Source organism: Mustela putorius, unplaced genomic scaffold (genome assembly GCF_011764305.1).
Source record: "Mustela putorius furo isolate JIRA1106 unplaced genomic scaffold, ASM1176430v1.1 tig00000145_pilon_pilon_pilon, whole genome shotgun sequence".
Classification (NCBI taxonomy): domain Eukaryota; kingdom Metazoa; phylum Chordata; class Mammalia; order Carnivora; family Mustelidae; genus Mustela; species Mustela putorius.
The window spans coordinates 35113985-35184887 of record NW_025421294.1 but is presented as its reverse complement, the minus strand read 5'-3'; the positions used below and the strand labels follow the sequence as shown (position 1 = coordinate 35184887).

Here is a 70903-nt window from a genome sequence, read left to right as displayed (position 1 = left end):
CCTTCTGTGGATATAATTCAGGGAAGATCTTCTTCAGTGGCTACAAACAGTTACCAATTTGAGAGCCAGTAGGAATATCTATTCTATAAACATGAAAAAGAATTTAAGTGGTTTTGGACATGGTTGCATAGTGATAAAAAGTTAAACCCTTTTAAACCAGAGATTATGCTTGAGCTCCTAATACTATTTAAATTACAACTCCCAAATCTTGAATGATGTAACACTCTAAAGTCCAAATGCTGCTTTCCTCTTTTTTTTTTTTTAATTCTGTCCATCACATGGAAGTTACTTAACATGACAGAAGGCAACACGGCTCGATTGCCCTGGTAACAAAACCTTAGAGGGGTTCTCTGTGCTGTAATATTCACCATCCCCTCAATCCTCTATAAAAATAAACAGGTTAATTATGGAATGTTTCTACCCAGGAAATCACAAAGAAATCCACAGAGGTGCATCTGATCCATGTAATACTACAATCTCATGATCTACTGCATTAGTTCCTTCAAACAACAACAGTAACCAGATCGTGCAGATCACCAGGTCCTAGTTTTCACAGCCCAGGGCAACCAGCCATCAGCTCATTATTTCTGAAACAAATTGCAAGGTATAAGTAGATCTCATAAACTCAAACATCACAGCTAGGTTAATTTAGTCAGTATTTAGTGATAAATTAAGGCAATCATCTTAAGCACGCAGATATTAACAGCCACTTACTTCTGGAATACCAGATACCCACAGCAAAAGAGAACAGTGTCTGGGAAAATCCTGAACCACGAGTCCTAAAAGTCCTTTCCGTTTGCTTCAAACCAACATACAAGATGATACATGACAAGCAGCCTCGTTATTACCGATGCAATAAATATTGTCATCGACCCCTTTAAAGCAAAGATCCTGTAGAGAACCTGTGAGCCCCACATTTCGCTTCTCCCTACCTTTATAGACACTGGCTTCATTTAAGCCCTCACGAGAACCTGCGTGTTTATTTCCATGTCACAAATGGGTGAGCAGGCTCAGAGAGGAACAGACACCTGTTCACCCTCACACAGCCTGAAGGAGGTAGCTGCAAGGCGAACCCAGGTCTGTCTGAAACAAAGCCTGTGTTTTCTGCCAACCAGGCTCCCACATGGGAACTGGCTCCTAGGGGTAGAAGGATCCAGGTGAAATGCTGCTGGTGCAGGCCAGGGAGGGAATCGGGCCGGGACGGAGGGAGCCCCAGAGAATGGAGAAATCATAAAGTCCCTGAAGTTAGATCACATGTTGATTGGTTTTTTGGAGCGATCCCTCCACCAAAAATGTGGATGCAGAGGTTTTGTTCCTCCCGTTTAATCAGTCCAGATAAGTAAGACTCAGAGACTGTCACTGCTTTGCTCCCAAGAGAAAGCAGTGACATTTCCACGCACACCCCAAACCTCCCGGCTGAAGCCTCATGCTCAGTCCGCCTTCCAGAGGACTTCCTGTTGTTCAATCACCTGTAGGAGCTCTGAGTCTATTTCACCAGAAGAGGCATCTTCTTAGATAGAAAGAGAAAAAGAATACCTCTTTTAAATTCTCTCTACCTTGCTAAAGTGTTTCACAATTTTATTTGGCATTATGAAGCCTTATCATGATAGCTAAAAATGAAATAAAAATCATACTGTAATTTTGCATTTATGGTTATAAATCAAATTCTCAGGAAGATTCTATCAGTAAAATCAACACTTCATAAGGTACTTTTATCAAACCTGTGTGCCAGGAACCCGAAGTACAGTCTCACCCGGGGTGTACTGAATTTTATAATTCTTTTAATAGAGTTTCTAAACATATCATTTATTTTTCACTCTGCCAGTGAAATAAATAGCAAAGGCTTTTGTGCCGCTTCTTCTTGGTTGGACAATGACAACCCTGAGTGTCATAGCTGGTGCTCCTGAACTAACTAATTAAGGAACAAAATTAAACTGCGAAGAATAAAGATATCCAGAAAGTCAGGAAGCAGAAAGAACAGGCATCATGCTTTATGGGTGTTCATTCTAGATATGTTCATTATATGCCAAAGCCTGGGGAAGGCAAATATGGAATTTAAAAAGACACCATCTGTTGTGTGATGTTCCAAATTATAAACTTAACCCTTAATTTCAATATCCCCTGCTGTTCGGTCGTTCTCCTTATTCAGGATGGAAAAAAAAAAAAAAGAAGAAGAAAGAAAGAAAGAGATTAGCACATTAACTAGGCAGGTTTAGCAGAATTGATGGATATGCCCCGTAAGATATTTGGAAAAGCCCAACATTACAACCTATATATTTTCTCCAGAAAGAAATTCTAGTTTTTTCTTCTTAAAACAAACACTACCCATAAATACAGTGGCTGCCGTAGCTGACGGTCTACACAACCCACAGCAGGCAAGCCACAGTCCTTTCTGTGATTTTTCTATTACTTTATATCTCAGGGCTCTTTGAAAGAAAAAGCAAAGATTTTTGGAAAGCTTTCAAATCTGTGAAATGAAAAGTAGAGTAATCCCTCAAGTGAAGAGAGTTTCTTTTTTAAAAATGTGGTGTTTTTTTTAGACCAAAAAAAAAAAAAAAACCATCACAGGAGTGTGTAGTCCAAATCAGAAACACTTCCTGTTTAAATAGTCCAAGGCAACCTGTGGCATCCATAACAGGAGAAATTTGCATTAAAAAGAAAAGCAAAAGTCAGTTATCCTCAAAAACGCCCATGTTTTCTTACTCATAGGTCTGAAATAGCCCTGATTTTAAAACACACTTAACAAATGGGACACAGCTCATTCAGGATTGATTTGAGTTCACAAAATAATTTTATTATATGTAAGAAAGCATACAGGCAATAAAATGAAGAAACATTCACAATGCATAAATAACACGGACCTGACGCAGGAGACACTTTTCAGTAGATTTCCTTCTTGGTACCCATGTCACCTAACTGCTGTGTAAATTGCTTATCAACAAGGATACCCTGTAAACATTTCAAAGAAATTCTCTTGAAATGCCTCCACATGATGAGTATCTGGCAGGAGAGACTTGTGATACTTTATACAGTTGAGCTGATGAGATAGGAACTTGATTCCAAAGCACAGAGAAGGAGCTAGCATTTGTCAAATGAGATACTGGTGGCTTTGGGGCACTTAACACACCCAAAGAGAAGGGGTCTCCTGTTTTTTCCACCAAGAGAAATGTCTAACTCGAGGATGATAATGAGGCACTATTCATTAGTTAGAATACTGTTAACATTTAGACTTTAAAAAAAAAAATCAATTCTAAATTCAGATTAAAGCACTACAAAAAGTCGCCCCACTGAGTGGTATGATTTGGCCTGGTAAGATACAGATGCAGGATTTGACCTCTGTCCATCGGTGACACTGCTGCAATGCAAGAATTAAAGATACCTCCTGTCTTCATATACATATCCAACCAGGACAGCCAGTTTCTGTTTGGTTCAGAAAAGCTATCTATCTGACACTGAAATGAGAAAAGACGCAGAGGGCCAAGTATTTTACATAAATACAAAGTGGCACATACTTTTTATTACCCCCTAAGATCATAAATTTCAAATCAGATCTTTCTTAAGCTGGCTTTTATTTAAGATATTTACAGAACGGCAAATCTTTGTCCTGGGAAGTCCTGTCATTCAAAAAAATGTGAACATAATAGTAGCTATGCCTTTTTGTTTTTCAAAATCTTTCTAGAAGAAAAAAATTCACAGCATTTGTCAGTTCCCACCTCGTATTTATTTATGCTAAAGAATTTTAAGGAATCATCACGACTTCATTTCCTATCAACCTTGGCTGTGTCTCTGGAAGTTATATATGAGTATTTAGAATCTCAGAGTTTCTCTGTTTGTTTCATTGGCCAATAAAGTGCTAGTTACATGGACGAAATGTGACTTTAAGTTCTCAGTAACTTATTAGTTTATCCTATGACATCTGATAAATATAGATTTATTTAATAAATTAAAAATATCCATATAATACAATAAATAAATAAAACCAATATCAACAAAGCATCTCTCAAGTCCGAAAAAAAAAATCCCACTCCTACTGTAAGGCTCAATTATTTTTTAGAAATAATTTATGAAGGCATGCACCTACCTTTACAATCTGAAAACTCTCCTTGGACCAGTGTTAGCACCTGTTTGTACACAACAAACTCAACCCTTCTCATCTCCTCTCCTTCCGGGAGAGGATCTACTTTTTAAGCGATGCTGTTCATTGTTGATTCTGCGCCCTATTTTTCAAGTCCTAAGATAAGAATCAGTTTCTAAAAATAATTTTGGAGCCAAAGACACATCCCTGTGAACGTTCACTCCACATATGTCCCTCTTGGATTCACTATGAACAACAAAGAAAACACACTGGAATGTATTTTAAAATATAGTTAGTTGTGTGTTGAAGGAAAAGCAGCAGAGGAGGGCTCGCCTGACATCTGAGTCTCACCACACCTCGCAAGCCACTGAAAATCTCCTCCAGCTTTTGGGCTGAGCCTGTCTGGCCAGATTCATCTCAGGCTTCAGGTTGGATGCTGTCCATTTTGTGTGATGGGCTGGATCTTCTCTAGAGAGACATCGGTGTCATAGTCCAAAATGACAGATAGGGCCGGGGACAACTTCTCCAAGGGTTTGGCCATTCCACCTGCTTCCTCCTTCTTCAGGTCCTCGGATGAGCCCACTGCATGTGGGATCAGATAAACCAGATTGCAGTCCTTGGAAATGGAGCCTCGAGGCTCGTGATGGCTGGAAAACACCACAGCCCCATTGTTATTGATGCTAACTGTCTCTATGGCATTATTCGTGGTAGGGCAAAGTCTGTAGCATCCTAAAAGAGTTGAAAATGCCTTCCGAAAATCAGCATTAAAGGCATAAATGATGGGGTTCAAGGAAGAATTAGCCCACCCAAACCACACAAACACATCAAAGGTGATGGAATCAATGCAGAAGGGCTTGGTCTCCCCAGACCCACAGAAGGGCACCATGCAGTTCAAGACGAAGAAAGGAAGCCAGCAGCACACAAAGACCCCCATGATCACAGACAGAGTCTTGAGAACTTTAGTCTCTCTTTTGAAGGACATCTTAAAGGAGCTTTCTGGTTGAGAACACTCCACAGGGTTTCCATTACCTGTAGTGGTCTGGCAATTCTTGGCATGGACTGCTGCCCTCTCCAAGGCTGAGATGCGCCGTATCTGTTTCTGGGCGATCCTATAGATCCTGGTGTAGGTGACAATCATGATGGCCACAGGGATATAAAAGCTTATTAGGGAGGATGAAATGGCATAGGTCCTGCTTAAGCTGGAATCACAGTTGTCCAGGGTGTCATCCAGGGAAGTGGCGTTCCCGTCAGAGGAGATCGTGGGCTTCGCCTTGTGCCAGCTGAGCTGCACAGGGATGAAGGAGATGAGGACAGACAAGGTCCACGCCACGCTGATCAGAATGAAGGCTGCCTTGGGGGTCATCTTTCTCTCGTACCGGAACGGGCTGGAGATGGCCCAGTACCTGTCCACGCTGATCACACAGAGGTTGAGGATGGACGCGGTGGAGCACATGATGTCAAAGGCCACCCAGATGTTACAGAAGGACCCAAAGGGCCAGAAGCCAGCAATCTCTGCCACCGCTTTCCAGGGCATGACCAAGACAGCCACCAAGAGATCCGACACTGCCAAGGAGATGACAAAGAAGTTGGTCACCTTGGACCGCAGGTGTCGGAACCTGATGACAGCGGCACAGACCAGCGTGTTCCCCAGGAGTGTGGACAGGATGAGCAGAGACAGGAAACAGGCTGTAAGGATGCGGAAGGAGAAGTCTCTCTGTACCACCAGCCCAGCCCCATCCATGGTAGAGGTGTTCAGAGTCCTCATCTTGCTGATGGAGAGCACATAGGGGGCTCTGACCCCCTCCAGTTCCTAAGCAGGGATAAGGGGTCAGTCGGACCTGCACAAGTTCTCACTCACCAGGCAGTCCCTGGCACAGCCCCACCGGCTCCCCTGGGTGAAGGACCTCACCAGCATTCCATCAGAGGGCTGCTACAATTGCGTGGCAGGAGCCTGCCCTTGGCAATGCACGTCAGCCCCCTTGAAAGGTCCCTCTTGCTGGCTGTGAGTGTCTGCTGACTCCCTTGCTCCAGGCCACTGTCCTGTTGACCAGCTGGCCCTTCAATCCTCCATGGAAGGCATTGGCTTTTCAGCATATTCTAAGCTATCCATCCAGAGACTCCCAGGCCTCTGCGGATCTAGGCAACTGTAGTCATATTTGGGGGCTGTTGCCTCTCTGGTGGTGACAGAATTCTCCCCTTTTGAAGGTGCAGCTGAAAATATACGCCTCGCTCCTCCAAGCCCCTGGCTCCACCGCAGCTCTCCAAACGCCCTTAAAAAAGCAAAAAGAAAGCAAAGGTTGCTCGCCAGAACTTGAGCAGATCACAGCTTTATGCGTATCAAACCCACTTCAACTCCATCCAAGCCACCTACCTTGCCTTGAGGTTGTCTTTCGCAAAGCTCCCCCCGAGCTCGGAAAGCGGGCTTCGTCAGACGCCGAGGCTCTACAACGCCCAGAAGGCGGCCAGAGGCTCTACAACGCCCAGAAGGCGGCCGGAGTCCTGCCCGGGGCGCGCACCCGGGATCTGGCTCCTGATGCGCAAAAATCGCAGGCAGGTTTGGGAAATGATCCCAGACCAGGTCCCACAGGACCGGCGCTCCCCTACTACCTCCAAAGGCTAAAGACCGTTCAAAGCCGAAGGAGACACCTGGGAAAGGGGATCCGGGACTCTCGGCGCCTCCCTGAGAGAGGGCACCTCCGGGACTAGTCACTTGGAGAGCTCCTTCCCTTCGCTGCCTTTTTGCCAGAACCGAGCAGCCGGGGGCCCCTTGGGTGGCCTCTGGCCCCTTGGGGCCGGGCTCTGCGCCTCTCCACCGCGCTGTCCGCTACCTCCCGGGAGCCCGTGGGAACGCCAGGCAGAGGGAGCCGAGCTGGCACCGGAGGGCGCACGGGCCAGCCGGGTTCCCGTGGGGCACAGCCCACCCCGCCCCCGCGTCCCCTCCCCTGCCCTGGGGGCGGGCTTCGCTTGACAGGCAGAGTTTCGGGCGACAGCCGCACGTGGTTCCCTGGATGGTGCCGTGGGCGAAACGGGGGGTGGGGGGAGGAAGAGGCGCCCAGGTGAGCGGTCTCACGCCCTGGGTTACCGGCTAACCCCCGGACCCTCGGACCCCCGGACAGAACGCGACAGGGCCCGCCAGACGTTAGAACCTCAAGGAAGCCCGAGTCGCCTGAGAGCGAAGCTCGGCCGATCGACATTCACTGGGGTCGACCCCTAGCCCTTCCCAAAGACCGAAGCAAGCAGGACCCTGCCCACTCTCCCACACACCAAGCCCTGGAACCGCCTGCGTCCAACCTGCTCCGACCTGCGCTGTCTTCAAGTGTCCCCCAACTAGGGTGAGGCGCGCCCCGCCGGCGCAGGTACTCACCGCTGTCGGAGACTGCTGGGCGCGGCGGCGCGCCTGGCAGGTGCGCTGCGCTGCGAGCGGAGGGCGCTCACTTCCAGCTCCGCCCCGGCAGCGGGCGCTTGGCGGGCCTGGGTCAACGCCGGACTGCAGCCTGTGCCCCGCATCCGGAGAGCGCCCCAACCCCAGCACCACGAGCTCGGCAGGCCCGGGGCGCCCTCTGCCGGCGGCGGCGGCTTCCCAGGGCCCCGCTGCGCGTTGGCAGGTACAAACCTCACCCGCCCAGGCTCCCGGATTTACGCTGGACCCCCGCTGTGACCGGCACTTCCTGGACCGTGATTGCCAGAACCTGGAAAATGGGGTGCCCAGTATTCCTCATTTTAGGGCTCATTCTGCTAAAAATTGACAAGAATGAAAAATTCCTTTTGCTGCCTCTGCATTCATTGAATCGGTATATTTTCCTGAGCACTCATGATGTGCAAAGAGCAAGGGCGGTAGGCTGAGCAAGATGCAAGCTTTACTCTCAAAAAGACCAGACAGAACAGGCATTTACTGAGCAGCCTCCGTGTCCCGGGCTCACACCTTACATTGTTCGCTCCTTGAAACAATCCTTTCTCATAGGCCTGGTCATCTCTACCTTGCTTGAGTGGAAAACGAGGTTCCAAAAGGTGTTCAGAGTTAACGGAGCTACGGAAAGTGCTGGCTGGCTGCCTGACTCCCGTCTGCGTGTTCTTTTCATTTAGGCGTCACTGCCCACTGGGAGCTCCGGCTCTACTGTTGTAGCCAACAAACTAAATAAGAAATTACCCACAGGTCTAAAATAGAGCACTGGGCAAAATTGAGGCAAGAGGGCCTGGAGGAGAACGATCTCCCCCAGCTTCTTCCCAGCTGCCCTGGACAATGCCTCACAGGTCAGACTTCAAAAGAATGTGTATGTTAAGTGGCCCTTCGCCATGCCTTCCTGTGCATGTAGGAGAATGGTTTAGTATAAAAGACTGTACATAAAATTTAGACAACAGGTTATATACGAAATTAAGAGAACATTCCACTTGAAAAAATGAAAAAGGTTGCTAGCTGATCACTAGTGATACTGAAATCATGTTTAAAATTAACAAAGGCAAAATGCGTATACAACAGTCACATTGATTTGGTAGCAATAATGGCCTTTAATTTTCAGAAATAAATGTTCTGCACTAGTCTTACCATTTACTATGCTGTTACACGTCTGTAACGCCCAGTGCATAATTGTACTTTGAAATCTGAACAAATCCTCAATACACAGGGTGTCCTTGTCAGGCTGCCTGACTTCCCACCCTTACCCTGCTGCTGCTGGCTGTGGGGGCTCTCCCCCACCCCGCCCAGCTTGGTTTCTTCCTCTATAAATGGTGATGGCATCGCAGGATTGTTGTAAGTGGTAAATGAGATGATGTTTACAGAGGGCATGGTAGTGAGCCTGGGTACTCAGCAGCCCCCTCATGGGCAGAAATCCCTGGGGGGTTCATCCGAAAACCAATAGCCTTAGCTCCATGAGAACCTGGCACCACACTGGAAGCTACAATTTTCTCTGTAAACACCCAGAACCTGAGTAATAATTCCATTCGATTAACCAGTACAATCTGCACCTTGGTTTTTTCAAGGAAAGGACTGTATTCCTGACACAGAGCATCCCGGGCCTCTACCCCCAGCATTGTGCTCCCATCTTGAGCCTCGTTATCACACACAGCAACACCATGAGTCATGAGTCAAAATCAGAGACACAATTTTGCCATATACGTGTCGAAAGAACATTCTTGTAGAGCCGAAAGCCGTGCTTAACATAATAATTCCAGATCATTTTCCTTAAAACAGGCATTGCCCCAAACTTCTTGACTTCATCTTTCTTTCCCTTTTACGAATCAGTACAAATTAAAGGTATGCTTCTGATTCAAGATGGTCACGTGAACATGAACATTTAACTCCCCACATTCTACCCCCCCATCCTGAAATGTTTCCAGGGCATTCCACCCAGAAATACACATGTAGGATAAATTTCAGCATTAACCCTGGAAAACAGAAAGAAGTGAGGTCCCTTTTCCAGGATAAAGGGCAAATGGGATTGGACTAGAGGAGGGAGGACTTCCTTGGCATTTTCCCTGTGGGAAGAAAACCCCAAAAGAGCACACTACCAACATGGAGGTAAGAGAGAGTGGAGGTCAGGATAAGATCAATTGGGAAGGGCCCCCATTGCCAAAGTCCTCCCTCCCAGAGCCAATAACCCCAGCAATGCTCACTGTTCTTTAAATTAAAACAAGGATGTGGGGCTCATGGGTGACTCAGTGGGGCACCTGGGTGGCTCAGTGGGTTGAGCCTCTGTCTTGGGTTCAGGTCATGGTCTCAGGGTCCTGGGATTGAGCCCCATGTCAGGCTCCTGCTCAGCGGGGAGCCTGCTTCCCCCACTCTCTTCCCCCACCTCTCTGCCTACTTGTGATCTCTGTCAAATAAATAAATAAAATCTTTGGGGGGGAAAAAAACAACAACAACAAGGATGATAACTACAACCAGAATACGCAGGCTCCCGAAGTCTCCTCTATATAAAGCCCAGTGGTGACTGATCAGGTTCCAGGTGGCATCGTATTATGAAATACCAGTCCACTGGCCAAGAAATACTTGATATGTAATTTAACTGTAACCCAAAAGCTTGTTGGAAATGACTTTCATAGCATACTCTTTCCCATCCTCGTTTTTCTCAAGCCAGGCAGCTGCTCCTCCAGGGGGGAAAGAAATCTCTTTCTTTGCTTGATAAATCTCCTAAATTCTTTCCAAACTAGTCCACGCTGACCTTTGTCAACTCATTCCCCTGACAGGTCTAGGTGATCAGATCAACAGACCTCATTTCCGTGGGGGTTGAGAAGTACTTTCATCCACAAGTAAATGTTTGCCATTTGCAATGTCAGAACATACAAATTTCCTCCTTACCCGTTATACATAAAAAAGGCTCAAGAACTCAGCTAGAGAAGGAGGGAGGAACGTGGGAATACCCAAGAGGGTGATTTTGTTTCCTGTCACCAGGAAACCAGGAGAGTTGAATAGTTTCTCCTGATTCCAAGACACACACCTGAGATCTCGTTCTAGCAGACTTAGTTCACTGATTTTTTAAACATGATTGTCCAGGGAACAGGAAAGAGTCAAACATAGCTTAAATCCCGTGGCGGTTTGGGGGGGGGGGTTTATTTGTTTGTTTTTTGTTTTTTGTTTTTTCCACTTGGCAGAGTGTGAATTTCAGAGGAACTTACAATTTGGCTAGAGATTTCAGCTTTTTTCCTTTTTTTTTTTTTCCTCTCTTGAAGCTAAGGTGAAACAAAGGCTTCCGTTTTGTTCTGTAAAAATCTCCCCCACAAACATCAAGAACACACATATAAATGCAAGCAGGTATTAGCACTAGATCATGCTGGGAATGTAAACCCAAACACAAAAGCACCTTTATTTCCCAAATTGGCATGTCTTTTAAGTCCCGCTGTGATTTATGCATTGCAGGAAGGAGGATGTTAAAATGATGTTTTTCAACAAATTTTTATTTAGAGTTTGTAAAAGTAAACCAATACAAAAGGTGTGTTACCACAGGGCTATCTTAATCTCATAAAAGGATAAATAAAACAACTCAACTGTCAGGTATAACAAAGATACATTTGCGTGGCTTTGGGATTATTAAAACTGATTTTATACCAAAGATGATGACTTATAACGTCAGTGAAAAAACAGAATAAAGCTTGGCTGACCTTGACTTTTTAACTACAATGCTTGTTTTAGACCATAAATATAGCATCTCTGAAATACCTGATCCCATGTCACATTTTCTTTCCCTATAGTTACTATACAATTCAAAAACCAACATGATTAAAAATTTTGAAATCAACAAATGTTACTTTGTGTAGCAGATGAGATGTTATTCAGCCCATATCATGTTCTAGTGTTGCATATTTGTCATTCCCTTTTCCTCTCCCTCTTTTTCTACGTTCGTTAAGCTTAACTGAATAGTTTTTATTTTATCTCCTGGTATTGCCTTCTGCTCTAGAATTCTTTGTTATTTTCATGGTTGCTTTAAATTTTACATCCTCTATAAGATTTTTAGGATATAATGTATGTGATATAAATTATAGATCTGTATAAGATGTATGCCTTACATATGAGTATATATGATTTGTATTATGTATCAGTACAGTATAAATATCCATATCTTATGTCATATATCTTTTCTAAAGCCTATCTTCAAGTGATAGTATATCATTTCATGTACAGTTGAGAATCTTACAATAATATTCTTCCATGTCTCCCCTGCCAGTCTTTATGCTGTTATTATCGTACATTTTATTTCTATATGTGATATAAACACCATATACACTGTTGTGATTTTTCTTTAAACAGCTAATTATCTCGTAGATTTAAATAAGAAAAAAATATATATATTACTTAACCCTATAATATATATTACTTACCCCTTACCATTTCTTTCTTTTTTTCTTAAGACTATTTATTTATTTGACAGAGAGAGGGAGAACAAGCACAAATGGGAATAGCAGAGGGAGAGAGAGAAGGAGGCTCCCTGCTGAGCAAGGAGCCCAGTGTGGAGCTCACTCTCAGGACCCTGGACCCAGGACCCTGGCATCATGACCTGGGCCGCACACGGACGCTTCACCAGCTGAGCCACCCGGGCGTCCCATCCCTGTACCTGATGCTCTCCATTCTTTTGTGTAGATTCCTACTTTCATCTGGTACCATCTTCCTGCTTGCAGGAAACCTCTGACTTGTCCTGTGCGGGTCTGCTGGTGATCGATTCTTTCAGCTTTTGTATCTCTGTCTTTATTTTCACTTTGTTTTTGACAGATATTTTTGTTCAGGTTAGAATTCTAGATCAACAGAGCTTTCCTCTTAGTGCTCTAAGAGGTTGACTCACTCTCTCCTCGCTTGTATTGTTTCCAGTGAGAAATCTGCTGTTACCTTTACCTCTACCTAACTCATCTTTTTACCCTTGTGTGCTTTCAAGACTTTTTTTTTTCCTCTAGCGCTGGTTTTGATCAATTTAATCAAGATGTACTTTCATGTAGTTTTCTTCAAACTCTCAGGGTGCTGGAGATTTTATTGAGTTTCTCAGTTCTGTGGGTTTATAGGTTTTTGGAATTTGGAAATTTGGGTGCTATTATCCCTTCAAGTATTTTTTTTCTGTCTCCCCATTCGCTTTTTCAGGTTCTCCAATTACATATATATTAGACCACTTAGAGGCCCACATACCTCTCACTAATGCTTTTCTGTTTTATTTACTCTTTTTCCTCATTTTTTTCATCTCAGGTAGTTTCTATTGCTGTATCTTTAAGTTCACTATTTTTTTTCTTCAGTGTCTGGTCTGTTATTAATCTCATCCAGTGTATTTTTCATCTCACATTTTGTGGTTTTCATTTCTATTAGTTCCTTTTGCACTTTTTTTTTACATCTCTTATTCCCCTACTTCACTATCAGACTCTATGAAATGTACTTACACCTGTTTCATATCCTTCTTTGCTAATTCTAACCTCTATGTCCGTTCAATTGATTGCTATTTTTCCTCATTGTAGGTCATATTTTTCTAATTCTTTTCATGCTTGGTAATTCTTTTTTTTTTTTTTTTAAGATTTCATTTATTTATTTGACAGAGAGAGAGATAGAGAGAGAGAACAAGCAGGGGTAGTGGTAGAGGGAGAAGCAGGCTTCCTGCCAAGCAGAGAGCCCGATGTGGGGCTTGATCCCAGGACCCTAGGACCATGACCTGAACTGAAGGCAGACTCTTAATGACTGAGTCACCCAGGCACATTGGGAGAGGGCAGACACTTAAGGACTGAGCCACCCAGGTGCCCCATGCTTGGTAATTCTTGATTGGATACCACATACTGTGGATTTTATCTTGTTAGGTGCTAGTTAGATCTTTAAATATTCCTACCAAGATGCTTGAGCTTTGCTCTAAAACAAATTTATACTTAAAACCAGTTTGGTCTTTTTAGGTATTGCTTTCAAGGCTTGTTAGCTAGAGCCAAAGCAGAGTTTAGTCCATGGCTAATTATTTTCCATGACTGAGGCAAGATTCCTCTGCATCCTCTACCAAACATCTTGTGAATTTTGAGATTTTCCAGTCAGGCTGGTGGCAACAGGTGCTGTTCCTGGCCTACATGAGTTCTGGATACTGTTCCCTATAATGTGCACACTCCCATTGTCTCAGGTCATGCACCAGTGGGCTCTCGGCTGAAGAAGGACTCTGAAGGTATCTGGAGTTCCCTCCCTCTCTCTCTCCGTAGGTCTGTCTTCTCCAGTAGTCTGTTAGACAATCCTTGGTGTCCCTACACTTACAGTACTGTCTCTTCAACTCAAGGAGTCCACTGGATTCCACCTGTGTTCCCTTTCTCTGCACCATGGCCTGGCACTCCTCTTGAGTCAGCAAGCTAATGTGGTCGTAAGGCTCACCTCATTTGGGTCCCATCTCTCCAGGATCACTGTCCTTGATTGCCTGATGTCTGGTATCTTGAAAACAGTTGTTTTGTGTGTTCTCTCCCTCTTACTAGTTGTTCCAGGTGGGAGGATCCATCTACACCCTGTTACTCCCTCTCCTGTGGAAATAGACATATTGACAGTTTAGATTTCAAACCTAAGAAAAACAAAGGAATGTAAGCAGACAAGGGAAATTGAGATTGGAGGAGGAGATTTGTTAAACAATGCTGATTTTCTTCTGCTTTTTTCTTTGTTTGTTTTTTGCACCCCAAAACTGTTACTGACCCATGGTTCTGGGCTGCCATAAGCACTAAATCTAGCCCTGGCCCACTTGTTAGTATGGCTCCAGAATTTTCCTTTCCTTTCTCCTGAATCCCTCAGTCTTGAGAGGTATATGGAATCCGTCTGGTCCAGCATGGTCTTCTGGGGCTATGGACAGAGTCAACTCTGAGAAAAGTTAGAGCACTTAGAAATGCCATCACACATCCCATAAATATTTATTGAGTGCCTACTACTGGCCAAGTACTTTTCTAGATGCTGGGAAGACAGCAGCAAACAAAACAAATATCCCTCGCCCTACAGACTTTGTTATTCTTACGGTAAATGATAGATCTATTTCACACAACACAGTATCAATTTGCTATGAGTTTCTATTTTGTTGAGAAAAAAATTAATGCTCCTACTAGCAAAATCATAAACTAAGCCAAGATGAAAGACAGGCTAATTCAAGAAAATTGTTTATACTGAGTAAATATAGTCTATTTAAGTCACCTTAAAGAGACTTCTTTAGGCCATTTACAGAAAACCCAAAGCCCAGGGGACATACTTTGCATAGAAAGTGCCTCAGCAGGCTCTTGAGGCTTATAACTAATGCTCTGTACAAAAATAAAAGCTGCTGATTTGTCCATTGGCCCATGAGACCATATATGAGTAGAGAGCCTCAGAGAATCCTTCACAACAAATTCTTGAGCTGAGGCCCTTCTCCCAGCCTACCTCTACTTCTACAACTATTCTTCTAATCTGGTCTCTACATCTCTTACTCGGTTATCCCAGCCAGCCTCTCAAGCATCATCCCAACAGATGTTAAGCCATGGGTTCTGTAACCTTAATTATCAGAGACACCTCGTGTAGTGGGATTAGCAGAGATGAGCAAAACCGTTCACTGATCCCCCGACGCTGCTACCTGAAGCTACCAGATATTGTAGCAAATACTATTCACCACTTGTCCCTTTGTGAAAAAAAAAAAAAAAATCTGTTACTTCCTTACAAATTCTTTTATTAGGCCTTCTATTTCTTTAGGCCTCACCCTGTTGGATTTAATTCTAAGAAAAGAAATTTTATCTGCAGCCTTGCAAAGGAATCCCTCCTAATTAAAGGTAAAGGAACAATGACAACTAAAAGCCTGGAACAGCTGTACTCAGGGGGAAAAAAAAAACTAAACAAGACAGCCTTTTGGGAAACAAGTTTAAATATAGGTAGAGGCGGGAAATATTTACAAGATTCTAACTCCGCTTTCTGTTTAATAACCATGCAAGGGACCCCAAGTATCTGTAAAATCTCTTTGGAGATGCCTGGGCTCTAGGTCTTCCCAGTGTAATGTATCTTTAGTTACACGAGGCCTTTTGTAACGATTGATCATCAAAGGGAACACTATTCAAATTGGCATTTATCATTCCTGGAAGGTTTATAAGCTGCATTTTTCTTTGCCAGATGTCCTTTTTTTAAAAAGCAGAGTTAGCAGGTTAACTTGAGAATAGGAGACCCAGGGGTAGAGCTCAGATCTCTAAGATCCACTTGGATCAAATTTTTGCAAAGCACAGCCAATGCTAAATCAGTGAGGTTTTTGAATCAAAGCAGTAGAAACATGTTATCTTGTATTTGCTGCAGTACAGTATGGGTCATGTTGATGCTTCTGGTGCTAAAATGAAACGCATCAGAATGACAGCTACTAAAGCAACAAAGTAGGAAAGAAACTGATGTCTTTAGCGCCATCTATGGGCCAGCTCTGGTCCAAGTTTTATTGTCCTTATTTTAAAGATTTTATTTATTTTGACACACAGAGAGAGAGAGAGAGATCACAAGTACATAGGCAGGCAGAGAGAGAGGGAGAAGTACGCTCCCCACTGAGCAGAGAGCCCGATAATGGGGCTCAATCCCAGGACCCTGATATCTTGACCTGAGCCAAAGGCAGAGGCTTAACCCACTGAGCCACCCAGGCGCCCCTGTCCTTATTTTAAGTAGGAAACAAGCTCAGCAATATTGTCAATTTGTCTGACATTGCATACTAATAAGAGAGAGGTCTGAACTTCATGCCCAATTCTATCTGTTGAAAAGACTGGGCTCTTTGCAGTTTTTTCACATTTATGTGTTCATTCTGTAATGATTTATCAAAAACCTACTCTGGGTCAGGCCTCCATCACATACGTGCACACACACACACACAGTTTTAAAATAAATGTGGATTTATTTATAATTTACAACTATATGGCATATGGTTGGCTCAGTTGGTTAAGCGTCTGCCTTTGTTTCAGGTCATGATCCCAGGGTCCTGGGATCGAGTCCCACATCGAGCTCCCCTTGCTCAATGGAGAGCCTGCTTCTCCCTCTCCCTTTGCCTGCTGCTCCCTTTGCTTGTGCTTGCTCTCTCTCGCTCTCTCTCTGCCAAATAAATAAATAAAATCTTTTTTTAAATTTACAACTATAAGTTGTTATAAAAGAAAGAGAAAAGAGGAAATAATGTAGTATAGGGATGATATTTTTGGTAGATTATATTATCATTCAAAATATTTGCTGTCCTTCCTTGGGAAAATATTATACTTCCCCAGCTCATTGACTTCAGGTTTGGCCATAGGACTCATGGTGCCCTCCAATGGATGCATTAAGCATCCACACTCTGTTGCAGGAGTATCCGTGTGACTCATTTTGGCCAACAGAATGTAGCTGGAAGTGATACGCATTTTTGTCAGACAGATACCTTAAAACTAGCTCACAGTTTACCATCTCTCTTCTCTCTGCCCTAAGTCCACAATGTCCCAGGTAGAGGCTGCCCTTCAGCCTGTCCTAGAGTGAAGCAATTTTGGATCAGGCTGACCTTTGATGGACAAGCTGTTGCTGTAAGCCACCGAGACCTGGTGGTCATTTGTTAGCGTGGCATAACACAACCTATCCTGACTTATGCATCTTCTTAACTGAGGGCTGGTCAGTGAAGAGTTATTTGTGGAAGTAACATAGGAGCTGAGACCTGAATGAAGGGTCCTTCTAGGTAAAGAGCAGGAGAGAACTTCCCAGAAAGGACAAAGCAGCCAGTGCACACACCTTAAGATGAGAAAGAACTTGGCACATTTGAGGAAACAAGATCTGGATGTCTGGAGCAGACAAGAGTGGTGAGAGACTAAGCTGGAGAGCTGTCTGGGCTTGAGCATAGGGAACTCGAGAGCTAAGTTGAAGGCTGGATTTCATTCTATGTAGGATAGGAAGCCACTGAAGGATTCCAAGCGGGGGGATGAAATGATCAGATTCAAGCATTCATAGATTTATATATATTTATATGTATAGTAAATATTTATATAGAGAGATCTATATATATTTATATATAATAAATATTTATATATAGATAGATTTATATATAAATATAAATATGAATGGAATATAATATATATGGATAGGTTTTTTATTTTTAAAGATTTTATTTATTTGTTAGAGAGAGAGAGAGAGTGTGTGTGCATAAGTAGGCAGAACGGCAGGCAGAAGCAGAGAGAGAAGCAAGCTCCCTGCCGAGCAAGGAGTGCCATGCGGGACTCATTCCCAGGACCCTGGGATTGTGACCTAAGATGAAGGCAGCGGCTTAACCAACTGAGCCACCCAGGCATCCCTATATGGATAGGTTTATTGTAAATATACTGACACAAAGTATGTATAAAACAAAATTTATAAATGATAATAAATTACATAATATTTTTATAAGTTTTGTAGAGGCAACCGAGTTTTACATTGATTTCATTGATTTTTCATGATTCATTGCTTCATTGATTTTTGCCCAACTCTTGTATTCTTACCCAAATTATGATTATAATCGAACAAGTTTAGTTCTGAAATAGAAGTTGATATGATAAAATAAAAGAGAAATAATTAAGAAATATGTTTGAACTTCACTCAGCCAAGAACGTGAGCAACTTCCATAATTGAATTAAATCTCTATTTCAAGCTCCCATTTCAGTGAGGTGGTTGAATGTTTATCTTCATCAAAGTTTTACCTACCTTCCCATTTTCTTGGGGTTGCCTCTAAGTTCCAGGGCCCATTGAGGGGAAGCACCTGTTGAGCCTTAGTTATTTCAAAGAGGTCATTATTTACATATTTATATGCCCCAGAGCAAATGTCAACATTTACATATCCCTCATTCCTATCTTCCAGGACTCTTCAGGTCTGCAAGAGCTCTTCCTACCACTCAGCCTTAAGAACCTGACAACCTCTACAAAGCTAAGATTCTGTCTCGCTATATTCATTATAGAGTCAACCAGGGAAGCAGAAAACAAGGTTCCCTCTCCCTGGAACATATTAATATCTGGATTTTTCAATGTTTTCCCTCTTCTTTCCTCCACTTTCATCCTGAGGAAATCATTCCCAGTCTTGGGAAGAAGTAAATCCCTACACTCCATAAATATTCCAACCCACAGTTTAGTACATAGTATAGTAAAAACTGGCTCACTCTTTGGAGAAAAATAAAGTTGAATCCCTACCTCACACCATATACAAAAGTAGATTCTGGATGGATTCAGGACCTGAAGGTGAAGCATAAAACTACACACTAAAGAACTAAGTGTGAGGAATATCTTTATGACTTAGTATCTGGGGAGACTTTCTAGATCAAGACCTCAAAAGCTGAGAACATCAGGCAACAAGTCATTGGGTTTGATTACATTGATGTTACCACAAGTACTCCCCCAGCCAAGGGAACGAGCTAGACTCCAGCACAGGGTCTTCTTAGGAGCCAGATGACCTGGGGTGGCTTTAGTCACAGGTAGGAGTGGCTTTTTGTAACTCACTTGCCAGAGAGGGTGACCAGAAAGACACTGTATGTGTGTGCCAGATGGAGTCCCAACCCTATCTCATCAATATTCTTCTCAGAAACACCCAGATGACTCAAAGGTTTCTTTGCAGCCTCTGCTTTCAGTTTAGCCCTGAGGCTATACCTGGCATGCTCTTCCCCTGATCTCTGCATGGCTCCTTCCCTCCCTTTATTCGGGTGTCTTTGCTCCAACATCACCGCCAAAGACAGACCTTCCCTGAATGCCCGCTCTGAGTTATCACTCCCATCCTCTCCTTGCTCCGTCAGTGCTCCGTCCTCTTAACCAGCTTTCTTCACTCCACTTTTCACTCCCTGAAACCCCATATGTTTTGGTTCAATGTCATCTCCCCCATGGGTATGTAAGCTCCACAAAGGGAGGGACTCGACCTCGTCGGTGCCTGTCTAGTGTGGACACAGAGTAGGTGCTCAGTAAATGTGTGGGGGTGAATGAAAGGATTGGATCTAAAGAGCAAGCAGGATATGGAATTCTTCTCAGAAGACGGAACAGCGAGTACTTGACTAGAGCAAAAAGAAATGTGAAGTATTATTTCTCCCTCATTTCTGCCTTATTATGTTAAGATTAATTTGACTAAAGAACCAGTTCCTTAAAACTCATAATAGAATGAGTCAGTTTTCTCAGAATAATCAACATTGTGTTTAGCCTCCAGGACCTATTTAAAGACATAATTGGCTTCCAAGTGATATTTAGTGTTGTTTTATTTTTAAACAAAGAGCCAATTCATGATGTGTTTTTCAGATGCATTGTGTGTGAGACACGCTGGACTTTCACTCCCAAACAGGAACACTTTTAGGATTATGTCTGCATATTTGAGAAACAGAAGTCTAAGGCCTTTCTACCTGCTGACTGCAGTCCAGCGCCACCACCACCTGGTGGACAGGTGGTCAACTCTGCAGTTAGGGCTTCGATCCCGAGGCAAACCCCTGTGTCTCAAGCACGGATAGGCCTCTTGGAATCAACTGGAAGATGATTTTGTAGCTTCTTTGGTGTTTGGTCCATCCTGTTACAGCGGCAGTTTCCATCCCTGGCTGCACACTGAAGCTTTAAAAATCCAGATTTCATGTCCCACCTTTGAGGATTCTGATTTAAATTTAACTTTTCTGGGGAATAGAGGAAAAATAAAATGGGAATTTTCAAAAGCTCCCAGGTGCTCCTAAGCCAGTACCAGTGTTGAGTCATTGTTTTAAAAGATCCTTCATAGGATTTGAAATCTCGCTGCCGCCTGTCCTCTGCCTGGATAAGTACCCTTGTTTTCCCCTTCATTCACTCTGCTACTTGGGCCTCTCTGCTTTGCCGGCCCTTCCTGGTCCCTGACCTCTGATCCTGACCCCATGCTCTCCCTAACCTCATCGGTGAAGGTCCTCATGAGGATGCTCCCTCCAGCTTTGACATCAACCCCGGGTCCCAGGCAGAATTCCTGCATGTCCCCCAGCTACACAGCCTCCATGTGGGTGGGAGAGGGTTACCCCTGCCCCTTCTTCACTCACCCCTGCCCTTCGTGATCTACCAGCAGGCCGACCCCACGTACCACATTCCCTGCATGAGCCACAGCTCTCCCATCCACACCCAACTGGTTGGGCCTTTATCCTATGACACATACTATGTCTTCTGCAAAGAATGTCCTTCCAATCCTCTTCAGCTCCCTTTCTCTTACTTGTCCTTTGAGCCCTGGTTCATCTATCAGCTTTGCCAGGAGCCATTTCCTGACACGCACATAGAACAGACTGGTTGTTTCTCCCTCTGGACTCGGTGTCTGCTGCTTGGACCACCTGGCCCCAGCCTGTGTCATGCTTGCTGCCTCAATGGATCCTGAGCCTTGCCTCACCGGCAACACCATATCTGACTCATCTCGGTGCACAGAATGCCCTCCTGAGCCCTAACCCAACACAGTAGCATCGGAGAGCCTGGGAGTGAGCCACTAAGTAAAAGGGGCATTAGGGAGCACAGGGAGGTCTGGCTTGGCTTACAGGTGAGTCTGTGTTGGAACCACAAGCAGTAATCTATCAGTTTAATTTTTAACTTTCTAAAGGTTAGAAGTATCAGGATGCAGACCTAATGCAATACAGCTTTGTGTGCAAGGAGCAAATTAGTGAACAGGGGCTTGATGCAGCCCACAGATGTCTTTTGATGATCTTACCTGGTGCTTAAAATCATAACTTAGTTGTCAACATTCAAAATTAGGAAATTCTTCAGATTTATAGATTGTAGCCTCCTCAGAAAAGGAGGCCCCACAGAGCCCCTATTCCCAGGGTAACAATCTGCTGGGCGGGGCGGACTCCACCCCATCTGGGGGGTGTGCCCTGCTTGCTTGGCTCAGCTCTGGGCACTGGGCTGCTCTCCTGACCATGACCCAGCTAACCCTGGAGAGCCTTGGAGCTTGAGTCCCTGGTCTCCATCAGCCTGGTGTATGGTTACTGGCGTGCCTTCCACCGTGCGCCGTGAAGTTAACAGCACCTAACCTAGAGTCACAGAAGCTGTGCAGCATAGGTAGATGAGTTCACAGCTCTGAGCCCCTCTCTGCCTTCCAGCAGCTCACTGATGAGAAGAGGAGACAGATGATGATCACAAAAAGATACGTGATGAAATAAGCACTTTAACAATATTAACACCAAAGCACGATTTATTTCCATTCACACCAATGGAAAGTACAATAAAACAGCTGGCAAACTGAAGGGCAGCTTCCTGGAGGAGGTGTCTTTCGAGCTGGGCTTTGAAGGATGGGTATCGGTTTGTCCAAGAATCAAGACTCTCTGGGAGAAAGGCATTCCAGGCAAAGTGTGTGTGGAAGCAGGAGGAGGACAACAGCCTGGCGCATTCTGGAAGCAGTGAACCGGTAGATGTATCTGCTGCAGGTGTAAGGCAGGAAGTGAAACTTACTCAAGTTTGAGGTCAGTATCAAAAAGCCTTGAATGCCATATCAAGGAGGTTGGACTTTATCTGGAGGGCAAAAACAGGCTTCCAGTTGCAGAGTAACAAGAGCTTCATATCTTGGAAAAATCACTCTGGAGGCAGAGTTCATGGGTCAAAGCACATCCACCAAACATTGAGAACGAAATGCAGAAAAAAAAAAATCAAAATTTGCCCTTGTATCTGTAAGAAGTTTGTAGATGAATGTTCTCGGCAGCTTTATTCATAACCCTAAACTAGAAACCTTGTAAATTCTAAAAACAGAGTTCTACACAGTGAGAAAAAACAAGCTACAACTAAATCCAACAACACAGATAAATCTCAAAAACACACCCAGTGAGGGACGCCTGGGGGGCTCAGTCCCTTAAGCATCTGTCTTCAGCTCAGGTCATGATCCTGATGTCCTGGGATCCAGTCCCGCATGAGGGGGAAAAAAAATCCCAGCTTCTCCCTCTGCCTGCCACTCCCCCTGCTTGTGCTCTCTCCCTCTCTGTCAAATAAATAAATAAAATCTTAAAAAAAAAAAAAAAAATAGTGAGTAAAAAAAGCCAGACACACACACAAAAAAAATTAAAAAAAAAAAAAAAGCCAGACACACACACACAAGCATATACTGTACAGTTCCATTTAGATGAAGTTTCAGAACAGACAACCCTAATTAGAAACAAGTGATAGATAGAAATCAGAAGAGTGGGTAATAGTATCAGGATAGTGTTACATCTGGAGTGGGAGTGTAGGGTTAAGGTTAGGTTTAGGGAAATAGGACAAAACAGAGAAGGCGGGGCCATAGGCCATGGTGACAAGTTTTATTGTCAGTAAAACACACAAAACGGATTTTCTTGTCAGCAAAATCGGGAGATAGTGAGGATTTAAAAATAAGAGACAACATGATCTGATTCACCTTTTCAAACCAGCAGGCAATGGATTTTTAGAGGCAAGAGTGGAAGTGGAGATGGAAAATGGGGCGCAGAGGAGCGTGATGTTTAGTTTCCTGGGTCAGCCAGGCTAGGCTGCAGAGCCAGCTGCTCCATGAAACACCAGCCTGGGTACCGCGGTGAGGATACTTTGCAGATGTGGCTCACGCCTACGATCCGCTGACTTTACAGAGAGAACACTAGCCTTCCTAAGTGAGGGTCTGCCGTGTCCAGTCAACTGGAAGGGTTTGCGAGCAAAACCGCATTTTCCCAGAGACGTTCAACCTCTCAAGACCGCAGCATCAATTCCTGTCTGGGCTTCTAGCCTGCTGTCCTGTCCCACAAATGTCACACTTGCCAGCCCCACCCCACCCACATCACGTAAGCTAATTTCTTATCAGAAATTTTTCCATATAGGGCCCGGGTGGCTCAGTTGTTAAGTGTTTGCCTTTGGCTCAGGTCATGATCCCGGGGTTCTGGGATCGAGCCCTGCATCGGGCTCCCTGCTCAGCGGCGAGCCTGCTTCTCCCTCTCCCTCTGCCCCTGCTGGTGTTCCCTCTCTCGCTGTACCTCTGTCAAATAAATAAAATCTTAAAAAAAAAAAAAATCCTCCATAAATGGATACAAAGAACTAGAGATATACCCTATTGGTTCTAATTCTCTCAGGAACTGATTGATACAGGCAGTTCACCCCTCAGGGTTCCGGTGCCGACCAGAGAAGAGGATTGTGAAAAGGACTTCCCTGCACTCCACTCAAAGTGGGCACACAAATACTGTTACTGCCAAAACCCCGCAAAAGCAAATGCACCTGAGTGGATAGTGTATAAGAGAGACCCCTCACTGGCTAGAGTGGATGATGATACACATCTGCTCCGTTTCACGGTCATTCCAACAACTAAGGACCCTTTCCTCAGAGGTCTGTCTTGAGGACACTCCCGGCCACCTCTCCCTGCTAAATGTAGCCTTAGCACGTTCTACCACTCTATTCTGGTACCCATTCACTGTGTTTATTGTCTGTCTCCTCCTTCTAGAATGCCAATGGCCTGAGGGCAGGGGGTTAAATTTATTCTTTTCCATGTAGACTCCTGAGCCCCTGGAACAATTACTAATAAATAATTGGTGTTCAATAAGCATCGATTGAATAAAAGCAGGAATGAACGAACAACAAAGATTATAATGCAATCTGAGAAAAATATTTATGAAGTCTAACTTTATTTTATTTTATTTTTTATTGAATGATAGTAAAGCAAAGTTTATGGAGCCAATGGTACAAAGCTCCCAAAGTGGGGGAGGACTGGATTGCCCTGAACTCTGACTTTAAATGAAGACCATAGATCATAAAATAAGCACATCACGATCTAACCACATATTCAGCCAACACGTACTAAATCCACCACGTGCCCTGGACTGTGCTAAACACAGATGGAACTTGAGTGAGATCATGGGTTGTTGCTGTTTTTTGTTTTGTTTAAATTTTAAAGGGGTTTTTGGTCTAGAGAGAAGACAGGTCTCTAACACCGTAGTGGAAGAGTGTGAGGTAAGTGCCCACACAAAATTTATGAAGTGCTCACGAGGCCATGAAGCTGGGACTCTGGCGACAACAGTTCTCAAACATTGAGCCTCTAACATTGAGCTTCTGTGGCCAGGCACCCTGATAAGGTCTGCATATATGTCTTCTCTGGTCATCTTCACAACAGCACCGTAGAAACTTCAGAGACAGAGAAGCTAAGGCACAGAGGTGTTAAGGAGCTCATCAGTTTAGGGTCTCAAAGTCAATCAGGGCAGAGATGGACTCCGAAGCCAAGCTGGTCTGCTTCCAGATCCTGTGTTCTTAGCCCTGGGCCGCGTGCTTCCATCGTATGGATGGGAAGTGGGAACTCAAGCACAGAATGAACAGAAGTTTGATGGGTCAGAAAAGAAAAGAAAATGCTAGAAGAAAACTTAGCTTAAAAATAGAGCATGGAGTGTGTATGAACTTTTCCAACCTTTTCAAATTCATGTGACTGTGTATTTATGCTATCATCATAAATGCCTAACATAATCTGGAACTTAAAGTTTTCACTAGAAGCCTAATATTAAAAAAAAAAATGATCTCGCTAAATTCCCCGTTCTATTGTGAGGAAAAATTCATCTGGTGATATACTCAGCAAGATCTTTCTTCAGCTCACTGAACTTTTAGTATGCTCAGAAATGCATCCCCTTCTTTGCTGACTTAAGCACTGTTTTCTTTTCACCATGCCCCAAACGGTTCAAAGTCCATATTAAAACACAAGCGTTTTGCAACCTTTGCCAGTTGCAAGCCTAGCATGAATTCCCCAGCACTCTGTCCCCTCATCAACAAAGCTGGACACCATCTTAGCTTCCATACTATCTGAGTTTCCAAAAGGCTGTTATTTGAAACAATGGTAGGAACACATGTGGACACTTACTTTTCATTCTCACATCCTCAGTTCTTTTCCACTTCTTCCCTCTGTCTCCTTTTCCAACATTTTCAAATTTAGTGGCACACGGCTCAGATGTCACCCATTCTATGAACCCCACCCCAAGTCAATCAGGAATAGAAATCTAACTGGAAAGAGCTTTGTGATTTAAAAAAAAAAAAAAAAGTGTACGTGGGTGGCTTTGTTGGCTCCCATAACTGGAGGCCCAGGAGCCCAGGTTGGCTGAGCCAGGGCCTGAAATGATGTCATCTGAACTTTGCCTCTTTCGTCTTTCAACTTAGTTTCTCTTCTGCAGAGTAGCAGAAGGTCTGCCCCAGCAGACAGGCCCTGATCTACATTCTCCCAGCTCAGTAACCCCCATAGGGGCAGGGGAGGGGCACGAGACCACCTATAAATTCAGGACAGCGTTCTGTTTAGTCCAGCTTGGGTCTTGTACCCAGGACCATGGTGGGCATGAGAAGATAAATGATTGACAATCTGACCAGGATCAAATGAAGTGAGATGAGGGAGCTCCACCAAAATAAGTGGGGGTGCTGGGAAGGCAAAGAAACGCACATGATGACAGAATTTGCATTACAGGATATCCCCAATTCTCCCCCTGCCTGTATATCTACACATATTTGTGATGTCACTTTACAGCTCCTCCAATCCAGAGACAAAAACCTATTTTCCCCTGAATCTGGGCTGGGCTTGTAATTTGGTTTGACCAGTGTGGGATGAAGTGAAAGTGAAGGTGTTTCAGTCCCAAGGCTTGGCCCTAAGAAGGCTTGAGTTTCCTTCCTCTATTTCTCTCTCCCTCCCTCTCCCCCTCCTCTGTACTGTTGTTGTCGGTCCACTTGTCCCAGCTGAGGGTCCAGATACGAGAGAGCCCTGCTAAGACCCACAAAGCCACCGACAGTCCACAGCTGACCAGACACATGAGCAAGCCTTGCTGAGCCCAGCTCCCATCAATACAACTGCCAATCAACATAGCCCCAGAAACAAAAATAAATGTTCCTTGTTGTGTATACTCCTGTGGTTTTGTGGTTCTGCTATAACATTACTGTAGCAACAGATACTGATACACTGTCTCTGTTCTCTGGCTCTTGCACAGCATTTTGCAGGCGGGTTAGGCAGTCCCCCTTCCCAGCCCTCACAGCCCTTAGTCAAACAGCCCACATTATACTGTTGCAATTTTTTATACTGAATTATAATCATTTCTTGTAATTATTTGTTTCCACGTCTATCTCTTTGCCAACAAACTCTGTGAAGGAAGGACTTTTTTTTTTTTTTTTAATCTTTTTGAACCAAACATTTGGCACACGTTATGGTAAAGAACAGAAACTGGTTCAACATTCATAGGAATTCTGAGGATAAGGAATGCCACCAAAAAAACTATTTGTGAAACCTCTGCTAAGTGCCCAGATCACTAGCCTGCTGGAGTATCTTTACTTATGTGTGGGGGCCATTTGTTTTTCCTTCTCTGTAAACTGTAAATTCATGATTTTGTCTTTCCATTGGGTTATTTCTTCTTGCTAGTTTGCAAACGATTTTTGGTAATATGTTCTGGGTAGGTATTCTTTACCATATCCGCACATTGAAAATATTTCCTCCCGGTCCATGAACTTTTCACTTCTCTTATGTGTTCATTGGTGAGCTATTTTCTGAGATTTCCTGAGGTTTAACTTTTCAATCCTTCCTTTATATTTTGTACTTTTTGTGCTTATTTAAGAATGTCTCCTTGGGGCACCTCGGTGGCTCAGTGGGTTAAAGCCTCTGCCTTCGGCTCAGGTCATGATCCCAGTGTTCTGGGATTGAGCCCAGCATCAGGCTCTCTGCTCAGCAGGGAGTCTGCTTCCCTCTCTCTCTCTCTGCCTGACTCTCTGCCTACTTGTGATCTTGTCTGTCAAATAAATAAAGTCTTAAAAAAAAAAAATGTCTCCTTATCCCAGGGTCATAAACATACCATCCTATATTGTCTGCTAAAAACTTGGGAGTTTTGTTTCTCATACTCTAGTCTTTAATGCATCTGGAGCTGAGTTTCATGTATGGTATAAGGTAGAGATTCAATTGCCCCAGTATCATTGAGTATTTATCCTTGCCCCCTCACTTGGGATGCCAGCTCAGAGCACATTTCTGCACGAGCAGGGTCTGTGTCAGGTACCTCTCTCTGGCTGTCCCAAGCTATTTGTTGATCCCTCACAAACACACTACCTCCCCATATTTTTAGGATGAGTCACTCTACCTTATCTTTTTTTTTTTTTTAAGATTTTTATTTATTTATTTGACAGAGAGTGAGAGAGAGATCACAGGTAGGCAGAGAGGCAGGCAGGGGTGTGGGAGGGGAGCAGGCTCCCTGCTGAGCAGAGAGCCCAAGGCAGGGCTCGATTCCAGGACCCTGAGACCATGACCTGGGCGGAAGGCTTAACTCACTGAGCCACCCAGGCACCCCTCCACCTTACTTTTTCTTCAGAATTGTTTTGGTTATTTCTCACTATTTTTCCATATATGCTTTATAGTTATCAAGTTGTAGGGACACACTCTTACACACTGCATTTGTCAGAATTTTGTTTGGAATTGCATTGTATTTCTAGGTTATTTGAGGAAGAATTTATGACTTTAAAAATAGAATCTTCTCCATGAACATGATGTGATTCACCATATATTAGATTTCATCTGCCCCCAAGATATACCCAAGAACCCAATAATTCTCACCAGCTCAGCTGTATCATCAGCAGGGTCCAAGCCAACCCGGTAGCCTCCCTCCTGGCCTCTTTCTGTCTCATGACCTTTCCATACCGTACCCAGAGCCATTCTTTCCTTTCCTTTCCTTTTTTCTTTCTTTCTTTCTCCCTTCCTCTCTTTCTTCCTTTCTTTCTTTCTTATTTATTTTGTGATTTTATTTATTTGACAGAGAGAGAGACAGTGAGAGAAGGAACACAAGCAGAGGGAGTTCCCACTAAGCAGGGAGCCCAATGCGGGGCTTGATCCCAGAGCCATAATCCCGCGATCAGGACCAGAGCTGAAGGAGACGCCTAGAGCCATTCTTTCAAAGACCTAAGTCAGTTAGTGGCCCTTTAGCGCCTAAAATTTCCTTGTGGCACCAGCGGTGCCACACTCCACAATTTGGGAAACACGGCAAATGAGTGAGTGAATGGGTGGCTGCGGACTTTCTGCAAGATCCTGGCAATAAAGAAATGATGGAGTAGGGCGCAGTGCCCTCGGGGAAACCCAAACGGAAAGCAATGGCGCTGGCCTGAGCAGAGAGGGCCTCACAAGGCAGCGAGGATGAAGTTGGGAGCTGACCGCGGAGACCGAGAGCTGGGAGGAGCCAGCAGCGAAAGCGCGGGCACGGGGGAGAGCGCGGGGCTCCACGCGGCCGCGCTCCCTGTGCACGGGGACGCGCTCCGAGGGCGCGCACCAGGCGGCGGCGGCGCGCAGGGCCGCTCTGGCTGGAGAAACGCTTCCGGTGCCGGGGCAGGCGGCGCTTTTCGGGTGCTACAAGCAGCGCGCGCGGCGGGGAGCGGTGAGTGGCTGGCGGCGGCTCGCGCAGGGCTGGGTGGCGAGTGCGCAGGGAGCCCCGCGGAGGAGCGTGGGCCGGGGAGAGGGCGCGCGATCGCTGGCCTGCAGCGCGGAGAGCCCCCCTACTTCCCCGGGCGGGAGGTCGGGAGCCCCTGGCTGTGCCGGCGATTCCGGGGCCGAGGGGCTGGGGGTGGTCCCTGCACCTTAGGGACCCCTGCCCTCCCTCTGCCTGGTACCTTCCCCGCCTGCAGCAGCCTGACCTACCCCTGAGGTCCCCCTGAGCGACGTGATGGAGTGCGTCTCGCCCCGGACGGGAAGGGGCTCTACCCATCCACGCCGGCACGCGCCCTGCCACTCTGTGCCCGACTGCCGCGTGACGAAACTCCCCGCGGTGAGGCCACCCAAAATGGCTGCCGCGGGGACAGGCCACAGCGCTACGGGCTCGAGGGGTTGCCTGGTGACCGGGTGTTACCGACCCCCGTGCCCCCACATTCCTAGCCCTTGGCTTCTCCTCCTGGCGCACAGCTGGGCTCCGGGGTCAGAGAGGAGACCACCTGGCCTCTGCCCTGGAACCCTCAATCTTTCAGGAAAGAGGTGAGAGAGTGGTCCTGGACCCGCCTTGCATCTCTCCATGCTCTCTTGATCTTTCCCACGTGTCACAGATCTCTAACCTTCCCAGAATGACAACCATGGCATCCACTAAGTGTATGTAGGTGACTTAGGTCCATTGATTTTTACATTCTTCCAATCCTGTGAGATTGTGGATTTTGCTTTTATGATCTCAATACAAAAGCTGGTGGTACTCAGAGAGGTTGAGTAACTTGCACAAGGTCACACAGTTGGCTACCTGTAAGGCAAGGCCAAGTCTCAGCTTAAATGTTACTTGTTCAAAGATGCTTTTCCTTGACTGTGTTGTCTAAAACTGAGACCTCAGGCAGGCGTTTTTTGTTAGGCTACCCCTGTGTTCTTTTCTTAAATAGCATCTGTCATCAGTTGAAATTAACTGTGTTTCCTTGCTGGTTTTTTTTTCTCATCTCCTGACCAGGGCCTATTTTTGTCTTGCTCACCTATCCCTCCCTGCATCCAGCAATTGCTTGTACCTGGTAGACCCTCAATGAATATTTGTTGAGTATCTGAATGAAAATGCCTACTTCTGAGTGACTTCAGAGCTCAGGCGCTTAACCACTTCATGGACAACTGCCTTCTGAACACCCACTGCATTCTGTTCGTACTTTTCTCAAACTCATAATCCCTTCTTCTGCCTTGCCTTCTAGAGTTTGACTTGGGCGCCTCTTGATGTTCTCTTCCATTGCCTATCCCCAGTTTCCAGGCGTTGTAATAGGTGGGAACCGGGTATGTAAGTAAATAAGGAGGCTTTGTGGCTCTTATGGTGCTGGACCCAGACTTGACATACAAGATGTATAAGAAGAGCAGGGGAGGATGAGTGGAGGCTCGACCAAGAAGTTCTGGGACCTAAGTAGGTCCTTTCTCCCTTTAGGATTGCAGGTATCTAGCTTGCAAAACAACAATTTGGAAGGAAAGATCTATCTGTTCCTCTCTAGCCTAGGCCTATGTATCATCGCTCCAGGTATGCGTTCAAGGTGTTTTAAGCCCATGGGCCTTCAGGACAAGAATATCTGTGGTTGTAGTTGTCAGAGAGGAACCCGTATAGCAAAGGCTGGTTGAACTTCAGGGTCAGTCAGATGTAGAATGCTCTTAATACTCTGTAGAAGTTTTATGAAATCTCATGTGGATGGGTCGAGAGCGGTGCCACCTAGGAGGAAGCATCCATCCCCCACCCCTTCTTTCCTTCCTGGGGAGAAAGCTTAGAGGCTATCCAGAGCAGCAGTGACCCTAAGAGCCTGTCCATCATCCAAACTTTTTGCTGTCCGGTACCTTAGAATAAAATATGGCATCTATACCCATCCTACTGTGCAAACAATGGTCAGATGTATTTAATTGAAGTATAGTCATGGGTGGAACCCACCTTTTATATGAGGTTAAAGGTAAGAAATCAGTATCAATAAGTCATAAAAAGGCTGACTTAGCTACCATGTGAAAAGTTGTTAAGTTAGAATAAGTATCAGACCTATGCATAAATATACAAAGTTCAAAGTTACCAAGTTTTAGTTAGCTATTACTTTGTCCCATGTTTTCAGAGACATTATATGTAACCTGATTTGACTCTTTCAAGTGGGTAGTAAAATAAATACTCAACTGAATGCATCCAAAATATTACAGTTTGGTAGTATTTTAACATTTTTAGAGGCTGATGCCACCATCTCAAGTAAAAAACCAATAGAATTTTTTTTTAAATGGTTGAGAACTCTACCCATTCTAAGTAAGTGATTAAGAAACCCACACCCAAAGTTGATTTAAGGCCCGGAGTATGGCTGATGATTGCACTGTCCCCGGGATGTTCTCAAGTTAATCCGAGAGTGGATCTGCATTGTGGGGTCGAAGACAGGGTGAGGAGGAAGCCGGCAGGGAGACAGGTAGAAGGCAGTAATTCTCCATGCTTTCTTGATTCTAGAAAAGCCCCCTGGAATAGAGGAGAGTGTGCAACAGAAAGCCACTGATGAGTGGAAATTCATTTTGAAGTAGTCTTGTTCTTTACCCAGGATTCAGCCTTCTGGTCTATAATTTGATCTCCTGTGTGGCCACACCCATGAGAAAGGAATGGGGTGTGTGGACAACCAGCCCAAAGCCAAACAAATTAGTAAATGGGCTTTTTAGGCTCCTCTGGTTAGGGTGATTACCCTTGGCAGCCGCATCACCCCTGGGCTCCCACGGCTCAGAAGCGTGACAGAAAGACAGACAAGCAGCACTTCTGGGCTCTGAGGGTGATGCTTGATTTTTCTGAGCAGCTTTACAAATAAGCGGCATTTTCTTGGAGGACTGAAATAAGGATTTCGCATCTCATAATGCCTTAAAAGCCTAGTGTCTGGCACATAATGGGTGCTCAGTCCTGTCCCCCAAACAGTGACTTTGGCAGGCTGTTTTGCACCTGCCCAGCCCCAAGTAAGCAGACCAGGACGACCCGGCTTTCTTACCTCGTTCAAGCCTCTTTTAGAGTTGTGTTAGTCACCAGCAAGTTTCCAGTTTAATAATGTAATTTCCATTGTTAATTTTTAGCCAGGTTTAAAGGTCTTTGTTAGTAAGTCCCTGATGAAAAACACATTCTCTGTTAACTTGTTACCTGCAGAATTTTGAAAGAAAATTTTTTTGCCAATTTAAGTATTTTCTTGGCATGTAGCTGAAGGTCGGAAAATAAAGTTTATCTTGGAGAAAACTGATTTTTGTTGGACATTTCTGATCATCTTCAGGCACCCAAGCTCCAGTCCTTTGCTCCCACAACCCCATCACCCCCCCAACACACACACACACACCAGCAGCAACTGCATTTATGGGCAGGACTTCAGCCAGTGAGGACAGAGCTCCCATTCTTGGGAGACTGGCTTATTAGACGTGTGCCCTGCCTTTGTTTAACATTTGACAGTTAATAAAGGTTTAAAAGCCATCTGGTACACCTCAGCTTACTAATCCTACCAACTCTGTGAGCCGACTCTTTCCTCCATCTTTTAGATAAAAATACTGAGGCTCAGAGATGGGAAGTGACTCACTCGGTGACATGGCTCGAAAGGAAGTGACAGATCAGGACTCCAGTCCACACTGCGCTTGGTCCAGTCCAGTTCTGATTCCAAAGGTTGTCCGGGTAAGGTGCTCAGAGGGCCAGGCCACAGGGCAGCGAGCTAGCCTCAGCAGGAACCTGCCAGAAAGAACAGGCCAAGCAACCAGCCCGGAAGTCATTTAAATGTCCTCGCTAGTCCTGCAAGAGGCTCAGGGTCTTCCCTCAACCGGTCAGGCATTGGGTCATCTTTTGTGTATTATTTTTATGTTCTTTCCAGCATAATTTTCCCAAATTTACCTAATCAGAGGATACCGCCGGTGTACTTCTTAAAAATCTAACTCCTAAGCCTCACCACAGCTCTGCTGAATCAGACTCTCCAGGGAAATACTTCCCTTCACACAGTGGCACCCTTCCTCACTCGAGCAAGTTCACTACCCACCCCTGGAAACTGAACTGTTGTGAGGGTTGGATGAGATGATAATACAAGGAAAGCTCTCGTATTGTTATTAAATTAGTGGTTATTATGAAGCAGTATCCTGATTTTATTGGTAAAGATCCAGGAACTTGGAGCCCTGGGCTCAGGTGTGCGAGACCACGGCATCATCGCTGGAGCTGGGATGTGAACTCAGGCCTGCTGTCTCCACAGACACAGTCACCTGACCAGTACACACCGCTTCCCGCCTTCTCTCTGCCCAGGGATCCCCAGTTACAGTCCAGCTTGGATCCAGGAACGCAAGCTCAGCTCACAAGCTCGTTCAGTGAACTTACCTGGAAATGAAACTGATCACCATTGCCTTGCTGGTGCAGACTTCACCAGTCATGAGGCTTATGTGCGGTGGAGGGGGGCCTGGGCCTGGGAGTGAGCGGGTGTTCCTCACCCTTGCAGAGCTGTGTGCTGTGTGCTGACGGTGTGACGTCTAACTGACCAGGGAGGCAGAAATGCCCTCCCAGAGCTGTTCAAGAAGATGGTGATGTAGTTTAAATAATGCCCTGGAGAAAGATGGAGTTCATTAACATTGCCAGCCGGCCTGTAATAGGTCATGCCTCATAAGTGGAAGGTATTTGTCATGGCACTCATTTGGGCTTTAAAAGTTTAACTTGGAACAGAAAAAAAAAAGTTTATTAACTTGGGGCACCTGGGTGGCTCAGTGGGTTAAGCCTCTGCCTTCAGCTCAGATTATGGTCCCAGGGTCCTGGGATCGAGCCCCGCATCAGGCTCTCTGCTCAGTGGGGAGCCTGCTTCCTCCTCTCTCTCTACCTGCCTCTCTGCCTACTTGTGATCTGTCTGTCAAATAAATAAAGGATTTTTCCTTAAAAAAAAAAAGTTTTTAAACTTGGAGTACATGGTGGTGCAGTTGGTTGAGAGGCCAACTGTGGTTTCAACTCAGGTCATGATCTCTGGCTCATGAGACTGAGCCCCAAGTTCAGCTCTGCACTCAGCGTGGACTTGCTTGGGAGTATCTCTCCCTTTGCCCCATTGCCTGCTATGTCTCTCTCTCTAAAAATAAATCTTTTTTTAAAAAAGATTTTATTTATTTATCTGAAAGAGAGAGCGAGCAAACACGCAGGGGGCAGCAGCGGGAAAGGGAGAGTCTGCTCAGCAGGGAGCCTGACACGGGGCTCAATACCAGGACCTCAGGATCATGACCAGAGTGGAGAGCAGTTGCTCAACCAACTGAGCCATCCAAGTGCCCCTAAAAATAAAACCTAAAAAAAAAAAAAAAAAAAAGCTTATAAACTCCGCAACTTGGCTATTAACAGATTTCAGAGCAGGCTTACTCCATTGAAATAATGGTTATTTTGAAAAGTGTATAGATTTAGGGGCGCCTGGGTGGCTCAGTGGGTTAAGCCTTTGCCTTCGGCCCAGGTCATGATCCCAGGGTCCTGGGATCGAGCCCCACATCGGGCTCTCCTTGGCGGGGAGCCTGCTTCTCTCTCTCTCTCTGCCTGTCACTCTGCCTACTTGTGACTTCTCTGTCTCTCTCTGTCAAATAAACAAATAAAATCTTTAAAAAAAAAAAGAAAAGTGTATAGATTTGGATACAGGAGTCATTCAACAAGATCAGTGATCTGGTAACTCAGTTGAAGCCTTTATCAGCAGAGCTAAGTGATGGCCATACCCAGTAAGCTCTATGTGTGAAGCATGTCTACAAGTTTTTCTGGGGAAATTTAGGTTGCATTCATTAAAATGTTTTGGTTTTTTTTTTTTTTCAATTTACAGTTTACTGTATGTGGGGTCTTTCCAAACCCAGGATCAAGTTAGTGCTGGGTGCAAGAGAGGCCCTCAGTGAATACTGAATGCATAAAGTAACTTTGTGAATGAATGAATGAACATAAAGACCTGGAGAAATTTATTTTGATGAGGCTCCCTGAGACTATATTTCTTAAAACCTTAGCCAGGATATTGAATTTGAAGCTATTTTCCTCCGAAGAGATTATTTCTGTCCCCTTTCTGGGGTCAATTAGTGAATCAACATATATAATATATAAAATAATCTCTTTAGAAGTGACTCATTTAAATGCAGTCTAATCCTCTAATGGTTAATGGTCCCAGATAACCACGTCCTGAGTTCATTGTAAGTGATTTTGTCTTTAAGTGATAAAGCCTTGACTACCTTCTGATAGCGAAGTGATGTCAGTCAACCACAGAAAACTTTTTAAAAGCTCACTGTTTTTTTTCTCCTACAAAGAATATTTTAATACCTTTAAAATATAATTTTTTCTTTAAAATTACTCATGGAAAAGATTCTTAAGTCTGGATTAACAGCTCAACTGGTGAAACTTCAGGAGACTTCTTACAGCTATGTAAGTATACAAGGAGGTCCTCTTCAGCAGCCATCTCCCTGTCAGGTCTCTGTTCTGGACTCTTAACAGCCTCTGTCTCCCTCAGCTCCCCTATTCCACCTGTTCAGGTCTTGAAAGCTCAATCTGTTCAACGTCAGACTTGTGCCAAGATGATGTGGTGTAAACCATCACATTTGGCTGTTGACCATCTGCAGTTATCAAACCCGCTGGTAACTGGCTCGTAAGTTCCGGCTGGGCAAGTTCTTCACTGAGTGCCCCCCCCCCCACCGTGGCTGTGACGTTCTGCCCCTCCTGTCTCTCTCTTCGTGGCCTCTCTGAATTCCGCAGTTGCGCACAACCGTCAAAGCCTCAGGTAGACACACAAAGGGAGAAGCCTCCCCACTGGTGTCTTCTGATTCTCAATGTGGCATCTTTCACTTGCTTCTGGTGTGACAAAACCACTTAACTCACACATTCTTGAGCACATTCCTTGGTGTCCTGTGCAGTCTGTCCCTTTAAGGTATGGCATTTTCCCTTTCCCATGCTACTGCTACAATCCAAAGGGATATATGTTCTTCTCTGAGACTTTTTGTTTGTTTGGGGTGGTGGGGGGAAGAGACCATGAGCGACGAGAGGGGCAGAGGGAGTGGGAGAGAGAGAATCTTAAGCAGACTCCACACCCAGCATGGAGCCCAACACAGGGGCTCCATCTCACCACCCTGAGATCATGACATGAGCCAAAATTAACCGACTGAGCCACCCAGGCACCCCTCTCTGAAACCTTCTTTTGAGCCATACTAGTTCTTGTTCATTCCTGCTGTCCCCAATATCATCATAAAGTTGTACAACATAATGACTTCATCCAGTGTTCTCTGCAGAAATTCCTAGTTGCTGAGTACCTGTTATAAAGCTGCCAGAACCATGTGCTCAGCTGTGTTTGAGAACAACTCCCCACGAAGGTATCTGATCTTTGACCAGGTCCACCCTGGGTGGGGAGGGTGAAGGAACAAAGCCCAGGAACCGTGAACCTCCAGATGGCGGTGCCCAGTTGAACCAGACTGCAAGGAAACCAAACTGGTTCCTTTCTATCCCACCCCTGGGGACTTGGCTTCCTCCCCACAGAGGTGCCCAAGGTGGCTTTAGCATCCCCAACCCTCTGACTCAAACAGCTGCTCCCAGTATGCGGGGACCAGTGCTGCCCACCAGCCAGTGGGTGCCCAGGACACGGTGGTTTGACCAAGCAGTGACGCCCTTGGCCCAGCCAGCAGATGGAAAGGGGGCATGTCCACGGGACCCCCTGCCACGTGGTGGCAAAGTCCCAACGCAGACACATTCCCCCTGGAGGTGGTTGCGGCGTCAGAGGCCCAGGTACAAAATACAGCACTTCTGCAGTGCTAATGAGAGGGGTCCCCAGCAGCACCTCAGTGCCCCCTCCCCCAGCACCCTGACTCAGTGCACCAAGAGCTGTTGCTTAGCCCTCAGAGCACCCAAACCTGGGGCGGGGGGGCCAGGGGGTAGATGACTGCCACAGGGCCATGGGGGGACCACTCCTGGCCCCACAGTTTAATGTGGAATAGAACATAGATTTTTAAAACGAAAAAAAAATGAAAGTAGGCCTCTTGATTATAGAAACTGGTTGATTTATTTAGAGTTGAGAAAGTGAATTGTGCTTGAAGGTTCATGCATGAAAAGGTTTGTCTAACTGAAACATGGGAGTTGCAGTTAATAATTAAAATTTTACCTGGATTGAGATCAGCTGTCCTTGTAAGAATGTTAATATGGAATCCCCTGATTAGGCTTTTTTTTTTTTTTTTTTTTTTTTTTTTTGCAATATGTAGGGGCAGAGACAGGTTATCAAGGCTAGCTAGTCTTCTTATGCCAATATATAGTGCTATTTGAAATCCTTTCTAAGTAGGGAAAATAGTGCGGTATTAGTTTCCTATTGCTGCTGTAACAAATAACCACAAAGTTAGTGGTTGTAAAATAACACATCATCTTACAGTTCTGGAGACTGGAAGTCGAAAATGAGCCTGTGTGCCTTCTGGAGGCTCTTTGCCTTTTCCAGCTTCGAGAGTCTGTTCACATTCCTTGCCTTACCACCCCACATCACCCCAATCTCTGCTTATCTCACTGCTGTTCCTCCGACTCTGCCTCTCCTGCCCTCCTCTTGCGATCGCAGGGGCTCTTGCGATCACATCAGGCCCACCTGAATAAGCCAGGCTAGTTTCCCAGTCTCAAGATCTGTAACTTAATCACACCAGCAAAGTCCCTTTACCACAGAAGATAACATATTCACAGTGTGTGGGGCTAGGATGCGCACATCTTGGGGAAGGGGCATACAAGGCCCATCACCATAAGCTTTCAGTGTTGGGATTTGGTGGGCGTGGCCTGGAGTCCAAAGTTCAGCCTCCTTCCTCTCTTGCTGGGTAGGTAAGGGTTCCTTGGGAGCAAAATCTCGGATTCTGACCTACCTCTGCCATGAAATGTGGATGTTCAGAGGGCCCACTGTTGTTGAGAGCTGGGATGGAATGTTCTGCCACAGGCACATAGTAAAGGCTTGCACTCTCAGACAAGCATCTATCCCAGTTCCTCGCCTGTAACACAAACTCCAAGCATTCCCCACCTCTCCCTTTTTCCTTTGCCTGTTAAAGACTTCATGAGGCCTTCACAGCCCTCTTGCTCACGTGCTCCCGAGTCGCCCCAAGCTCCCAGTCGTGCAGAACTTCACAGCGTCAGCACAGCATCAGTAGGAACGTTTGCCTTTAGAGGAATAAGGAGGGCCTCAAAGAGACCAGTTCTGTTCAGGTATTGATTGGTACACTTGGAGGGGAACATAGCTCACAGAGAGTGATAGAGGAGAAGGAGGGAGCTGGCACACCCGTGCCCAGGAGTGCAGCCCCACTCTGGACCTGCAGCTCTTCTAATGGCACTGGCACCACTCGCGCAACCTGGACAGGTTATCTCCCTCTCCCTACACCCCTCCTCCCGGGCCTCTGTTTTCTCTTCTGTATGGTACAATTAAAAACCGTGGGTCTTTTTTAAAGATCCTATCCAGCTCTTGTGCAATTAGGATGTTTAGATTTTATAAAGTAACCAGTTCCGTCAGGTCATGTTTGTGGCAATGTGACCTAAATGTTGCTTTCTATTTCAGAAATTGGAGATGGTCTGTTATGGTTTGTTAGATGATGTATGTTAGGCATAAAGGACAAATAGTGATGCGGAGGGTTGTACTTGCGGGAGAGAAAGAGTACTGAGCCCTCGCTTTTATGAGAGCCGTCTGTATCAGATATCCACCAGGGAACGTAGCGACGGTTCGGGCCTGAGGGACGGCATAGGCAGCACAGAGAAACGCCGGGAAGGAAGCCGCCCCAGCTGCATGTGTGGCCACAGCCTGGTGCCCAGACTGCTGGAGGGCCGGACCAGAGCGCCGGCACAGTCCCACGGCCGGCGTCATGCTGGGCCTGCGTGCGGAATCTGCATCTCGAGCAGGAGATAGTAATTGTCTTTGCAGGGATGAACAGTTCCCCAGGGAGGACGTTTGATGTGTGTGTGCAGTCTCTCCCTGCTTGCTGCACTCATGGCTCAGAATTCTTAGAACTTGCAAAGACGACCGTCTCTGCAGTGTCCCCCTCCCGTAGACTGGCCCCTCAGGGTTGTATGCTCCTCTCCTCACCATTCCACCAGGGGGTGTCGCCACCTACCAAGGTGTTCTTCCTTTGGGCCAGTTGGTGTCTTGCAGGACACCGTGCTCTCCTTGCTTTTTCTCCCACTGGTCACTCATCGTCAGCCTCCTTTGCTGTAACCCCATCCGCTGAATCCCCTCCATGCCTGGGGGGCACTGAGGCATCTCAGCAAGGTGCTGGGTCTCTGCTGACACCTCTACAAACTTCTGCTGCTCTCCTGGATGTGAATTGGAGTTTTTGTTTTTGCTTTATTGCATGTTTTATAAGTAACACATGTGATATAGTCTAATACAAAGTTTAGACATTTCTTATACAATGGCACAGCTCTCTGAGGTCCATTATATTTCTTGCAACCTTGGGCTTCCTGCCCATGATGGGGATGTGTCCTAATTTGAGATTTAGATGTTTCTGTCACCACAGCTCAGTCAGCCAGAGCCCAGCGGGGACAAACCTGTAGGCCGACAGAGTCACGCTCACTGGCTTCCTACTTCGAGAGAGACCACACATCAGAGGAACAGAGTGTGCCTCACCAACAAGGGAGGAGCTAGAGCTTTTGGAGCATCTTGGGGAGCGGTGGACGTTCAGCGAAGCTTAGTGAAGTCCTATTCTGATTGGCTCCGACCAGGGCTGGGTGTTAAGGTCTAGACTGTCGTGGCCCCACCTCCCTATTTCCTTGGAAAGTACAAAGTTAAGAGAAACGTGGAATGCCGCGTCCAGAAACTCCCTCATCTGAGACTCCATACCTACGCAGGAAATCCAGACTCCTTTTCATTGTCCAGAGTGGGATGTTTCATTCTTTCTGTTTCCATTTCAAGTAGCAAAGTTCCTAACAGTGTGGGATTATAGAAGAAACAATGTCTCAGTGAGATCAGAAAGCCTTAGTCATTCAAAGAAGGGCAGTGTTAGGACACTTCATCGCTGTGACCTTGGGAGAAGTACGGCTTCCTGTTAACCTTGCACCTGACTTTGTGCTTATTGTTCCAGCTGGCTTTGCAAGTAGCGGGGCCGATTTTTACTTTCTCCGTCTCACTGACCAGCTGTCTCACGGGCACTGGATTCCTCCCACCCGTTGTCCTAACATGCTCGATTTTGACCCAGTGGGCTAGGATACATATTAGTTTGAGACTTTGATAAAGTATAAATGACCAAAGTGCTTAGCATCTGCACTTGGCATCGTAAGGTACCTAAGAACTTGAGAAGCACTAAAAAATAACTTAGTGGAAAATGACCTGGAAAAGAAAGCTGCTATTTGAACTGATATTAGAAACGTAGGGAAGGGAAGCAGGAATAACAAAAGAAAAGCAGTGGTTTGAAGCCTTCATAGGGACTCGGTCCTTCAGTCTCCTTAATGTCACACCGAGAGATCTGGTCTAAGGAGATCACCGGCTTTGAGGGAGAAGATCATAGAAAAGGATACATTATTTATCATGGTGAAAAACTGAAAATAATTTAGACATTAAAGGTGTTGTTATATACCTAAAATGAGTATTTAGTGCCATGGGAAAGAACATGAAGTAGGCGCCAAAGGAAAAAAAAAAAAAGAAAAATCAGGAAATTAAAATACAAAGTATGATATCAACTTTATTTTTTTATTTAGATGCTATGTATAAAAAATGTCTGCAAGGAATCACCAAAACATAAAGGACAGTTATCTCAGTGTGGCTAACTTATCAAAGATTCTGTTTCTTTATTCTATATTTTCTACAATAAACTTATATTATTCAGAGCATTACCATAAGCATGCATTACAATAATACAGTGCAGTTCTAAAAATAAGTGTGTATCACTCAGAAAGAAATTAGTTACTTTTAGGAAAAGAGTGATGGTTCTTAGCTGTAAAATAGGTATTATATGAGGGAGATTTTAGGCTACAGTGTTACTCGTATTCATGGGCTTGTCGGAATGTGTTTTTCCCACCTTGTCCCTGTTAGATTGAGGGACATAACTTTTTGCATTTTTGATTGGTGGTTTATATACTGAACAGGCTGACTGAATCTGAGTCTTTTTCTAATTGTAGTATTTTTAGCATGTAACCCTTTTTGGCATAATTAGTCACTTCTATCAGTAGAAGTAACAAATTTAGTAGACCAGAATGTAGTAGTAGCTTGGCATTGGTTGTTAGGCCCAGAAAAGGGATTTCAAACTTTAAACCCTATTACTACTGATGTTATTTTTAACTTTTTCTATTTCTACTTTTTCTGGAGTATTTCTAGGCTCCCTAAAGTTAAAGAATGATTAAATACTATGTATCTATCAGGAGAAGTATATGAGAAATTATTGAAATTTGGTTACGATCCATTGGAATATATGGACAAAGGAAGTTTAGGATTTAGATGGTCTTTCTGCCACTTATAGCAAAGTTATTTTTATAAAGAGGAATGTACATAAGTCTTTATCTGGAAATAAATGTGACTATAGAGTTTCTAAAATGTGTAGCAACACTGTTAAGTCTTCAGTAGACTTGTCTTTTGACCCTCTAGAGTCCAGGACTATGTCTGGAGAACTTCCACCGAACATTAACATCAAGGAACCTCGATGGGATCAAAGCACCTTTGTTGGACGAGCCAATCATTTTTTCACTGTGACAGATCCCAGGAATATCCTGTTAACCAACGAACAACTAGAGAATGCAAGAAAAATAGTGCATGATTACAGGTAACCTTCATGATTATGCTTTTTTGATTAATACGGTAATAGGTCATCATGTTAGCCTGTTTTCTTTTAAACCTTCACTTAGTAATTTTACAACTTTTCTTTCTTTTTTTTTTTTTTTTGCAATGGAATCGTCTTTACCCGCCCCCCTCCAAAAAAAGAGGAAATAGGAAGGCGTGTTTTATCCCCAGAGACTGAGCCTTAGTGCAGATATCCGGTGTTCACAGTGACCTGAAAATAAGACAGCCATCCCTCCAGCTCCTAGGTACCAATCCGTGAGGTCCCCTTTCCCAGCACTCTGCCTCCTACTCTCTAGTTCACCCCCTCCGCATGCATCTTTCTGTCCTCAGATGGAGAGCGCACCATGCAAAAAGCAGGTGGTTAGAATTAGATTAGGTTGGTTGCTTCTGAAATTAAGCCTCAGTGAACGAACCTTGCCGGGAGGGACTTGGACGGAAAGATGCTGTAGCAGGTTTGTAGGTTTGGGCTGCGGTTCATGGATTCAAAGAGCCAGTTGTGACATCAGAGAAGAGCGGTGCTCCAACACAGCAGTGGTCACAACTGTCTCCATAAAAGACCACATGAGAAATATGTTAGGCTTTGTGAGCCACAGAGGGTTTCTGCCCCATAGTTTTCTCAACTTTTTATTTTTGTTTTGGGTGTTTTTTTAAATTTTATATTTTTAAAAATACAATCTTTTAAAAAATTAAAAGCCACTCTTAGCAGGTGAGGCAGACAGGCCACAGACAGTAATTTACAGACTCCTGCTCTAGGGGGAGTCAGTCAGAAGCTGAGATCTGGAGCAGTGGGCTCTACGCCACCCAAACATGCCATGAGCGGCACCCACAGGCAGGTGTTTGATGGTCACGTGGGTGGTCAGGGAAGGAAGCAGGGCAGTCTACAGATTTCGTCATCAGACACTGAGGCTGGCCAGATCTTAGCCCGTACCAGCGCATCAAGAGAAAAGAGCCGAGCGGCAGAACATCTTGGAACCTTATGCCAAAGTACCAAAGAACAGACAGAGGAAGAGCAGAAGCACACGTCAGGAATTCGGGAAGGGAGGTATTCTGTGAATCTGGAACAAAAGCCATAAAGCAGAGAGGTGCAGAAGAAAAGACAGAGGAGTTGAAAAGAAGACGTAAAAGCATTGCAAAGGAGCTAACACTGTGAGAGCAAAACAGGGGCAGTGGGAGGCATGAATTACAGCGCTGGCTTGGTGAAAAAAAGAGCAACAAAGACGCGGAGAGTAAACCCCAGACACTCCTCCAGCGGGGGAGAGCAGAGGTTGGCATGCTTTCCCCGCAGAGGGCCAGGGGGCGCTGTTCTCAGCTTTGCAGGCCATACATTCTCTCGTGCATATCCTTGTTTTTGCTGTTTTTACAACCCCCTAAAAGTGTAAAAACCATTTTTAGCACACAAGCCATTCAGAAACAGTCCATGGGCTATATAGTTTGCCAGTTCCCGATAACAGATGGGAAGGTGGAAGCAGATTAGGGGTTTCCAAGAAAGGGGGGAAAGCCTCCAGAGGAGCCTGTTTTGGGGAAGATGAAAATATTCCATACCATGACTCTGGAGGTGGCTGCACCACTCTACCTTTTCCAGAACTCACCAAGTCATCCACTTAAAATGGGTGACTTTTACTGCAATTAAATTATACCTTGGTAAAGCCGATTTAATTTTTTGAAAAAGGAGATGCTTCCCAATTAATTTGCCGCACTGGTACTGTAAATGACAGAAGTACACTGAAAGAGTACAGTGGCCCATCTTGCAAATTAATAATGTAAAAATCCAGAATAAAATACAAGCATATCAAATCCAGCCTTTCATGAAAGTGTGAACAAGTAGGATTTATTCCAGGAATAAAAAGTTGTTTAATTTTAGGACATCTATCAGTGTTATTTCTCACATTGAAGCAAGAAAGTCACATCTTGATAGATGCCTGAAAGAAGGTTAAATTATCCATGTGTTTCCCAGAAAATAATTGATCAGCTAGGAATAATATACTGTATTTCTTTAATATGGTAAAGAATACACACCCACATTAGCAGCTAGCATCACACCAAATAATGAAAGAGTAGAGCTGAACGTCCCAGACAGTTCAGCAGAAAAGCAATCCTGTGGAATATTTCACCCCAATACCAGAGAGGGAGAGAGAGAAAGAAAGGCAGAAAGACAGAGAAAGATAGAAAGGAAGGAGGTGGGGGAAGAAAGGAGAGAAAGTGGCTTCCATAGTCAAATTTGGAAAAGTTTACAGCCCGTTTTCTTTTTTTTCTTAAGATTTTTTTTTTTTACGTAATCTCTATAGCCAACATGGGGCTTGAACTTAAAACGCAGATCAAGAGTTGCTTGCCTCACTGACTGAACCAGCCAGGCACTCCTATACCCCATTCTCAAGGATGTCACACCCCAATGACTGCAAAAAATTCCAAGAAATATTAGAATAAATAAAGCCATTAGTCTGTTTTCCCAAACTTGAACATGGGCCTTTTTTCTTTCCCGTAACACCTTATAACACTCCCCTAAAAGTCTTGCTCTACGAGGCGTTCTCTTTAAAGTCAGGAGCAAGTCAGGGATACCTTTATCTTCACTATTGTATAACATTGTTCTGGAGCTCTAACCAATTCGAAAGACCTAAAAAAGAAGTAAAAGGGGTGCCTAACTGATTTATCAGTGGTCCATGGGATCCTGAATTTGAGCTGCATGTTGAGTGTAGACATTGCTTAAATAAATAAATTTTTAAAAAACGAAGACAGATGAAAGAAGATGTACAAATCATAAAAACATGAGATAATTTCTTTTGTCTTTTTTTTTGCAAATGATGATTTTCTCACCAATCAACTAAAAAAATCCCAATGGAACAAATAAGAGAATACAACAAGTAGGCTACACAAAAAGTCAACAGTTTCTTATACATCAGCAATAATTTATTAGACAATATTATGTTAATAGCATCCATAAGGCCAAAAATATACATATAGCTATATATAAAATATTTGGGATTACATTTGCCCAGAAGTGTGAAGCAGTTCCAGGCCCACTTGGGGGTGGTCATTAAAAGAAGCTTTTGATAACCGGAGAAACATGCAGTAAGTCTGGATGAAAAGTCTTAATACAGTACAGGTGTCAATTCTCTCCAAATCAGTATAGTTTCAGTCCAAATACAATTGTGCTCACCTATAAAACTGACAGAATAATTCTAAGCATTGTCCGAAAAAAAGAATGAGCATAACTTAGGTTAGTTTTTGTTTTTGTTTTTGTTTTATGACAGAGAGAGACCAAGCACTAGCAGGCAGAGGGAGAGGGAGAAGCAGGCTCCCTGCTGAGTAAGGAGCCTGACAAGGGCTCCTTCCCAGGACCTGACACCAAAGGCAGTTGCTTAACCAAATGAGCCACCCGGATGCCCCAAGAATGAACATAACTTAGGCACTTTTGAAAGAGGAGAGACTGCTGTTCTACCAGGCATAGAATAGATTGTCAGTGGGAGGGTGGGCCTGGGCCCCACAGGGTAGAGGTAGTGGGAACGTTATAGAAAGCCCCAGCACCAACCAAACCCAGCATTCACAGGATCTCAATTGATGATGACTCTAGCATTTCAATCTGGGTGTTAGGGTGGCAGAGCAGCCAATGGTCAAGTCAAGTTAAGCAAGTTCAACATTTTCCTATCTTAAGATAAATTCCAAATAAATTAAAAACCTCCGTGACAATTAAAAACAAACAAACAAACAAAAAACCGAAAAATAACCCTGTTACGAAAGTGCAAGATGGGGCGCCTGGGTGGCTCAGTGGGTTAAGCCGCTGCCTTCGGCTCAGGTCATGATCTCGGGGTCCTGGGATCAAGTCCCGCATCGGGCTCTCTGCTCAGCAGGGAGCCTGCTTCCCTCTCTCTCTCTCTCTCTGCCTGCCTCTCCATCTACTTGTGATTTCTCTCTGTCAAATAAATAAATAAAATCAAAAAAAAAAAAAAAAAAAAAAAGAAAAGAAAGTGCAAGATGTAGAGGTGAATATCTGTATAACCCTGAAGCAAGTCAGCCCTTTCTAGGCAAAGACTGCGTTTATTCCTAACTGACTACATCAAGATAAAAATGTTCAGGGGAGCAGATAACACAGCTAACAAGATTGGCCTACAGCAGGTCAAGTTGGGTCAAGTTTACACGAGAGCCGCTTGGCAGTGAGGGTGCTGCCCCGCCCCCAGGATCCACAGACATACTCAAGTAGAGAAGAATGACAAAAAACATATTCACCGCCTCAAAATTTTACATAACTTTGGGCTCAGCATTTGTTTCTGATTAATCTTAGATGCAGGAGAGAGATTTATTAAGGAGATTGACTTCCTCATCCTTTACAAATGGAAAAGATTAGAAGTAATTAAAGTGATCCGCAGTAGGGATTGGGATAATCCACTATTAGAATCCTGCGGTGGAAGACTGAAGCATTTAAAAGGATGATGTGTTAGTTTCCTAAGGCGGCTGTAACCAATTACCACCTACGGAGTGGCTTCAGACAGCGGAAATTTGTTCTGTTGCAGTTCTGGAAGCCAAAGTCGGAAACCACGGTGTCGGTGTCGGGAGAGTCACTGCCCTCTGAAGGCTCTGCAGGAGAATCTTTCCTCTCCTCTTCCAGCTTCCGGTGGCCCGAGGGTTGCCTTGATGTTCCTTGATTTGGAGCCACATTATTCCAGTCTCTGCCTCAGAAATCACAGGACCTTCTTTGTCTGCACATGGCTGGCATTCAAGGTCACTGGTCATCGGATTTACGGCCCTCCCTTATCAGCATGACCTCATTTTAACTATTACATCCACAAAGACCCTGGTTCCATTTTTTTTTTTTTAAAGATTTTATTTATTTGACAGAGAGAGAAATCACAAGTAGGCAGAGAGGCAGGCAGAGAGAGAGAGGGGAGGAAGCAGGCTCCCTGCGGAGCAGAGAGCCCGACTTGGGGCTCGATCCCAAGACCCTGGGATCATGACCAGAGCCGAAGGCAGAGGCTTTAACCCACTGAGCCACTCAGGCGCCCCAAGACCCTGGTTCCAAATAAGGTCACATTCTGAGGTTCTGGGTGGATATGAATTTGGGGGGATGCTATTCAACCCAGTACAGGTGATAGAGAAGAAGCTCTAAAGATACAGAAAAGCATTTACAAAATAATATTCATTTTTAAAAGGTCGTCCTAAAGCAACAGGTATGGTGTTCATAGAGATCCTGAGGGGGCATAGACAGATCTGCAAGACTGTGGCTGTGTCTTCACAAAACAGTCTCAGTGGACAGGAGTAATCAAGGGCTTCAGTGTTTAATTGCACTAATGAATGTCTGTATTTTCTAAGTTTTTAGCAGTGAACATGTGTTTCTTTGATAACAGGATAAAACAATGAGTCCTTCTAATCTAGGGTTTCAGACTGTAGATATAAAAATTAATTGATGTTCTTGATTGCCACAGCTTTTGTCTAATTGGTTGAATATATTATAGAATTTGCAAAGTTCAAAATACATTTTTAAATATGTCATTTAAAACAAGGGTATTTCAGAGTTGAATACTTTAAGATACAAAATAAGTTTTTGTTTTTCAAAATTTCAGACGGTTTGAGATACATGGGTTTGAAATGCTCATTGCATTTACTTTCTTTTGGGTTACTAAAATTTTACCACAGTCACAGTTGTTTTAGGTAAGGGTAAACTTTAAAACTTTCTAGCGGCATGTCTGTAGAGCACTGGTGAGCTATTGGAAATGAACAGGTTTTTTTTATTTTTCTTATTATTTTCTGTCCTTGTTACTTGTTTCCCTAGGCAAGGAATTATTCCTCCAGGTCTTACCGAAAATGAATTATGGAGAGCAAAGTACATCTATGATTCAGCTTTTCATCCTGACACGGGTGAAAAGATGATTTTGATAGGAAGAATGTCAGCTCAGGTTCCAATGAACATGACCATCACAGGTTGTATGATGACATTTTATAGGTAAGTTCTGGAAATGTAACAACCCTTCACTTTATACTCAGATGCTTAAAGTACCTTTTTGTATGTAAATAGTTTTATTGAAATAAATGTCATTCCATGCTGAGTTCCATTTTGTGTAAATGTCATAGCTTGAGGGGGTGGCCTTAACTTTTCCTGGTGCTAAATAAATAGTCATTCAAAAGGAGACTGAATTTTTCCCTCTTAACACCCGAAAGAAAATGAGATGGATAGCCCTAGCCATAGCCGCAGCCATAGACTAGACTAGACTCGGAGGTCTCACGTGCTGTGAGGAGGGAGCAGGGCTCCTTCACCTACAAACAGCTGGCTTTTCTCCCCAAGAGAAGGGGCACTGAGTGTCTGCTGTGTGCCAGGCTGTCTGCAGATTTAAGATCAGGTTTAAGGAGGATGACTTGATCCTTACTGTAGCCCTTTGAGCTTGGGGTTACCCAGAACCAAAGAAGGAGGCTGAGAATCTGAGGGCGCCCTTCTGTCCCACCACTCAGGTCCCAAGCCTTCGATGCAGGACACACGGTCTCTGACCTAGCGTTCTCCTTCCGCAGTCCATCTCCTCTGTGGTTACTGGTGTTCACGTTTTCTGTTCCGCCCAGAGGCTAGATCATAGGCGATGGCCGGTGTGTGATGGATGCTCTGTTTTAGGACCACACCGGCGGTGCTGTTCTGGCAGTGGATCAACCAGTCCTTCAACGCCGTGGTCAATTACACCAACAGAAGCGGAGACGCTCCCCTCACTGTAAAGTAAGACCCTGAGACTTAATCGTTCTCCGTACTGCCAGTGTGCGTTGGAGTCAGTGGTGTGTAGACTGTTGGTGTTGTTCAGAATATCATGGAGCATGTTTTCCAGTAGCCTTTCTCCTCCTGCCTTCCCATCAAGATGACCGTCTTGTCCAGCCTGCCTTCTCAGACGTCATTCGTGCTGTTAGGGATGCTGGCGGGCACACCCTCAGGCAGGACACAGGGCGAGGGCCAGCCTGTGGCAGATGACAGGCTGTGCCCCCGTCTACCCCGAGCCTATGGCCAGTTAACCCATCAAAATTAGCGGCGTCCAGAGTGTAATCTGCAGAAACCAAGGGGACTTTTACTTAGGATTTGTCTTTAAATAAGCCATCTATAGAGCCAAACAGAAGGTAATAGGTTTTAAAATATTGCCTCCTGTAAAAAAAAAAAAAAAAGCGTTCAAGCAGGCTTAAGAGATTAGCGAACCAAAACTTTTAGCTCAACTTGGAGAACGCTTCAGAGTGTTTTCTTTTTTGTCACTTTAGATGGCTTCTGACAGTCCGTAGCCTTCTCTTGTCACCATATGGAACAAAGGCTGTGGAAATCTGTTACCAACAGTGTTTAGCACACCTTCATTTCTTCCAGCCCTTTGAATTAACACTTATTTTATTTATTTTATTTATTTATTTATCTTTTGAGAGAGAGCACACCGGGGGTGGGGGCGGGGGAGAGAGGGAGAGGGATACAGAACCTTAAGCAGACTCCATGCCCAGCACAGAACCCAATGTGGGCCTCGATCTCACCACCCTGAGATCATGACCTGAGACGAAACCCAGAGCCAGATGCTTAACTGACTGAGCCACCCAGGCGCCCTTAAAATCGTATTTAAAATAAGAGAAAACAGCTGTGCTTAACTGCCTGTTGCAGATGGGACTTTCAGGATTTTGATACAGCGAGTTAGTTTTAAGAACCGGCAGCATGGACGTTTTATCCTAGTATGTGTATTTATATTTTGAGAAGTACTTTTAATTTAGGCAGATATGCTGCCGCACTTCCGCCAAGATGCCGTTCCCTACACACTCGCAGCGCCTCCATGCCCCGCCCCCAGGACCTACTCCCTACGGCCGCTGCTGAAGGTGCTGGTCGGCTTGTCCGCACGAAAGGCCACTCTTCCGGGGGCTGCTTGCTTCCAGTCTGCGTTGGCCCGTTTGTAGAGTGATAATGAGGCTGGCTTTGTGGGCTCTTCCTTCTTAATCACGCCCTTTCACAGGGTCCCCTCATTTTCTCAGAAAGTGTCGGACCCGAGTTTCCTGATGTGCACTTGTTTTTCACGCTCTATCCTTTCTTTGCAGTGAGTTGGGAGCCGCTTACGTTTCCGCGACAACTGGTGCCGTGGCAACAGCTCTAGGACTTAACGCCTTAACCAAGGTACTCGGATTTTTACTCGGATTTTTATTACCCCAGTAAGGCTTCTTCCTTTGTTCTTACCCGACTGCCCCAGGCCTCTCCATTATTTCTCAAAATACTTCAAAATAGTTCCTAGGACTTTCTTGTTACCATCATTATCTTTGCCTGCCTGTCTCAGTGGGGTCTCAGAAGTGCTGTCACCAGCCAACCCTGCCAAGCCCCTGGTCCATCCCTGGCACCGCGTCTTACGTGGCCAGTGCTCCCCAACCCTAACTGCCCACTAGAGGCTGTGTGCCGAGGAGTGTGCCCGCACCCACACCTCTGGAAAGGTGGAGACGCCAGCTCCTGAACTCAAGACCCTGTGACACCAAAGCCCACCCCGGTCCATCATCCAGGCCAATCTGGTCAATGTCTTGGAAGCCCACCTTGTCCCAGTGCACCCGTGCTGGAAATCCACAAACATCCCCAGGAAACAAGTTTTGAAAGTACCCCTGGCCTGAGTTGCCACACCAATGACTATGTTTTTAGCAAGCTTTCAAGGAGAAGTAAGTATTTGCATTCAGTCACACGGGCAAACTAAGATAATGCGTTTGGGATTTTTCTTCCCGCAGCATGTCTCACCACTCATAGGACGTTTTGTTCCCTTTGCTGCCGTGGCTGCTGCTAATTGCATTAATATCCCATTAATGAGGCAAAGGTAAGTTTCATATGCAGTCTTAGAAAGGACGGGTGCTTGACAGTTCAGTCTGGTAGTAATTCATTTTGTTGAAACTTTTAATAATTCATTTTAATATTTATGGATGGAATTACATGGGACCTCAGGTTTGTTTCCAAGTAATCTGTTGTGGGCACAAGGATAGCTCCGTTCATGAAACAAGCTTAGCCATGAGTTGCTAATTATTGAAGTAGGCTAATGAGTATGTGGGGGGTTAGAATACTCTCTCTACTTCTGTGTAATAAAAAGTTTAAAACACCTATTTCCAATTAACATTTGGTTGTTTAGAGCTAGGCAAAGAAGGCCCATGCACAGAAAGTCTGTTCTCTAAAATAGGCTGCCCCCCTACCCCAGAAATGTTTTAATGGGTTTAAAATAATATTAATCTATATTTTTGGAAGTATTTTTATAGAACTGGCAGAAATGAAAAGGGAAGAAAGAACATGAAAAAGCATTTTGGAATGGATAATGAAGAACAGTGTAAAACAGGAGCTATAATTTTAGTGCTAGTGGCCAGAGTTAACTATCCAGCAGTGCCACAGACTAGTGATTCCCGTGTCAGTGTGGTGAGTTTACTCACTAATGCCGTGTTCTATAATTAAAGCTGCTGAGATTTGCATGTGAGCATAGAAATTAGCCTTACCTTTAAGTTAACATGTTCACCCTTTGAATTACATTGTTATTAAAAATACAGCACTTTTTTCCCAAGGAGTTTACTAGTGTTATTTTAACTTTTCTTTTTTTAAGATTTTATTTGCTAATTTATTTATTTGAGAAAGAGAGCATGACAGTGAGCAGGGAGAGGGGCAGAGAGAGAGGGTCCTGGGCTCCAGTCCCGTGTTCAGCCCCCTGCTCAGCAGGGAGTCTGCTTCTCTCGCTCCCTCTGCCCCTCCCCACTGCTTGTTCTCTCTTTCTCTCAAAGAAATAAAATCTTTAAAAAATAAATAGACCTGTTAGTGCCAAAAATGACACTCGAGTGGGCATTTGGGTTCAGTATGGACTTGACGTTCCAGAGCACAGTGCCATTTCCAGCCATCTCACAAGGGCCTCTGTGAACTTCTTTGCCTGCGTTTTGCTCGGCAGGGAGCTCAAAGTTGGCATTCCCGTCACAGATGAGAATGGGAACCGCTTGGGTGAGTCAGCCAACGCTGCAAAACAAGCCATCACGCAAGTCGTCGTCTCCAGGATTCTAATGGCAGCCCCGGGCATGGGTTAGTAGCTCTTTGTCCCCGGGCCCTGGCTGTAGCCTGCGGGGTTGGAAGCAGCGTGGGCACGGGAGTGGTGTGGTCCTGAGGCTTTAGGGGTGTGACATCCACGCTGTGTGCAGCGTGAAGAGGGCCAACAGCGATGGTCCAGAGCCTGGCGAGGAGGCTGGCTCGCTACAGCAGGCCAGTGATGGGGCTGGTTTGGACCCAGGTGGGGACAGTACGGGTGATGAGAACTTGAAGGCAAAAATTTTGGTTTTCGTATACCTTGAAACTTCTAAAAGTTCTTGAATCAGAATAATTTCTACTAAAGATTTACTTGTATTGATGAGAAACCCTTGGAATACAAACCAAGTCGGGTCAGTTAGAGCAGCTATGAAGATGTGTGCCAAGTTTCTGCCCAGTTTTGTCCATAGGGCTGGGAGTTGACATGACCCACAGCCAAAATCTGCATCGTTTATGGCTCCTCTGAGACCCTTTCACCCACTCCTAGGACTTCCTGGAGCCACTCTGAGACCAAGGTCGAAAGAAGATTCTCAGACTCACTCAGGAAACAGAGGGCCTGGGAAGTCTAGTGCTCTTTACAAAAAAAAAAAAAGAAGAAAGAAAGAAATTAGTGGGATTAATTTCATCATCTCAGCTGAATGCAGAAAGCACTTGGCTATTAACCAAGCTGTCAAAAGAAGCACACTTAATCAGTTGTTGTCACCTTGTCCTGCTAGTATCTTTTGTTGTCTTTAAGTGCCTTTTGTCATCGTGAGTCTCATCAGCCCACGAGTAGGAGTAGGTAACCAAAGTTGAAGAAAAGGACCTGAAGGAAAATTTTGCAGAACATTATAGTGGCCTCAGTTATAATCCCAGATCATTCAGGTTATCCGATGTAGCCACTGTTAAATGATTGAATGAAGGAATCCCTTGGCGTCCTCAGGAGACAGCGGTGCTCGCTGCGGGGGTGGGTGTGCTGTGGGAACCACAGTCGTGAAACAGACCAGGGTCCCCAGAGTCTGGGACCAGCACACGGTCACCAACCCGCGAGGGGCTGCGGCGCCTGTTCCAGCACGCCCGCAGTATCCGGATTTCCACGTCTGCCGCCATCAGGCTTGCAACTCCAACCTCTCTGTCCTGCATTTGCTTTCGGGTTGCGTTTTGTTCTTGCTCATTTTGAAAAACGAGGTAACCCTTTGGAGCTCAGCCAGCCCAACAGATCTATTTCTAGTGGCTTGGTTATTTTAAACATTAATGAGTCCCCAGAGAAGAAACACAACCTTTCTGTCCCAGTGGAAGCTATAGAGGTAATTGCCATGTGGAAGTGGTTGATGTGACAGTTCGGTCTGGTAGAAATTGTACTATAATTTATAATAATAAATGTCAATAATAAGTAATAATGTACTACCACTACCCAAGGTGTTACATGCATTATTGTCTCCAACGATCACAGCCAGTTCGACAGAATTCTCTCCATGTTATTGAGGAGGAAAACAGAACACTGAGGCCCAGAGAAGTTAGGTGACTTTTCTTCCTCAAGGCAGGAATTTTTTTCTTAAGGCAGAATCTTTTGACTGGATTCCACGTGGGAGGGATGCCTAGGGGAGGCTGCATTTGTTTAATTAGCACAGAAGGGGAAAATTCCTGAGGTTTGTACTGTTTCAAGGTAAATGTAAAGTTCTCTTCAAGATTATAAAATTTTCTGGCTGGTAAAGAGCATTATTACACTGTTTTAAATTTTTTTTAATGCTAAAGCATTCTAAAGAATTACTGCAAATAATTTCACTCTGCCAGTGTGAAAATAGCCTAACAGTGCCATACACCTTTTTTGTGAAATATTTCACTTTTGTGAAATAGTTGAAAAAGTGTGAACTGAAAATAAATATTAAAGAAAGATTGAAATGGATCTGTCTTTTCCTTGCAGCCATCCCTCCATTTATCATGAACACTTTGGAGAAGAAAGCCTTCCTAAAGGTAAGCCCCAGTTCTAGTCTCTGTCTCATTCCTCTCAATTCCTTTCCAGACTTCAAACAATACAGAATATTTCCTACCCAGTGCGTAAAGAATTTGAAGGCCACTGGCACTTGGGCACTTGTGCAAATAAAAAGATGTTTCCAGGAACATTTCTCTTCTGATCTCAGATCTTTGAAAAAACTTTCATAACGGAAGGTGGCTACCCATTCCTCCTGAGAGGCTGTACTCAAGTTACGGCTTATCTTGGTCATCCCTCGGATGCCAGCCAGGTGATCATGAAGAGACACTGTGAATTTGGGATGACGTGTGTGTAAGTCACTACACATACTACCAGACATGAAAAAAGAGTTTGGAGTAGTAGCTTTAGAGGACCCTGAATATAGTGCCCAGTGTATTTTCCTTTGGTGATCATATCTAGTAAGCCATTCATTAATCTGTCAGCCACCTCCCTTCAGGGTCTGAAAATATTACAGATGACACTGTGAGCAAGGACTCTCGATAGTTCCCCGCTGCTTTTACTAGCTTCCCGGTTTAAAGCAGTAGTGTTCGTGCTTCACCCTCATTTTCCCTTTCTTTCACAAGCGGGATACGGTAGAACAGGGTGACTCACTTGGCTCATGCGGTTTGGAAAGTGGCCCTGGTAGATCTGCCAAGAAAAAGGAGCCCGGTTTCTCGCTGGAGGAGCAGGTGTGTTGTGGGGAAGACCACAGCTCTCCTGGGGTGAATTGCTTTGGCTCTGGGAAACAGAACCGTAACATCGGGGGGATGATATATAAAGCTTTAAACGAGGACATAGTTCACAAGCTAAAGACTTCCTGAATGACGTCATTGATTAGGAGTATGTTCACTGACCCTTATACCTCCCATGCGCCCCAAAAGGAAAGCTACGTTCAGCACTAAGTGAGCATTTCATAAACACTTTTAGTATAGGGGTGTTCTTAGAGAAGTAAGCCAGAAAGTCTGCTGTGAGGAAACAGTAATGTTGAGTGCCTCCTTTGACTCATGTAGCCAGGTTGTCACCTGTCAGTACCCCAGCCCCACGTTAGGGAAAGGGGACCCTCTCTCCGGCACCTTTTCTCCTATTCTTGTTTGCGTGCTTTGGGCACATGGAAGAAGTTTCTGTTCCATGAGTATCCTCCTCTAGCAATGTTACACGTCGGTATGAATTGTGCAGTGTGTTGTTGTGGCTGTGTAGCAACGGGACTGTCCCAAAGAACAAAACAGTTACATACATGGAAGCAAGAAAGCTGTTGGTACGGACCAAAATGTCTTTGTGGATTCATCTGGCATTTTACCTACCCGATGTAGCCACTGAGCTCTTCTTCTGAGAATTAATGATGAAGTTTTGCCCAAATCTCTTTCTGGTGCAAAGCCCAGAAAAGGATGAACCCTTAAAAGCTGCTAATGGATTAGTTTATGTACTAGAGCAGCAACTATATCCTGAAATTACCAAATTACATGCACATTTGGAATTCATCAGCTTTGACATCTCTGTGATTTTCAAATAATCTGAAAAAAATTAGTGCTCCTTTCTCTATCCATCCCTGCTTTACTTATGGGAAGTGATCTGGGCTTTGAAAGAAGAAACTTATCAAGTTAACTGAAGTGGAGTTTGCAGCATCCCTCGGGGACACTGGCAGTGAGTGGCCCCTCCAGGACACCCATAATTTTGCAGACATCGACTTGATGCCCTGCGTTCTTCTCTCCTGGCTCTTGATCCGGGAAGGCCTTAGGATTAGGATTATAGTGGTTCAGCCAGGGCATGTGTCGAACCAGGCAACCTTTCAGACTTACGTTGTTGTTAGCGCCGGATCGTGGCTGGGGATTCCAGAAATGCTGGGATAAAGTCTGCATCTGAAGCTCCAGCAATGCTGAGAAGGCACTGGGGAAAACAGGAAACGAGGTTGGTACATTCTTCTCCAAGTGCAGGTGTGCTTTGGCGCTCCTGGGGTCTCAGCATTGTTGGAAAAGTTGCCAGAGTGTCTCTGATCTCTGAGTGACAAACACTGGACAGAGACCCAGTTGGGTATCTCACATCATTATCTTGCTCTGATGGATGGAAATTGCTACAGATACAGCCTAATGGCATTTTCTGTGTGAAGGAGCCAGCAAATGCACAAGAAGTTAGCTCCCCATTGCCACTGTGCTATGGGCTTTCTCACATTAATAAATGAGTGTATACTTTGTTTTCCTCCCTCTCCTCAGTATGCACCTTTTAGCTTTACTTGATACTGTATTCACCCGTAATAACTTGGAGATGTGCCACCTCGCCCATCCTTCACAAAGCAGCCCTCTGTCTGTCCCACTCTCCAGCGCTGAAGGACCCCACCGGGAGCTGAGAGAGGCCACCAGCCTCAGAACCACTGTGGCAAGGTCTGGAGCGGTGGTCAGAGTAGCCGACACTCAGTCCCAGCATCCCGCTGGCTACAGGGTGTCTGGTTGTGGCTGTCCTGTCCCAGCCCTCTGAGGAGGACGTTGCTTTGGGAAGGGAATGGCGGAATGTTGTTGAACATACCACACATACCACTCCCCAAGTGCAGCTTGAAATACTGCATTTTGCCCAGAGGACTTAATTGAGAGTCTAGCTCCTGCTAAAACATAGGCCAGTGGCTTGTCTTACTGTCCCTACTCTTCCACCTCCAGAGCACTTGCCCGTGCCTCGGGAGGGGCCGGCTTCACTGTGCCCCTTCTACAGAGGGTGCAGAGTCCACTTGTCCCACGGCTTATTATGTCCACGTGGGTAGTGTCTGCCTCCCTTTGTGCCCTGACTGTTCCCAGAGCCCCGGTGGCTGCGTGTGCCCCTCTGCAGGGAGGTGGTTAACTGGGCTTCTACTTCAGCCGTGGCCAAACCTACCTGCAGACTTGAAACAAATGGCACATTCTTGGCGTTTTTTAGCAGTGAGCTTGGGGAGCAGTCAGTGTGACTCATCCCTCCCCCTGCACTGTACCTTTTCCCCAGTGGAACGCTGGAAAAAAGCATCCGCAGTGGACAAGAGACTCACAGACATCTTTGTGATAAACCAGAAAGCTCACTGCCAACACCCCGGCCCTTCGAAGAACCGCATTCTCGAAGAATAACTCCTGTGGTCCCTTTACCTTGAGGCACTTTCACTGGGAGTAAGTCCAGTTTACGTGGTTTGGGTCAGATTGTGGTTCCTCATTCCTTAAGTTCTACTCCTTCCATATGTTCTTTAATAAAAGGTGGCTGCTCTGGCTACTCTGGAGATTATCAGGACTTTCTGTTAGTTAAATGCGGATGTAGCATTTATTTACCTACTCACTCATTTATTTACTCGGCTACGCTTTGCTGAGTGCCCGTTACATGCCACACAACGTGCGAGGAGCTGAGTCATAGAAACAGAGCTAGAGTCCTGCTCGTGGGGACCGTACAGCTCAGGGACAGAAAGAGGTGCATGGCAGGGGTTCTGATCCTTGCTGGTTACAGCACAGGGAATAGAGGAGTTGACACCCTCAATGACAGGTGGTGGCAAAGACTAGAAGAGGATGGCTCAAGGCTCCATGCTTTGCAGCAGCTCACAAAGAGGACACAGCATGGCTTCTTGGGAGACTTGTGGATGCCGGGGTGCCTGGCATTGGGGCCCTATATAGGGGGTTGACCGGACCATATATAAAAAGTAATAATATATAAAAATTAATTCCCCATGGTTCATATACTTCAAACATAAAAATCAACAACTGTAAAACTCCTAGCAAAAAATATAATAGACTACCTTTGAGATTGAGAGTTTGGCCAAGTTTTCTTAGACAAAACAGCAAAGGCAGTTCGTAAGAGAAAAAGTGATAAATTGGGCTTCATCAGAAGGGTAACATTCTGGTGTTTGAAAACTGTAAGAGATGAAACGAGAAATAGACTGGGAGAAAATCTATACAAAGATTGTATCTGGTCAAGGATTTCTATCCAGAAGATATAAGTCACTCAGTACTCGTTTAAGAAAACAATCCAGTTTTAAAAATGGGCAGCAGGTTTGAATGGGTGTTTCACCAAATACATATCCTATATCAAATAAGCACATGAAAGACACTCAATATCTTTATTTACTGGGGAAATCTACATTCGAACTACATGAGCTGTGACCAAACACCTACAGGAATGGCTAAAATCAGAAGGACCAACCACAGCATGTGTTGGTGAGGATGTGGAGGAACTAGAACTCCCATATCCTGCTGGTGAGAATGAAGAATGATACAGCCACTTTGGACAGCTGGTGAGAATGAAGAATGATACAAATAGTTTGGTAGTTTCTTAAAAAGCAAAATAGATGCTTCAGCCATTTCACCCCTAGCGGTTTTCCTAGGAGAAATGAAAGCCTGTGTCCATAAAAGATGAATGCTACACAACAGCTTTATTTGCAATAGCCCCCAAACCAGCAATAACCCAGATGTTCGTCAGCAGGAGAATAGATGATCAGATTGTGCCTTTTCCATATAATGGAACTCCTCACTCAGCAAGGAAGGGTGATGAACTAGTGATCCGTGCAGCCACCCGAATGCATCCCAAAATGATTTCCTAAAAGAATAGATATACTTAAAATGCTAGAGAATATAAACATATGTAGTGGCAAAAAGGAGATCAGAGGTTGCCAGGGAATGGGGTGCAGGGTTCAGGAAAGAGAAAGGAACTGCCAAGGGCACAAGAAACAGGGAAAGCATTAGGGGTGACGAATACATTCACGACCTTGATCATGGCGGTGGCTTCACAGCTACTCGAGTATATGTATAAAAACTTGGGTTGTACACGGCAAATACATGTGGTTTACTGTATGTCAGCAAAGCTATGAGAAAAAAGACGCTGGCAGAGAGGCATACTAACTTTTTGTTAGTAGTAACTTTTTAGTTAGTTAGTAGTACCTAGTAGTTAGTTAGTAGTAACTTTTTGTTAGAGCCATACTAACTTTTTGAACTTTTTCCTCATTGAATCTATGTCTTTTACATTTATGATTACTCTTTAATTACAGTATCCTCTGTTTGCATGATTCTAAGTGTGTGAGTATGTAGGGGAAGACCAGACCTCCACAGCTCACTCACGGAATCTCAGGCTAAGTGCTGTTTAAGAGGTAGGGGTGAGTCAAGTGGTTAGGGTGCTAGAGAGGAGTTGGGAGACTCAGGGATGACATCCAGGTTGGGTTAAGTCAGAATTGTCCAGGACTGTTGTCATTGCTCAGAGCCTTTCCATCGAAACCTTCAGCACAAGCCACAGTCCACCTTCCGCTCATATACACCTTCTTTGAGACTGCTTACAGCTGGCCCCTGGGATAACACATTAGCCCCGTTGGCTTCAGACTGGAGCCCACTTTAAATCGGAAGGCCATTCTCAGGTTCAAGTTCATCCTCCACACAATCTCCTTCAGCACTTAGTCTGCCTTCTCTCACCCAGCACGGACGTCACGTCTGGCAAGTGCCTGGGCAAGGACATACGTCTCCTTATGAAGATCCGTCATCGTCACACAGAGCTAGTTACCCAAGATACAATATGTCCTTTTCTTCCTGTCCTTTGTGGGGTGGGTCTGTCCCCTCTTGATGACATCTCTCCCTTCCTCTCTAGTACATGCCTCTCTCCCCTCACGTTAACCTGCGTGACATACTGTTGTGCCAGAGGAGTCTTCTCGGGGACCAGGGTATGCCTCTCATGCAAGCCTCTTGGGAATCATGATCTTTTAACAAGTTGTGTTGACTCTGCGCTAAGTTGGCTGATTTCATAACAACCAGTGCACGACTCGGCTGCCGCTGTTTCAGGGGCCTTGTTTCTAGAAACATCTATCCCATTGTTCTCTATCTTGCATGTTTTGGTACCACTCCTTTTTGAAAACTAAAAGTCTAACAGTGCCTATTCTTCAAAAGACCAACCAATTCATTCATTTCCATTAAAAAAAAAAGCTACAGGCAAAAATTTTCTGTGGCAGCAGTAGTTTTAACCATATTGACAGCAACTAAAAGCAAGACAGGGAAGCTGTGGGGGAGGAGGAAAGTGTCTGCTGCATTCCTCCTATGCTCCAGGCTCTGTCCTGGGTACTTGTCAAATGTCAACCTGGCGCAGCTCCCACGCACTTGGAGGCAACTGTTGCCATTCTCATTCTGCTGATAAGGAAACCAAAGCTTAGAGAGGGCAGGCTCTGGCTGCCCTGTCCCCACAGTCGGGAACCAGGCAACAGGGCAGACGGTTGCATATAGGTCTGTCTGTCTGTCAGCCTGGACACCGGGCTGCACCGCCTCCCCGGTAGGAGGTGACGATTCCTCTACCTGTTCAGAGCCGAGCATCTCGCAGATGACACGTGCAAGAGAAAAAACTGAGAGGCCACTTGATCTTCGCATGTCGATCAAGGAGGCTGCAGGAAGTCAGGACTAATATGCTTGTTGCAGTGTCACCCCCAGATTCCACTAACCCAGGCCTTGGAACATGGAGCATTTCCTCCCTATTAATCAGCAGAAGAAATTGTCTCTGTCTGAAAAGTCTCCAAAATAATTTCTCTCTCAAAACAGAGGTTCCCGTGGATGAGCGCACCTATTCAAGTTGGATTAGTTGGCTTTTGGTGAGTGGAATTAATTTCTTTCTTAAAGGTAGATGCACAGCATGTGAAAGGTGAAGGAACAGGTTCATAACGTGGGATAAAAGTTTTGAAAGTGAGGCCATCCCAGAACATCTGGAACTTACGGTCCCAAAAATTAGACAGAAGTAGAGAATGTTTGGGACTATTTGCATGATTCTCTTTTAAACTTCTGCTAGGTCTCTTGATGTTTTTTAAAATCATCTTGATGGTCCTTGTAATAAAATTAGACAAACAAGACGTATTTTTTGTAAGGAAATATGGTGCTCAGAAGAAAGGGGATTGTTATAAAAGTAAAAGAGAGGAAGAATCTGGAAGTCATCCACTTGAAAATGCTTTCATTTGTCTTTTTCTTGTTTCTTTTTTAAGTTTGGTATTTGCTACACCTCTGTGCTGTGCTCTGTTTCCTCAGAAAAGGTATGTAAAAAAAAAAAAAAAAAAAAAAAAGGAAAGGCATGTATTTGCTATTCCTCGGAACCATCATGAGTTTTAATCCTGGAAACCAGTTGAAGACGCGGGTGCTGTTACCCTATTCCACTTGAAGGGAAGTTGAGAGTCGAAAAGATGAATGAAGCCGAGTCTCTAAGAGGCAGAGATAGAGGCAGAAGTGCAAGACACACCTGTAGAATCTCCAAACTCTCTTTATCCAGCTCCACCATTACATTTGGGAATGCTTTATTCTTTCATAAGAGTCAGGTTAACTCTGGTACAAATTGGCATTTATAAAAAATTTTAAATAGGGCTTCTCGTCATCCAGTCTGTTGGCCAGGGCAGCCGCAACATAGGCGTGTTCAAACTTAAAGATCGCCCCAGGGACAGCGGTTATATGCACGTAGCCTCTGTGGTTGGTTTATTTGCTGCCCTTCTTCCTGCTTAGTTTCTTGCCTTAAAATCCTTACTGTGTACTTTGATCACAAACTACCCTTAAATCCCGCTTTTGATGGGAGAACTGGGTGGATGGGCATTAAATCAGCACGGGATACATCGAGGTCTTCTGCCTCTTGCCGATCTGACGTGAAGGCACAGAGAGCAGGAGTTTGTTGTTTTGCTTTTGTATGAGGGTTACCAGGCTCCTGCCTTGGTAATACCCCCAGCGGGGCCCCGGACCTGGTATAGCCTTTCATGCCCGAGGCTTTCCAAGGCCGACAAGGTGTGCTGGAACTAACTTTCTCAGGTCCGCTCCACCTGATAAAGAACTCCACCTTTTATCTGCTCTCTCACTTCTGTCTTCAACTCCTACTGGTCTTAAATAGGGCATTAAATGTCAAGGAGAGGGAGCCTCGAAATCACCTTGATGCCTAGAGCCATACCCCGTGGGAGGGGGCCACACCTTCAGAATTTATCCTCTGAGCCCATTACAGATGCATTTGTTCACATCCAAAGAGGGGTAATAACACCTATTTACTTTCCAAACCCCAAAAGCTCAGGACTTAACATAAGAAAAGTTTATTTCTCTAATATATACCAGCGTCGGACAGTTGACCTTGTACTCAGTGATGTAGAGATAGTATATATGAAATGCTGAGAACACCCAACACAAGGTCAGCCCTTAATATATAAAGCTGTTACAGTTTAGAGATTGAAGGATTTGAAAATCCATTAAGGAGTTTCCTACATAGGCCTTGGTTTAAATGAAGTTTATTCCTGGTTTTTGCTTATACGTTTGTTTCTTTTTCTTTTTGTTTCTTACGTCCCAGTTGGTAGCACAGGATTACTCATATTCCTTGGTTTGTTAGCACTATCCTCCTTGGTCCAAACATGACCCTATTTTGTTTGATGATATCATGAATATCCATGAGCCCTCTGCCCACTCGTGAATACAAATATGACCAAGAAGTTATGTGTTTTTGTAGGTTCTTTCCAGCCCATACTCCTTCCTCCTGCAGATTGAACCATTATGCTGCATTTCATATTTATCAGACAGTTGCATTTAAAAAATTTTATTATATATATTTTCCTAATGTTTCGTTTTGCCTCTTTGGGAACTTTATAAGGAAGGGTGTCATGCTACATGCAGTCTTCTGTTGCTCGTTCTTTTTTATTTAATACCATGTAGCTAGACCCATCCACATTCCTGCGTGTAGCGAAGTTCATTCACGGTTTACAGCAGTGAAATAGTCAATTGTATAAATATGCTACAGGGGCACCTGGGTGGCTTAGTGAATTAAAGCCTCTGCCTTCTGCTCGGGTCATGATCTCAGGGCCCTGGGATCAAGCCCCACATCGGGCTCTCTGCTCAGCCGGGAGCCTGCTTCCCCCTCTCTCTCTCTGCCTGCCTCTCTGCCTACTTGTGATCTCTGTCTGTCAAATAAATAAATAAAATCTTTAAATATGCTGCAGTCTTCCATTCTCCTGCACATGTGAGAAATAATCCTTACCAGCATTTGTGGGAAGCAGCAAGAAAGTGTTGCTTTGAGAGGAAATCATAGTTTCAAATGTATTTATTAGAAAGGAAGAATGGCTGAAAATCCAGCACTAAATGTCCAACTTAAGGTCGAAAAGGAACAGAAAGAATATACCACGGGAAAAGAAAAAGGAAGGAGATAAGAAATAGGAGGATCCAGGACGTCCAAAGTTGGTTTTCTGAAAATATAATAAAATGGTAACAAATAGTAGTAAAATCATCTTGTGATGTCAATCATGACAAAAGGAACAGATGATATGAATGAAGAAAACTACAGATATTAAAGCAGGAGTCTCCCCACCACCCAGGAGGGTTTGAATGACTTTAATTCCAAAATCAGGGTTTGCCTTTATAATATAGTAATAGTAATTACGAGTACTTCTAGATCGATGGAAAAACAGAACCAAGAGGCCGTATAGCGTGCTGGTTGGGAGCACGGCTTTGGGTTCAAGAAAGGCCTGACTTTTAATCTCAGGTGTCACTCCAGTTTCCTTATCTGTAAAACTAGGATAATATCAGACTTTCAGGGTTTTTATAAGAATTAAAATGCATAATATCTGGTCCAACAAATAGATCATCAACAGCGTCATTGTAAGACTATCCCATGTCCGCTGTGTAGAACATAACCATGATGGTACTTTTACCTCCAATGTTCACAGTATTTCTCTTATTTTTTTACATTTGTTTATATATCTATATTCTGTCTTTTTTTAACTTCATATTTTTCCACATCTCAACTATATTATAGACCAAATCTTTTTAAAAGACAAATTATGTATCAAAAAAAAGATTAATTATATATCAAAATATTACCAGGGTTTTTTTTTTTTAAGATTTTATTTATTTATTTGACAGAGAGAAATCACAAGTAGATGGAGAGGCAGGCAGAGAGAGAGAGAGAGGGAAGCAGGCTCCCCGCTGAGCAGAGAGCCCGATGCGGGACTCGATCCCAGGACCCTGGGATCATGACCCGAGCCGAAGGCAGCGGCTTAACCCACTGAGCCACCCAGGTGCCCCAAAATATTACCAGGTTTTCTGGTAATAAGCACTCTGGACAATTTTTCTTCATTCTTTTATATAATAAGTATGCATTTATAACCCAAAAAAAAGCTTTAAGACATATACACATATAATGCATTCAGTACTTTTAAATGCGTAAAGCAAAGACTGAGAGAGGTCATCGCTCAGTGGTGTGTGACAATGAGTGATGTTTTTTTCTTGTACAGCTTAGTATTTTCTAAAAGGTTTGCAATAAGCATGTATTATTATACAATGAAGAAAAGAATATTCGTGCAAGTGAATTTTTAGTGTTAAAAATTCCACTAAGTACTTTTGACTTTTCTACTAATGGTGCACATTATTCTGTTTCCTTGGAGAAGCAGCATCACCACACATGGCTTCCCAGTGCCAGCGGGGGCTGACAGTGTCCTTCCGTGCTTGCCTTCCTCCTAGCCGTGAACAGTTTTTAAGCTTTTAATAATTGCTGGGCTTTTAAGCTGCATTTCTTTGATTATTAGCAACAATTAATTTTCCAGAAGGAACCAGGCATTCATGTTTAAGGCACAGGAAGCATTTTTAAAACAGGACTGTCTTACAACGCCAGTCGTGATTCGGGGAGCGGCATGGGGGGGAGGTCCCTTCTCCACCGTGTCGAGAGACTCATTCCCTGCTCTGCCCCTGTAATAATCCTGTCATTTCTCCCTTACCCAGTTCCATGTCTGTGACAAGCTTGGAGCCTGATTTGCAAGCCAAGATCCAAGAGACCTATCCTGAATTACGACGTGTATACTTTAATAAGGGGTTGTAAAGTAGTGGAAGAAACTCTACAGCTTATACCGCCCACTGCAAACCTGGTGAGGAAAAGCCTGTTCAACCTGGGTTCTCCCAGTTACAGAAACCTTTTAAAGACCCACATTAGCCTTTTAGAGTCAAGCTGCTACTTTCAGCACAGCACCTGGTACGGGCCAGGCGCCCAACAACCTGTTGGCTCCCTTACATTTGAATCACGATGTAATTTACAGAAATACCCTTCCTCTAGCTTTTATAGTAATTGTTTTCCAAAGATGATATACCAGCCCTCACCCAGAGTTTTAAAAAGCACTGCTAGGCATAGAGTAGATGTTTAGCATACGCTCAATAAATATGTATTGACTGTCAGTGAGTGGAAAGGAAATCTGTTTGAAATACTGAGTTTTTTTTACCCCATTTTTGTTTCAAATCACTCTGCAGTGATTGGAGAAAACACAAAGCTCTGAGCCTAAGCTACAAAAAGTGACTCGTAAATATTAAGAACGTTTGCTTCCACTTTGGGCAGTGCATAACCCAAAGTAGATGTGGAGCCTTTTGGATTTATAGGGTAAAAGCTCTTCCATCTACTTCCCAAAAGTCACAGTAACAGACAAATGTGATGAGCCATCCCAGCTGTCAGCAGCTACATGCGTTCATATCGCTGGTAGATTTCTTCAGTTGACTCTGAAATTTATTCTGTTTTACATTCCTGTGAAGTTCATCTTACTTTGCACTTGTTGACTTTATATTCAATTATTTACGTCAAATCAAATAACTGAAATGTACCAATGTCTAATTTTGGAAGTATGTTCAATACTGTATGACTGGGTTGGATCTGCTTTATTTGATCTTTTTAGCAGTGAGAGCACAGGTCCAGCTAGCTACATATCTTTTCTTCTCATAGACCCCTTTGGCTCTCAGAAAGATACGGAAATAATGTGTGTGTGAATCAGTGATGAATGAATTGTACTTGGATATCGTGTGTTACAATCCACCCTGTTTGACAGCAAGGAGTCCATGGACCACTGTTTACATCATCTGTAGTAGCTTCACATATGTTTAATGTAACATTATGTTTCAAGTCTGAAGATGTTCAAGGCCTGTGCTGGGTGGTGGCTGTGTGGAGTGAGGCCACTCAGTTCGATTGTAATTCAGAGTCTTGTAAGTGGGGGGGGGGGGGAAATGTAGAAACTAGTTTTGACAGATTTTTCCAGACAATGTGACCAGACTGAATTTCCTCATAAAGAAAAAATGGTGTGCCTTGTGTCTGTGTTTCTCTTTTCTCTGAAAGGATTAAAGGATCTGAAGCTTGGGGCCACTCTGAACCTTCCTTTGTGCCACCAGAATTTTCTCATTTAGTTTTTCTGTCTGAAACCATTTGAGGCAAACTAGCTTCCCCATGCCATGCTGGCCTTGGATGTGTTTTGCTGCTGTAGATGCTTCTCTTTAAAAAAGAGGAAGATCCTGAAATTCAAGGCAGATCTCCATGAGGTGCTGAAAGGGTGCTTTTTAAGGAGAACCCGAAGCCCCCCCCCAAACAACCTGCCCTGGTTAATCTCAGAATTCTTATTTCCCAACCCCCTTAACTGTTGGCTCCATCTCAGTATCTTAACCTTCCCTGAGAAATTCATCAACAGCTGGCTCGAAGGTTGATGAACTGACTGAAACTGTATACACACCAGGAAGGGATCATGAACACGGAGACGTGTCTTTTTAAACATTATTAACCGAAGCTTCCAACTCTTAATGCTTTTATATAGAAATATGAACTGTATTGTTTAATCGTGGTTTATAAAAAGGAACAAATGAACCAAGATTGGCAATTTTGCTGATCTCTTAGACATACCTTTTCTGGAGAAAAATCCTACATGAAGTGCAATGAGCTTATAAAGGTAAATGGAAACCCGTATTTCTATCAGCGTCCTGAGGAATTACAATCGTGCATATTTACTGACCGCTAGTTTTTATTTCAGTATTAGCACAGCGTCTCGCCTGTGTTGGAATCAATGTATTATTTCAGTTCAACTGGATGAAATGTTAAATAAACTCAGAATGAAAATAAATTCTCTCTTTTATTTGTATGTAAAGGGTAATACAGTTTTATGGTGCAGCTGATGGTTCCTTTCGTTCAGACTTAACATCTGGGTACCGGCAGTAACTCCCGACGAATGAGATTTTGTATTATGCGTTCAGCAGGAAATACTTTCCTGTCTTTGGCTCCCAGCCTTCCACCTTCAGGAACTCCGGAACCCCGTATGCGCCAAACACACGCCCCCTCCCAGCCCCCAACAGTGTAATTACAGGAATATTTGTTATTATGAGCACGGGGGGGACGTGTGATTCTGCTGTAGGTCCAGATAACAAACACCACTGCACCCAGTGGGGAGGTAAATTTGCTCTCGGGTTGTTTGTCAGATTCTAAGGTGGAAGTAGCCTAGGACATAGTTCACAAAGAAAAATCTAAATGAGTTCAACTGGGGAATGCGTGCTTTATGACCAGACTAATAAAGGATTGAGTGTTTTAACCTTGTTCCAGTCTCTGCATCTGTTTTGCTATTGTAACTGTTCATCGCTTCCGTGAGTTAAGTATAGACAAGAGCTTGGGTCTGGAGGTCAGAGCTGATGTAATCTTGGTTGTACCCACTCTTAAAGTACATGTGTTTGGGCGACTGACATTCTCCGTGACCTTCAGTTTTGTTCGTGTGCTCTGGTTTTGGAGAAAATCACTGAATGTACCTGAGAGAGTCATTGTGAATGGACAAGAGCGCCCCTGTACAGCGGCAGTTAGCATGTTGCCTGGCACATAGTGAACTCAACGAATGCTTGCCCGGCGCGAATTTATTTGTTCTAGAGACACTGCTTGTCCATTCATCATACCAGCTTATTGGTGTTCTTAGTAAGGTTTCAGAACCCCAGCAACTTCCCCAGAGTTAACCCACAACCTCGCTAGAAATACACCAGTTTAAAATGGTGAAATGGAGACACTTGAATCCATCCCGTTAAAAGGTCCAACAACTAAGGTTTTGCCCAGATGCAACAAAGGTAGGGAAAGTTTCTGCTCGCAGATGAGCAAACCGGGGCTTCCAGTGGTGAAGTGCAAGCTGAAGACCACTCCCGGCCGCTTGAAAACTACAGTGGGAGCCAACATCTGAGCCCCCAGACCTTCGGCCCTCTCCAAAAATGTAAGTGACTGGAATACTCGAATAAAATTAATTTTTCCTTCATGTATGCAGAATTTCACGGAAAGCTGGAGAATAAGCTTATGTTTGGTAGTGATAACTATATGGTGTCCCTTCAAACATAGATACTCCAAGTGTGGTCCATAGACCGGAACAGCCAAGTCTGTTAGAATGCAAGTTCTGGGGCCTCACTCCCAGACCTCTACTGAACCAGAACCCGCAGGAGCCCCAGGAGCCCTGTTGCCATCACAGTGTGAGAAGTTCTGGCTGTAGCCACATCTCGGGTGTGCCCAGAGATCTGAGCGTCATTGGGCTCATCTCAAGATCCACTTACAATTTTCTAGGAATTTGCATATTTTGCCCCTCACAGGATTCTAAGGAAGTATCAAGGCTCAATGTTGACACACTTAGGGACACAGTATCAATAAGCTTACTAGGGCAGGGACGTCTGTTTTGTCCACTGAACTATCTCCAGCACCTAGAGCAGTTGGTGCCAGCCATGGGTCCACGTGTTACAGGGTTCACACTGGACCCTTTCCAGGAGTCTAAAAAAGCGTCCTCTCGTTTCCTTGCAGAAAAGAATCCATTTTGTGTCACGAAGAGGAGGTCATCACCAGGATGTGGAAAGAACAGGGAAGGTGAGCTTTTCTGGGAACAGAGGCTGAAACAAACACTGTCCCTGGAAAGTGAGCAGGGAAATGGCAGCAAGCAAGCTGCAACCATCGTTACGGGGGTTGCCCCTCCGTCCCTGGGGGCGCCCCTGCCCCTAAAGCCTCTGGAGCAGACAGGGCACTTGGGATGATACACGTCTAATCCTCAAGAAACCTGTTGTATCCCCATCTCTGAAGAGAGAAGGAATTTGAGGCTCAGGGAAGTGCACTAACTTGTCTCGTGCTGCACAGCTGCCCAACCACCATCTCAGTCCTGGCCTATCAGACTCAAACTATTTCCCACTGCGTTTCATGGATCCAAAGTGGCCTTCTTCTCCTTCCTCCTTCCTTCCTCCTCCTTCTTCCTCCTTCTTTCATAGGTCACTCCTTATAATTCCCCCAAGGGTTTTCTCTCCATTCAAAAATCAGGAAACAGACTCGAAGAAGTGGAATCACTTGCCACAAACCTAACTTGGTTCATTCAAAAGGACTACGGGAGACGACTCACATTCCCACATTCACACCCACACATACACAAGGTGTGTGGAACCTATAGGTCAGCAAGATCATTTCCGGGTGGAGCCCCGAATTAAAGTAAGAGTGGGGAGCCGTGGTTCTCAAAACATGGTCCCTGGACCAGCAGCAGATTGAAAACTAGAAATGCATATTCTCAGGCCCTTCCCATAAGTACTGAATCCGAAGCTCTGAAGTTGTTGGTGGGGGAAGGGGACGGGCCAACATTTAGCAAGCCCTCTCTGAGTGATTCTGATCCATCCAAGGTTAGGCTGCTAGGCGGATGCTTGGATGCTTGCTGCAGCTGAATTTCACTCAGCTCCACTCAGGGAGGTAGCAATCTCAACTTCCCCATCTGCACAATGGAAATAACCCTCCTTCCCTCACTGGGTACTTGCGAGGATTCGGGGAGTATTAATAAATAGGCAGCAGCCAGGCTGGTGCCTGGCACAGTGCACACTCGCCCAGCACATTGTAACTAAAATTCAAATGTGTGATCCCTGGGGCTGAAAGTTTGGCAACACTCTGGGGGTGATCTTGCTGGGAAACAGGCACTCTCATGGCTGCGGGGTGGGTGTGTGAGTTGCTAGGATTTCTCTGCAAGACAGTTTGGCAGTATCTATCAAAACTTACAAAAGCACATGCCCTCTTTTAAGCAATTCCACTGCTAAGAATTAATCCCACAGATAAACACAGTCGGGTTCATGGAAGGCCTGGCTACTCGCATGGGAGCCATATGGATGCAATGTGTCAGGCAGAAGTTGGAGGAAGGGGGAGGTTGGAGGGTGTTTCCAGAGAAATTGCTAGGCAGAAAAAAAAAAAAAAAAGATGCTCAACTGTGGGATAATCTAAAATACAAGAACACATTTTCCCTTGGGAACTTTTAAAAATGTTTCTGATTTGGATTCTTCCAAGATGGATAGATAAATGGATTAGTAAGAGCTGATTGTCACAAATAGAAACAAACTAAGTTGAGAAGAAAGACTATCTTACTATTTTCTGGGTGGTGGCATTATAAGTGATTTTTTAATTCTTTTAGGTTTTACTGATTTTTCAGACTTTCTTCTGCTTCAGAACTCAGGACATAATGAAAGTATTTTTAAAGCTTCTGTGTATGACAATCCCAATTGTCTAATAAATGCACGGATATGTATAAAAGACAGAAGGGTATCGACCAAAATGGTTAACCGTTGTCTCTGGGTTTACAGGTAATCTGTATTTTCTTTACGGGTTCCTGTGTTTTAGATTTTCTGGAATACATCTGTATTCATTTTATCATCAGATAAACGTCAAGTTCAGGCTGAAGAGTAATGCCATGGCTTGACGCCTCCTGGGATCCTCTCCAGCTCCAAGCAGGTACTCCCTGGTTTCCCAGCTCGCATTGGGAAGGGAGCTGCAGCTCTAGAGAGACGCCGCTAGGGTGCAACATTGCCCGCAAGGTAGCGCGGCTGAGCCCCGTGTGCACACACACCCCCCACCCCGGGGCAGCTGACCACAGGTGGTCCCGAGGCAACCGACCACAACTGGAGTGGATCTCTGAATTTCCGAGGCCACCCTCAGGTAGAGGGTAGAGGAAGCTAGGGAAAGACGAAGCGATGGCCGAGTTTGGCATGCGACAGGCAGTAATGGATTTAACCAGGGAACCCCCTGATCCGGGCGGGCGGGGGTGGAGCGGGACACGGAACAAGGGGAGGCCGAAGCAGTCCGCATCCTCAGGCTCCTGAGTGCTGTGATCCAGGACAGTGACACCAGGGAGATGAACCCCGAACCCGGCTCGGAGAGGGGATCTGGGAATCAGGGAGGGCTTTGGGAGTGGCATATCAGCAAGATGAGTAGGAATGACTGAAAGGGAGCAGAGAGGGGGCCCGAAGATCGCCAGGGCTTCTGGTTAGAAAAACAGCCCATGGGAATATCTGGAAACCAGAGAAAGTGTGGCTAAGTATTGAGTGTGCGAGGGAAGGAGCTTTCAGGAAGATGCCGCCAGCGCCCAGAGGGGGTGGGGGGTGCAGGTAGCGAGAGCCTTTCAGTGCTCAGAGAAGAAGCAAGAGTTTTGTGCAAGGAGGAAGGGCAGTCAAACCCTAGCTCTGCCACTTATTTTCAGGATCTGGGAAAAGCCACTTCCCCTCTCTGAGCCTCAGTTTTCTCCTCTGTAAAATGGAGACAGTAATGCTCACTTTGGGGTCTTGTGAAGCTTAAAAGGGGTAAGCGGAGAAGCCTAAGTCACGACTTTACTTCCATTGTCTTTTTATTTGACTGCTATTTCTGCAGTAGCGTCCAAGTGGAAAAGCCAGACAAGCAGACCATTTCTAGATTGCTCACGGTGTCAGCTTT

The 70903-nt window shown here is 44.7% G+C and overlaps 2 protein-coding genes and 1 long non-coding RNA gene across 10 annotated transcripts; 1 reads left to right on the top strand and 2 right to left on the bottom strand.

The window, feature by feature from the left end:
* Nucleotides 1-2772: 2772 nt before the first annotated feature.
* On the bottom strand, nt 2773-7992 carry DRD1 (dopamine receptor D1). 2 transcript variants are annotated; one of them, XM_004737576.3, is made up of 2 exons: nt 7440-7992; nt 2773-6345 (listed from the first exon to the last, which is right to left on the bottom strand). In XM_004737576.3, exon 2 carries the CDS (start codon nt 5838-5840, stop codon nt 4500-4502), a length of 1341 nt encoding a protein of 446 aa, XP_004737633.1. In that variant the 5' UTR covers nt 5841-6345; nt 7440-7992; the 3' UTR covers nt 2773-4499. The 2 variants fall into 2 exon arrangements, with proteins under 2 accessions (XP_004737633.1, XP_044931532.1); XM_045075597.1 differs by lacking the exon at nt 7440-7992 and adding an exon at nt 6447-7257.
* Nucleotides 7993-28618: 20626 nt separating this feature from the next.
* SFXN1 (sideroflexin 1) lies at nt 28619-66293 on the top strand. 7 transcript variants are annotated; one of them, XM_004737572.3, is made up of 12 exons: nt 28619-28756; nt 41331-41505; nt 47284-47454; nt 48112-48210; nt 49542-49617; nt 50208-50293; nt 51395-51522; nt 53426-53475; nt 54058-54162; nt 59974-60023; nt 60408-60455; nt 64153-66293. In XM_004737572.3, exons 2-12 carry the CDS (start codon nt 41342-41344, stop codon nt 64247-64249), a joined length of 1074 nt encoding a protein of 357 aa, XP_004737629.1. In that variant the 5' UTR covers nt 28619-28756; nt 41331-41341; the 3' UTR covers nt 64250-66293. The 7 variants fall into 7 exon arrangements, 6 of the variants coding, with proteins under 6 accessions (XP_004737629.1, XP_004737630.1, XP_044931530.1 ...); XM_045075595.1 differs by lacking the exons at nt 28619-28756; nt 54058-54162 and adding exons at nt 28792-29346; nt 59039-59111; XM_045075593.1 differs by lacking the exon at nt 28619-28756 and adding an exon at nt 28792-29346.
* On the bottom strand, nt 30694-33321 carry LOC123390796. Its single transcript, XR_006605389.1, has 4 exons — nt 33152-33321; nt 32376-32521; nt 31806-31917; nt 30694-31294 (listed from the first exon to the last, which is right to left on the bottom strand). It is a non-coding gene; the product is annotated as an uncharacterized LOC123390796 (long non-coding RNA).
* Nucleotides 66294-70903: the final 4610 nt, after the last annotated feature.

What these genes read in the sequence shown, in the direction of transcription:
- DRD1 (XM_004737576.3), bottom strand. Translation starts at nt 5,840, where the DNA reads ATGAGGACTCTGAACACCTCTACCATGGATGGGGCTGGGCTGGTGGTA.
- SFXN1 (XM_004737572.3), top strand. Translation starts at nt 41,342, where the DNA reads ATGTCTGGAGAACTTCCACCGAACATTAACATCAAGGAACCTCGATGG. An exon ending in AAAATAGTGCATGATTACAG is followed by an intron (nt 41,506 to 47,283) that starts GTAACCTTCATG and finishes TTGTTTCCCTAG; the next exon opens with GCAAGGAATTATTCCTCCAG. An exon ending in GCTCTGTTTCCTCAGAAAAG is followed by an intron (nt 60,456 to 64,152) that starts GTATGTAAAAAA and finishes TCCCTTACCCAG; the next exon opens with TTCCATGTCTGTGACAAGCT.